Source organism: Periplaneta americana, chromosome 13, assembly GCF_040183065.1.
Source record: "Periplaneta americana isolate PAMFEO1 chromosome 13, P.americana_PAMFEO1_priV1, whole genome shotgun sequence".
Lineage (NCBI taxonomy): Eukaryota > Metazoa > Arthropoda > Insecta > Blattodea > Blattidae > Periplaneta > Periplaneta americana.
This window is the reverse complement of record NC_091129.1, coordinates 168,857,921-168,930,009: the sequence shown is the minus strand read 5'-3', so window position 1 is coordinate 168,930,009 and position 72,089 is coordinate 168,857,921. Positions and strand designations below refer to the sequence as shown.

The 72,089-nt window shown below is 36.7% G+C and overlaps 1 protein-coding gene across 1 annotated transcript; it reads right to left on the bottom strand.

Moving 5' to 3' along the window:
- Positions 1–39,209: 39,209 nt before the first annotated feature.
- noc (no ocelli) lies at positions 39,210–42,637 on the bottom strand. Its single transcript, XM_069844591.1, has 2 exons — positions 42,351–42,637; positions 39,210–41,030 (listed from the first exon to the last, which is right to left on the bottom strand). The coding sequence occupies exons 1-2, from the start codon at positions 42,435–42,437 to the stop codon at positions 39,714–39,716; spliced, it is 1,404 nt and encodes a 467-aa protein (XP_069700692.1). The 5' UTR covers positions 42,438–42,637; the 3' UTR covers positions 39,210–39,713.
- Between the last annotated feature and the right edge of the window lie 29,452 nt (positions 42,638–72,089).

Sequence of the window (72,089 nt, the reverse complement as noted above, 5' to 3'; positions counted from 1 at the left end):
TTAAAAGATAAGCCTCTCAAATTAAATGTGCATATTTTAACATGGTATGACACAAAAAATATTACATATATAATTTAAAAGCATCTTCAATGTGTTGAAATCAAGGGGAGAAAGGTTTATGGGATCCTATTTGACTGTTGTGGAAAAATGGTGTAAATGAAGAGGACTTAGGATTGGCGACGAAGGTTTTGAGAGTGTGACATGGATGTTTGTATGTACTAAATTGATAATCTGTTATGATAATCTGTTAAACCAGAATGTTTTAAATTTGTTGCTGAGTTTAGTATACTTTTTAGAAAATATTTTAAATGTATTCATATATTCTAACTAATTACTTTGTCTACTTTAACATATATTATGCAATTTAGGTACAAATATCTTTGTCTGAAGATGCCACAATAGGGCGAAAACGTTCATAAGAAAAATAAATGTGTTAACAAAATAGTTTTAAGTTAACATCGTAATAAGTCAAGACGGAAAATAAACAAAAAAAACTATACTATCTATTTATCATTAAAAAATGTTTAAGGAGTTATGAAGTAAAAAATAGTACTATAAATGTATCTTTTTCGGAAACCAGGTTTTCAAATCTGCGTCTTCTGTTCGATACACGCAGCAGGTAAGTTCTAGCCGGTCTCTCGCTTTTGTTTTGATCGCAGTCATAGACTAGAAACTTATTTCGTTTAAGTACGAGATTGCAAATAGCATAAAATTTAAGAGCTTCTTTTTCAAGCTCGGGATATTCTTGAATTCTTTTGATCCAAAACTGGCGTATGGAAAAGTGTAGTTTCAGCGTTCCATCAGTACATATTTGAACGAGTTTTCTTTGATATTTGTTGGAATTTCATTCAGTTGAACGAAAGTGTCTATAAAATTGGATTATCCATCTGTAACTGTTGTAGAGTTCCTTCCGAAGAATACTTAAAAAGCTGTTTTAATGTTGCGCAAATTTAATTGTATGTCTGAAAAAATGAACTCGGAATTTGTTGTACTTTTCATTCATTCATTCATAATGTTCTATTCAAGGGCAGGTCTTTCACTACAAACCCAGCATTCTCCAATCTTTCCTATTATCTGCGTATATGATCCACATATCTTAATGTTGTCTATTATCTGATATCTTCTTCTGACCCAAACTTTTCTTCCGTTCACCATTCCTTCCACTGCATCTTTCAGTAGGCAGTTTCTTCTTAGACAGTGACCCAGTCAATTCCGTTTCTCTTCACTTCGCCGTAATGTCCATATTTCTTCCCTATACAATGCCACACTTCACATAAAAACTTCACTAGTTTCTTCCTTACTAATTTTTCCAGATCTCCGCAGAAGATGCTCCTTTTTCTATTAAAAGATTCCTTGGCCATTGCTATCCTCCTTTTGACTTCCTGGTAGCAGCTCATGTTACTGCTTATAGTCCACACCAATTATTTGAAGTCGTCCACTTGTTCTTTTGCCTTATTTCGAATTCGCACGATTACGTTCTTCAGTTTTCTTCCGATGACCACGGCCTTCGTCTTATTTGCATTTGTCTTCATCCCATACCATTCACAGATGTCATTTAGTTCCAATAGCATATCTCTTAATATCGTCTCCTCTTCTAACAATGCCATATCATCAGCGAATCTAATGCTTTTTATTCGTCTTCCTCCTACTATCACCCTTCTCATGTTGCCGTATCATACATAGTTAAATTTTCCATGAGTTGTTGAATACGCTGTAAAGAACCAAATTTATTTTTGTGAAATGATGTCGAGCAGAAATCAAGTTTCTTCCTCGTTACGTTGATTTTGTCCCAGGTTGTTATTACGTTAACACCAAGCGTTGCAAACTACTGTTCAAATTGTTCTAAGTGTTCGAAAATATCAGCAAGGAAGGCCGGTCTAAGAATCCAAAGAGACTTGGACAACAGATTTGCATTTTCCGATTTTTCGTTTTGCGGCTGCTGGTATATTACAGATAGAGTTTTATTTTGTAATAGAATTATCAATTATTTGTACATTATTGTATTCTTTTGTTTCTGGCTTAGTGGAAGAGAAGGCCCGATGGCCTTAATTCCGTCAGAAATACAAGAATATCAAAGTAAAAGAAAACAAATATTCTTATGAGTGAAAAGTAAACATTTTAAGTTCAAGAATTAACACAGAAAATCAATATCCCGAATTTAAAAGAAACTTACAAATTAAACCAAACCCTTTAACTCTATTAAATATAGAATATAATCTAAATTTAACAGAAGAAATACTGAAATCAGAAGTAATCACTGAAATACTAAAACAATTGTCTTTAGAGACAATTAATGTTAGGTACCCTCCACAAAACTGGCTTCATTTATACACCGACGGATCCTTGATCTCCAGAGAACAAGGTGCCGGTGCAGGTGTTACGTGCTGTCTCTTCTCACTTCATAGATCTCTTGGATATGGAACAACAAGTTTTGATGGAGAAATCATTGCAATAAGTGAAAGTCTCACGAATCTTCTATGCCACATCAATCAATTTAAGAATGCAGTTATATTGTCAGACTCCAAAGCAGCTATTCTGTCAATAGTCCCTAAACACACACCTTCATCTCAAACAGCAGAAATAACTAAAATGCTCTCTCAATTAATATCACTCAATAAAAGAATTGTATTCCAATGGATACAATTCCATTGTGGAATCCTGGGAAACGAGAATGCGGATGCTTTAGCAAAGAAGGGCAGTACTGCTACTTACAGACCTGTTACTAAATCTACGTATTGCTCTGTGAAAAGATTTATTAAATCTACATACTTAGACTTCAACAAACAAAATTTGATAACACAATCTCAAGGGGAAAAAATGGAACTCTCTGCATCATAATCCATAGTTAATTCCCGATTTACCACGAAAATCTTCTGTAGCTGCATTTAGATTGGCAACACCTGCATAGAATTGGAATATATCAGTCCCCTAACTGTCCATTGCGCAACTCAAACCAAGAAATGGATTCGGAACACCTCAAAATCTGTGCTTCAGTGGCTGGTCATGATAATATCTTTGAAAAATACTGGACTGCAAGAGGGCAAATGACTTTGTCAAACGCCTGGCATTAGAAAACAACAACATTTTAAGTAACCCATGTGTTTGATTGGTAGTTGACGAAAATAAGCATAAAGAGACAAGTCATTGTTGACATCATAAAAGAACTTGTTACCTCCGTAACACTGTTTTGAGTCATGAGTCAGTGCCAGAAATATCAGTGTCGGCTGTCAACCATGTTCTTAGATACGTTGTTTGCGAAGTGATTTACTGTAATTCCAGCATCGCTTGCTCATGACTCTGTGTTTGAATATGCTCGTAAAGTAAAGACTTGTCCGCAATATCGAACCAGTGACCGTTTCCTTTGTAGCCACGGCTCTGTCCAATTTATGGACGTCACGTCCAGGCAGGATCGCTGCACCTGGTTATCCTCTGCACAGGAAATGTCTTCCATCTCGTATGCGATGAAGTGATGCCTCATTACAACATTTGTGCGAGGAAAGACGAGTCAGTCCCAGTGAATTGGTAATCCTCCCGGTTTTACTAATATGTTTGTATGTTTACAACCGAAGTCAACCTTTTTTTTACGATTTCCTTTCTATAAACATGTCGAGAAAAAAGCTATGTAAGCATAAACCCCTGACTTTGAAAGGTTTCATTTTATTTGGGCGTTGAAACAAGTTGAAAGCTCTCTTGTGCGATAAGGCAGGCGGCGGGCTATTGAAGGCTTCTGTTTTATTTCCCAAGATGCATTTCGGAGAGAGGAAGCTGTAAACCAGTGTTAGGTGTTTGTCACGCCACACATGGCATGTGCAGATCTGGGAGAAGAAACAGAGCCGCTGTAATGAGCCAGGCAGTTTGTTTGCAGGGACGCGAAGGGCCTCCAACACCATCAGTCTTGTCTCGGCACAGTAATGAGGGGATCAACTGTTGGATTCAGATTTCCAGCACGTTATTACTACTGCTGTGTGACGTATTAGTACGCACACGAATCTCTGAACTGCTACTTCCCACAGTATAAGTGACTTTGCTTTTGTCAATTCAACACATTTTGTCGCTTTGTTTTATGTCCGAAACAAAGTTCACAAACACGTGGTTAGTGTTAAGAATTGTCTCGATTAGATCTAATTAAATTATACTAGTGCTAGTGGCTTGTGCAGCAAATGCTGCAAACTAAGTTCATTAGAAGTTCAAATTAAAATTTTTCAAAATTATTTCCATTGAAGAATACCAGACATTTTGGAAGTTATTTGCTTCCATAATAATGAAACATATCCCTCCGAATGGTTTTCTTTGTCCTAAATATTTTTATTGAACCTATACATCTTTAGTTCTTGAGTTTCATTAAATATATGGAAAAGACCTATACCACTTGATTAATAACTATAAAAATATTTCATTTTTAATAACAGTATTATCCTACTTAGGTTTTGTATAGACTACTATATAGCTGTCACTCAGTAAATGTTATAGAAATGAAGATCTAACTTCAGATATTCTCTACGCCTACGTATATAACCCCAAAAGCTTTCACTTTCATATCATCAATAAAGAGAGCGTCAATCTGTATAATAAGTTACAAATACATCATGGCATTCACTATAATAATATTTCATTTTTAATGGTAATAATGTCATAAAACATTCTTAAGTTTTTGTAGTTTTTAATATCCAATACACAGACACCTGTACTCAGAAAATTACACACCAGAGAATCTGACCTGTAAATTTTTTTAGTAAGTCTTAAAATTTTTAATAACCAATATTACAGAAACATTCTGAAAAAGTTACACAAATGAAGATCGACATATTGGTATTATGATGTCAGAGAATCTGAGCAATCTGAACTCTAAATATGTCTTAGCCTTCGTGTGATATTGTTTATTGTAGTGTGTTTGTGTTTTGTTTTATTCTCTAAAAGCCATTGTTTCTGAAAACTAACGACAGATGGATTTTGGAAAATAGGCAAATGATGTAGGAAAACTGAAATTTCACTGAAAACTACTATTTTTCTGAAAAATTTTGGGTTCCATGCTTCAAAATGACGGGTCATTTATTAAAATCCGTTCAGCCGTTTACCCGTTATTTCCATTACCAGTTCAAATTATATATATATATATATATATATATATATATATATTAAAATTACTTGTTTGGATGTCTCTGGTCACCTCATTTGAGGCCGGATAATTTGTTAGTCTAATAAATCGTGATGTGGGTACCGTAAAATATTGCCAGTATGCATTAAAATGTCAAAATATGCACTTACGTGCGTAATAAAATTAACCTGGCACACTAGCCATAGGTTTCCGCAAAAATGAAAATATTGGTTTTATAATAAATATTAAATTGTAAGGAATTGAATTCATGTGCATACTTTAGATGTATAGCACGAACTGTGTGTTGTGTACATGACTTTTAAATAACAGAATTCAGTAGACTTTCTATCGTGATAAATTAATGTGGGTGATTTGTCAGTTCGTACTATTAAACACGGCGAAGTTTAAATCGGTTTAATGGGTGATAAATTAAAGTAACATGTGCCTCCTCAATAATTAACCCAGATTATGTAATCAAAATTATTTTTGTAAGGTGCCAGTGCAGCTAGTTCTATAGTTCCTACATATTATTATGTACTGCAGTTAGTTCTATAGTTCCTACCTACATGTTCTTATGTGCTGCAGCTAGTTCTATACTCCCTACCTACATACAGCTAGTTCTATAGTTCCTACATATTCTTATGTAATGCAGTTAGTTCTATACTTCCTACCTACATGTTCTTATGTGCTGCAGCTAGTTCTATACTCCCTACCTACATACAGCTAGTTCTATAGTTCCTACATATTCTTATGTAATGCAGTTAGTTCTATACTTCCTACCTACATACTCTTATGTAATGCAGCTAGTTCTATAATTCCTACATGTTCTTGTGTAATGCAATTACTCAAATTCAGATATCTGAAAGCGTTCTTATTGACTAAAGACTGGTCTAAAATAAACCGAGACGAGAACCAGAACGAAGACGGGAAGCGAAGAACGTGAACGTGAATATTTTTGATTCACAATAAACCGAAAACGCAAACGGTTATGCATATCGATATGTATGTCACTAATGATATATAAAGTCGATATTACGCATTCTGATGTTATTTGTGTAGGCCTATACTTGACGAATGGCATTCTCTCATGAGTAGGTCTACAAGCAAGCCAACATAAATACAGGTTAACCAACTTCGAAATTTAAGACACGGAATATTTAAGAATTCAATTCACGTGGTCGTCTGATCACATAGCCTACACGTAACGTATGTGTAATTTCCGCGTTAGTTGCAAGCAATGAATAGACAAGATATTATGTCACAGTCTCCTTGCTACAATATATACGACGACCAAAATTAGCTTTTTCATGACAACTGAATGAATCTAGTAGGCTGTGATCGGAAATGAGAACGGCAAAGTTAAAACTTGGCCAACTTTCCATTCCTGTTCCGGCAAGGTTCTCGTTAATTGTGAATGCTCACATTTGAATACATTCTCGTTTCAGTTCCCGGTATATTGTGAACCAGCCTAAAGTCTGTGAAAAATGTCAGTCAGTCCACCAAACGACCGATTGAAATAAAGTAGACCTACTTGTTGTCACCAGCCGCCGCTGCACGGTTCTGTTCTTGGCTCGGGCACCACAATGTTCTCTAATTAGAGAAATTTCAGTCTGAAGGACGTCGGGCTGCTAGCTCAGGTGATGATTTAGAGTAATGGTGAAATGAAAATAGTATACAATCGGAAGATTTACAGTTCTTGTAATCTTCGCTTCCATACACCAATGGTGGACTTGATGATGTTTCGTACATCATGAATCCAGCCGCATTTACTTAGTATTAAAAGGGTTTTTAATACATACATTGCGAGTCCCTAATATCACTATGAATTTTGATATTTATTTTGAAATGTGAGTTTCCAGAGCCAATTTCGGCCAGCGAGCAGGAATAGTTTGTTGTGAAAAGTCCGACACTTGATTCCGACGAATTTCATCGTGCTGTTCTAAAGTTCTATAAGGTTTGGAAATAACACAGGATATGGCTTGAATAATACGATTTATTGACTTGTTATTTATTGAAAATGACACACCTCAAGCAACCCTCTCGATATCTTATGATTTGTTGCAATCTTACCCGGAAATTGTTCATGACACGTTGGTTCGGACGAGTTTGACAGAACTGTAAAATGAAACGAGAGTAACAACAATAAAATTAAATGTTCTCTAGGCACTGCAAGAACGGCCAATACCCGGTGGAAAGGTAACCGACCGCATGATGTGCTGTATCTGCTAGAATCATCGTTGGCTTCTACTTTTTCAAGATGAATATGACAGAGTTATTACAATGAATGGTGAAAGACATCAGCAAATGTTGCAGACATTATTCAGAGACGCATTGAACAGGGACGACATTGGGTTTTAACAAGACCCATACTGCCAGAGACACTGCTGTTGTTGAGAAATCTTTTTCATGGACATTTATTTTTTTTTTGGCAATACCAGCTAGCCGGCTCGATCCCCAGACCTTATATTATAGGTGCAGATTTTTTTCTTGTGAGGATATCTGAAAAGAAGAGCATTTGAAACGATCCAGGATGTGAAGAACAGGACATAGGCATAAATCCAAGAAACCTATCTGATCCCACGTTCATTGCAGCGTGTGGTGAACAATTTCTGTGCAAGATTGCATAAATCCAAAAAATCAACCTAACCCACATCACGATATGACGCCAAACAGCTGATCTGTTATTATTTTTAAGCTGCCATGCGCGCTCTTGGGACATTTAACTAGAGAAACTTTTTTTTTTCATTTCTGCAGAACAAAATTTTCTACATTTTTCAACCTAAAAAATTGAATAACAGTAGCATTATTAAATATAGGCCTATTCACTCGAAATTCAAATGAATGCATGTAAAGTAACTTAGTAAAGAGTTACAAGTGAGCAAATTTTTAGGCCTGCGTTTCTTTTCATTTAAACAAGTTAGATATTATATTGATAAGCTGATAATTTTTAAAAATTCTCAGTCAGCTATTGAAATTATATTTGATAAATATTTTTTTTCAAATTTTCAACGGAGTGTTTTCAACATTTCCTCACTTACATTTGTTACAAGGTTCATTTGAGCTTCAGAAAATGAAAGAAATTCAAGGGATGATGAAGTTAACTCGTTTTATAGCAATATTTTTTTTTACGTTTATTGTCTCTGCTCTCTCCAAAAATTCAAATAAATATTTTAATCTTAATTTCGAAGACCTCTCATTTCTAGTCATTTAAATCATTTACAGGTACAAAAATAGAAGATAAACAGCAGTGTTCGTAGGTCCTGCTCCTTAAGCTTGGTAATAATTTCAAACAATACACATAAATAAATAAATATTTTGGATGAAACGACAAAATAACCCCTTCAGTGGACGGCCCTATAAAATTCTAAATTACAAACGAAATGGAAAATATTGTTCAGCGATGTGTAAGCAACCGAACAGACATTGAGATCCTGTAATGTCATTTATGCGAGATCGTGCGTATTTGCCTGGTTTCCGCACAGAACCAATACGCGGTAAGTGTGAAATTCCACATTCAGTATTACCAACATAACACACATAACAATATCCCACTTCTTACCGCTTAAGCGCGACATTCATTTTACTGCTTTAGGCTTTTAACATATTATTTTTAGAGACGTTTAACAAAGTAATAATTATAAATTGGAAACTTACCACTGCAATTTCACCTAAATTTCACTGTTAATTATTGTTTTTAAATATTTGCAAAAATTAAGTAAAGTCTACTACTCCACGAAACTTATTGCATTCCTGATACAAGTAACATTAAGGAAGCTGTGAAAAAATCAACAAGATTCCAGATGCCGATGTTATTACTGCAATATGTTATATAAATAATATTGTTAAAATATTAAAATGAAAAATAAATCATTACATAACCTTACCGTTTGTTTTAAGTTCGCATTTATAGACTGGGGGAAAAAAAGACGTATATCACGGCCTGCTGGAGTATAGTAAACACAGAAAACATTTTATAGCAACAATGTTGAAGAAAGATATTTTGGTTTTCCGAAGTTGCCGTCATTAAACAGAAACCAAGATGGAGATTTCATTGCAACTAATTAGAAATTCGTCTTTCAGGTATGTAATAAACGATTTTCGCACAAAATAATGTACGATACACGAGCGGTATGTTTGTTTTCATGTTCTCGGAAATTAAAAAAGCTCAATTACGTTTCGCTTTTTCAATCTTTTCCTCGAACATGAAAACGTCAACATACCGCTCTTGTAACGTATATTACTATTGTAATGACAGTACACTTCTCTGGACACACAGAAAATATGTATCACACATAATTTTAAACAAAGTGTTCTGTTTACCAATAAAGACTGATCACTAGCCAGGCGGGAGGACAAGCAAAAGAAATATTTTATTTTTAATAAGGATATAATATGCCTTAAATCTGTCAAATTTCGAATGACAGACTTCAAATGAACTGTTCTAATCTCGGAACGCGTGGAGAGGCCTTCTCAAGGGAGTGCGCATTCCATTAGACTTTTACATTCTCGCATTGCTGCGAAATTTTTCATCCACAGACAAAAAGAGTTCGAATACGTCAGCCGGCTTGCAGTAAATCTGTGCACTGGCAGACAAAACACGGTCTGGGTATACAGCGCAGCTATGAAAACATAGTAAATAACAATATCTTTATCCAGGGAAAAAACCGTATAAATTATTACAGTGTATTAAAAATAGCAAGTTCGCATTGTTGTAGGGAGAGCGGGCGTATATATCTTGTATGGTCTCGGGTTTTTTAAAAAGCCAAATAAAATGTCTCAATAATTTACGGACACACTATATCAGCCTGCAGCGCGGGTTGCTGCCATATCCATCGCCAGGCGCTCGCACTCTCAGCACGTACACTCCGACTGTCTTGTTAAATTACCTCCATATTTCCTAGCCATCCGCGGCCGGGGTTCCCCGGCTTTATGGGGCCCGGGTCTTCCTATTTATCACGCGATACATTTCCCCTGACGGCTCCATATGTTTAGATTACAGATGAACGCCCGAGTTGAAAACGGGGGAGGGAAATTTACTGGCAGCCCTGCCGGTGGAGGGGGGCATGCATACAGCTGATAGCGAGGGGGGAGGCCCCTGGAAATGGAATACTCACCCGGTCTGCCCCTCCCAAATAGGCAACGTGTTTAAACAGCTTCATAAAATGTCATGATCTACCCCACACGGACTCATAGCCCACTTTCCTGTAGAATGTAGATTTTAAACGACGTCGTAGCTTGTTAGATGGTTAACAGATAGCTGCTTGTTTCCTAGTTTATCGTATGGGTCGAACAGCAGCGCTTGTAGCTGCAGATCCAGCATACCCGGGTTTGATTCCCGATTGAATCGCTCTCCCACAAGAACTGTCGCTTGTCTATGATGTGCGGGGAGTTTCTTTGATTGGCATGTTCAATGTTGATAAGGACGGAAGTGATATCAGGAGCAGATGCTGTGTCTCTCTAGATGTCGGAGATTCCAAACAAAATCGTCTTTACATTGTGCGAAGTTGCGGCACCCGAAAATTTGGGATAATGATTATGTGAACATATCCTATCCACCGTTGTTAAGGTGAAAGGAAGTATCTGGTACTTTAATAATAATAATAATAATAATAATACTAATAATAATAATAATAATTTATTTAACCTGACAGAGTTAAGTCCATACGGCCTTTTCTAACACTCAACCAGGAGTAAAACTGCGTTACAAAAACACTACAAATTTACAAAGTACACTACAATTTTACACACAAAACTGAATAAGATAATAATAATAAAATGTAAACAACAAGTAAGTAGAAATCAGACATAACATATAACATACAGAAAGAAAGAAAAAAGCATAATAAAATGTGAACAGCAGCTCAAAATAAATGAGGCATACAAAGTATAAAAAAATAAGATAATAATAATAATAATAATAATAATAATGATAAAAATAAGAATAGTAATAATAATAATGATGAAAATAATAATAATTTATTTAACCTGGCAGAGTTAAGGCCATACGGCCTTTTCTAACACTCAACCAGGAGCAAAACTGCGTTACAAAAACACTACAAATTTACAAAGTACACTACAATTTTACACACAAAACTGAATAAGATAATAATAATAAAATGTAAACAACAAGTAAGTAGAAATCAGACATAATATATAACATACAGAAAGAAAGAAAAAAGCATAATAAAATGTGAACAGCAGGTCAAAATAAATGAGACATACAAAGTATAAAAAATAAGACAATTATTGGTAATAATAATAATAATAATAATAATAATGATAAAAATAAGAATAGTAATAATAATGATAATAATAATAGTAATAATACTAATAGTAGTAATAAAATAGTGTAGTACAAAGCATACAATGAATACAATATTTTTAAGTACACACAGTAAGGAAAATTATGATTATATATAGCTCAACTTATCACACTAGAGATATACTATACCATTATCGGAAAATATGAAAACAAAAATATAAAATAAGTTAAATATCACTAGAACATAAAAAAATGTGAATACGTGGAAACATACAATACAACACTGGTCATAACAGTAAGTTAGTTTGGCAACTCGCCATAAGGTAATTTTCTAACTTGGATTTGAAAGATTTCAATGTTCGGCAGCCCTTGACTTCAGGCGGCAGAGAGTTCCAGTGACGAGAAGTAGCAACAGTGAAAGATGACTAGCAATGGAAATATTTCACTTACCAATGATGCTACTAGCTGAATAACGAATTACGAGTTGTTAAACTGAGGTTTTGTGTAGAAGCTAGAGAGATGTTCGCAATGGATCGTAAAAATGACACTTCCAGTCACACCACTGGGGTAAGAACTGGAGATACTGTGCGTAGCTGTAATCTGCGGTGAAGGTTGAAGAATGCTGCGGGTTAGATATCCGCCATCTTCATTATAGGTTATCCTTAAACGATCTACAGTACAGTAATAAGTAGCCTACACCAACATCCAAATTTATGTAGGTACTTACTTTTTCAATTCGATAATTATTATTATATCTTTTTATAGCCTACTGAGTGCTTTTGCACCACCCTGATTACTGGAAGGCAGTTTTATCAATAAACAATCTGCAACTTGGTGACCCAAATAATGCGTAGTATGTATATATTTGTGCATTGAAAATTGTAAGAAATGTTTCTATTCCGTGTAATGTCTCCTGAGCTTCGTATCGCTCCTTTGAGCTACGCAACAGCTTTTGTAAGTTCAGAAAAACCACAAATTCTGTAACTTCCTAATGAGCGGCAGAAACAAGACTTCTTCTGCAAACGTTCATTCAGACAGCAGTGGGTACTCGGGTACCCTCAGTCTCCACATTTGATCCAGGTATCTTAATGTCGTCTATCATCTGTTATCTTCTTCTATTCCGATCTTTTTTCCCATTTACCTATCCTTCCACTTCATCCTTCAGTAGGTACTGTACTCCAACCACGAGAAAGTCTCTGCCGGATGAGACGAAGGAGGGTAATGCTGTGAATGAATGTTGATATCATAAGGTCACACACGTGGGTACTCTTATCTCTATCGGCTAGCTCTCACAGCACAAACCATAACATTGATACAGACATATTGATACTACCCTAGTTACAAAATTAGATCACAGTTAATCTCCTGGTCTTTTAATCTCTTCATACAGGAAATAATATATGCAGGAGAGCGCATGGTTTTTAAACTGGCGTTATAACAGTAATATCATCTATCTACTTTGTTCCAATAGATGAGGCAATAGTAAGCACATTCCTTTCACGGTTGATCTCCTGGTTGGAGAACTACTGTTGGTGACTCAGGAGAAGACGAGTGGAAAGAATGTGACCTTCTTGACTATCGCTGTTGATTATTATAAACATCGCTCAGGTAAGCATCCCAGTAGCCAGGTTATTACTCGTGCAGGAAACATGAGTAACAATGCGTATGGAAATTAAAGCTAAGTTGAACAGAAGGAGACCTAATGTTTCCGCTTACTGCAGTACAAATATTGCACGTGTTGTACGTTATCTGTTCACATCCCTTCCCCCTCAGCCCGCTCTCGTCTTCTCCTGAGTCACCGACAGTAGTTTCTTCTTAGCCAGTCGCCGAGTTAATTCCTTTTTCTCTTCCTGATCAGTTTCAGTACTATTCTTTCTTCATATTCTTTAAAGACATGTTCTACATGGTTCATTCGAAAATTAGTGACAGTGCCTCAAATTAAGAATCAGTGGTTATTTATCCACAATTGACGTGCCCAATATTACAGTTGTTAAAAGTAACCTCCTGCAGTATCACCTAGCCGTCTGGAAGCCTACGTATGTCGTCCACAGCGTCACTTTGTTCTAAGCTTCTAATTGGCTGCTCAGCTGTTATAATGGCCTGTCTGTTTATAAAGCGTACCCCTCTCAGTGGTTCTTTCGTTTAAGAAAAATATCGTAGCCTTAGAGACTCATCTGGAGAATACGGAGGATGTTCTAGAATTTCCCAGTTCCACCTGTGAAGTAGACTAAATTAACGACTTCGACAATCACGTGACAACGAGCACCATCGTGAAGCACAATGGGATGAGAGATTCCGGAGCATTGTTGGTCGTGACTGTAACATGCAGCATCCACGCGCATTGCATTTGGAACAGAACGAGTGATTCATACATAAACAACAATGAACATAACTTTGAGTGCGTCCTCTTTTCTACATTTTTTTTGGGCTTACGACATTGCAGATAAGTCTTATGACTACAGTCACTGCAGATAGAGTATTCATTTCATTTAACGTTCTGGCCAACGGCAGGTCTTTCACTGGAAACCCAGCTTTCTCAAATCTTTCCTATTTTTGCCTTCCTCTTCGTTTCCTCATAACATAGAGTATAAATTATATTATTACCTTATAACTTAGCCTACAAATAACACACATCAGGAGCCACCGACGTAGCTCAGTCGGCTAAGGCGCTTGCCTGCCGTCCCGGAGTTGCGCTTGGGCGCGAGTTCGATTCCGGCGTGGGCTGATTGCCTGGTTGGGTTTTTTCCGAGATTTTCCCCAACCGAAAGGCAAATACCGGGTAATCTGTGGCGAATCTTCGGCCTCATCACGCCAAATACCATGTCGTTATCACCAATTCCATCGACGCTAAATAACCTCGTAGTTGATACAGTGTCGTTAAGTAACCAAGCAGAGAAAAAACCACTCATCAGACACCGCTTCATTCCATACTACCAGTTTACATTAGTTACCTCTACGGAAGCTGAATACTACCAATGTTGCCAATAATTTTTAATGATCTACGTACCTATAATATGGTTTGTGCGAGATCGTGCGTATTTGCTTGGTTTCGGCACAAAACCAATCCGCGGTAAGTCTAAAATTCCACATTCAATATTCCCAACCTAACACACATAACAATTTCCCTCTTCTTACCGCTTAAGTGACATATTGATTTTACTGCTTTAGGCTTTTAACATATTATTTTTAGAGACGTTCGATATAGTAATAATTATAAATTGGAAACTTACCACTACAATTTCACCTAAATTCCACTGTTAATTATTGTTTTTAAATATTTGCAAAAACTAAGTAAACTCTACAACTCCACTAAAGGTACTGCATTCGTGATGCAAGTAACATTAAGGAAGCCGTTTGTTTTAAGTTCGCATTTATAGACTGGGGGAAAAAAAAAGACAGACGTACATCACGGCCTGCTGAAGTATAGTAAGCACAGAAAACATTTTAAAGTAACAATGTTGAAGATAGATATTTTTGTTTTGCAAATTTGCCGTCATTTAACAGAAACCAAGATGGAGATTTCATTGCAACTAATTAGAAATTGCTCTTTCAGGTATGTAATAAACGATCTTCGCACAAAATAATGCACGATACACAAGCGGTAGCCTATGTTTTCTTTCAATTCTCGAAAATTAAAAAAGCTCAACTACGTTTCGCTTTTTCAAACTTTTCCTCGAACATGAAAACTTCAATATGCCGCTCTTGTAACGCATATTACTATTTCTTTGTTGCTTAATGTTCCGCAAGACAAGAATTCGAAAAGACAATAGGCAGTCCATTTTGAGAATATTTGAAATGGAAACTTGTAATTTTTATTGAATATTTTTATAGTTACGTGAGTGTCTAATGGGAATCAGGCTATTGGGCACGGAGCTAAGAGCATCTCGGCACTTGATTGGTCTCGTCGCTGATCACAAGCAACAAGACTGTCAGCGTGGGACATGAAGCTTGGCGCAACATGGCATCGATTCGTTTTGGCGAACTTTAAAACGATTCTCAACGCCGGGGACTATGGAGCACGCCCCCCCCCCACCACCTCCAAAAAGTGAAAGACAAAGTGAGGGGGAAGGTTAGCAAACCGGCATGAAAAATGAATGAAATATACGCCATGTATTATTCAACAGAATTGCCCCATATTTCATTCGTGAAATAGAGAGAACCTCGCTCTGGTTTAAGAAGGAAGCCGGCCGAATATTTATGTGGACCAAGTTTGAAAAATTGAAATCCGGGAATAGGTTTTGTCCAAGTCTGTATAATGTAATATATCGGGCCCATTATTTTCATTCTTCTGTATAATGTAATAAAATATAATAAAAACACCTGAATTGCAACCAGCACTAAAAAGAGTTTTAAACTGTTAATATTTTACGACCGAAAAGGAAATAATTGTTGTATGACATGCCAGGTATACTCGACACAGATTTGTTGTCGTGGCAACATCGGAGTCTGGAGAAACTGGATCGTGAATCATTTAATTAATGCGTGATATGTATAAGAAAGAGAGTCATGCAATTACACAATTTCTGTTTTATCATTAGAAATGAGAATAATATGCGTGTTTATATCCAAGCATCATAACTTGATAGGCCTAATTAGCAGGGGCGGCTCGTCCATAAGAGCTGCGGAGCTGCAGCACTCCCTGCTTTAACAGGAAAATAAAAATAATATTTATTTTAATTTGTAGAAGAATTGTTACAGTTTTATTGGTAAATTGCTTTATATTTCAGCTGGCCGGGAATATGTACTATTATCTTGTGCATAATCTTTTTGCGCGTCGACTGTATTGGAATTGACACTGCATTCAAAGTCGTCCTGGGATCTGCAGGGTGGGACAGCTCATAGAGTGTGTGTCTTGCACGGTCAGGGGGTAGAGAGGTGAAGGGAAGCAGAGGGAAACTGCCGCTGTTTAAAACCCATATTTCGCTGCAGTGGCTTGCAGAGCCAGGCCACAAGGGAAGATCTTTCCCTGGTGTATTTCGTGGGTTGCTACAGTTCGTGAGTAATCTAAACGAACCTCTCAAAAATCATTTGGAACATGCCACTGTTTAAAGGCATTCTAAAACAATTCAGAATGAACTGGTAGATTGCATGTGGAGTGTCTGCCGATCTGAAATTCAGACTGAAATCGATGATATTAGTTTTTTTTTTTTTTTTTAGCGATTATGGCAAATGATGCCGCAGACATCTCCCAACTAAGTCAGGAAGTTTTGATTTTTCGATATGTAGTGCATTTATTTTTTGTCCTATACTTCTTAGTAATGGTATCAAGAAGTGAAATTTGTATGTACCAAAATCTACTGCAGCTCACCCAGTCCACAAGTTCACGAGCCGCCACTGCTAATTAGCTTCATGTTGAGTGTTTAATAGCGACTACTGACGCACGGTTGTTAGTTCATAGGCCTATAGGTACTCGTATATGCGTATTTTGTACGTCAGTGTGTTCTTCAATTTGAAGAGTAGATTCATTTCGTGCATGTACTCGTATTTGTCATGTTTCCAGTAAATGTTGCTTCTTGTGTTTCCTGGACTGTTGGAAGCATTTTAAGTAATGCAGAAAACGTTAACACCAATAAAACATTTAATAGAAATAAACAAAGCAAATTAATAAATTAGCGAATGAGCGAATGAATGAATAAAATAGCTACGCCAACAAATATAACATTTAAAGAAGTTTAAGAGTATCACCCACTATATTTAATATGTAATGTAAATGACATTGCAAACAACAAGCAGAAGCTGTACTAATATTCGATTTAAGTGTCCGTATATTAAATACTAGCCGTACCCGTGCGCTCCGCTGCACCCGTTAGAAATAAATATAAAGTAACTACATAATTAAAATAGGACATTTGATCCAGGGAACATTCGTGTTTGATAGAAGGATAAATCGTTTAATATGTTACTTAATTTAAATTGTATTTAAATAATCAAAATGGAATCATTTTGGTCCAGAGACACTCATTTGGTGCAATGACAATTCCTTTAACATGTTTCTTAATTGTTATTACATGCAACCATAGTTTAATGAAGATTGACATATATTTTAGTTTTAATGTGTAAACTTTATTTTACTTGTTATATGTTTCCATTGAATTATGGTAATAACTTAATTTTAACTCTTGTTTTCTACGTATTCAGTAAATGGCGCTTGGCCCACTATGGTTCTGAACCCTTCAAATAACTTAAATTATATTATATTATATTATATTATATTATATTATATTATATTATATTATATTATATAAAAAGTGTGTTGATAACGGATGTACCCCGATAAGTAAGTTTTCAATTTGTTATGGGGGCTCTTGAATCTCAGGAGGAACAAATTTTATTTTACACCAGGGCAACATAATCTGCTTAGCTCATTACCCAAATTTTTTGCATTGCATTTAATGCATATGTATTTTATGTATTTTAGTTCGATTCAATTGAGCATACTTAAAATTTGGATTATAAAATAATGGAATGCTAAGCTAGCATATTATTACTGCATACTAAATCAATACACTCTTGTGGTTCGTTAATTCTCTGAGATAAACATTATTTTAAGAAATACAGGAAACGAATACACAGAATGGCCTATCAAGTTGTTTGTGCATAAGAAGATATTTTAATCTTACCTGTCCTCAATTCACTCCGAAGTTACTGTAATAACATTATAGCATTATGTCCATACAGAGAAACTACACTTTCCAATGGTGAAATAATAATTAATTACACAAATCGGTTAATTTAGCTTCCGATATTACTTCATACAAACACAGAAACATTTTCTGTAGACTATGATTCATAGCTTTCGATTGTTGTTGACCTAGGCCCCTTATAGACGAAGTCATTTGTTTATTTCATTACACGGCCTTAGATGGTAGTTATTTTAATTTTAAAACTCGTTTATCTCATTAAATATCAGTCCTATCAAAATTTTTCAAAGAATAAAACTTATCGGAAAAGATTTTTAAAGAAATTGTTGTTATGTTACAGTTTTCATAAAAATCAATAATAAGCGAGATATTCCGATTTATTTAATTCAGGCCCCCTTATAACCCCCCTTTTAAATAATGTATTTTGAATGCCATATAGCCTATAATCTAAGTTACAACGAACTTAATTTATATTCCAATTTTCATCGAAATCCGTTCAGCCATTATCGCGTGAAAAGGTAACAAACATACATACAGACAGACAGACATACATACAAACAAAAATAAAAAAAAGCGATTTTCGGTTTTAGGGTGGTTAATTATGTATGTTAGGACCAATTATTTTTGGAAAATCGAAAATTACCAGAAAAATTTCGGCTACAGATTTATTATTAGTATAGATGTGCCGGTGATTTGGTGGCTTTTCAAAATATAGCCTATATATATATATATATATATATATATATATATATATATATATATATATATATATATATATTTTTTTTTTTTTTTTTTTTTTAAAAGCTGTGTTCATGGTACGAGCACAATACATTTTAAATGTCTTAATTTTAGTTTTACTTTAAAAGGGAAGCCATCACTTACAAAAAATAAATGCGATTCATAATAATATCATGTCGGCTACAATCCTGTGTCAGGTAAATTTCAGAACATTACGGGCGCCATTCAGGCCCGCGCCAAGTCCCGTAGGATTTGCAGTGCCGTGTGCGGGAAGCAATACTTGAGTGAGGAAATTATAAATGAGGTGTTTATTCGTACAAACCTCATATTCAAGGACTAGGCCCGACGCCTTTTCTCCGGTTGTCTGTCTCTGCTCTTGGAGTCTGAAGCCACGAACCTATGGTCCAATGCAAATGTTGTGAACTTTAAAGACACGTCAGCTGTCTGTCCACACTTCTGAATTATTGCACGGACTGACTTCCTCCCACGTTCACTACGAGTCAACTCAATGGGGAAAGACGAACTTGCAATATGACGATTGTTACTTAAAAATTAACCTAATTAAAAATATATATTATTTTAATGTACCGAAGTACATATGATATTTCCATGCAGACATTCTGCGTCGTCATACGATGAAAGAGTAATGGAACGGAGAAAAACTCTCTCCGGCGCTGGGATTTGAACCCGGGTTTTCAGCTCTACGTGCTGATGTTTTATCCACTAAGCCACACCGGATACAACCCCGGCGTCGGACAGAATCGTCTTAGATTAAGCTCCAACTCTTGGGTTCCCTCTAATGGCCGCCCTCTGCACTACGTCATAGATGTGTATGAACGTAGGACCGAAGTCCACACATGTGCTGAGGTGCACTCGTTATGAGTGACTAGTTTCAACTAATTAAAAAAGCTATTTACTTCAATTAGGCTCTAAGGACAGACGGAATATTGCCATTATAATTTACCTCCATTCGAAAACTTCCTGAGACAAAATAAGCCAAACTAAACCCTTGGGAACACTCTTTGTGAAAAAAAAATGCTACTTTATGCAAATTCCTAAGTATTCAGTAAGAGTTTCTTTCTCACGAAATAATTTGTGTACAACTTCAGACTGGAATTGTTCGCTATTTGTAATTAAACATTGTCTGCTTTCCACAGTCAGGTTTAAAGACTGCTTTTGTAATCGCATGCGGATTGGTCTAATTATTTTTCTCGTAAACAGTAAGCAACTAATGTCATTCCCTTCGTGTCGTTCTTAAATGCCGTTGTTTTTTTAATGGCGAACTGACACCACATACGTTATTGTACGAAGAGCTACATCATGGGAATGCAGCAGGTCGACGTTTCGTCTTCTTATTTGGGTAGAAATAAATTATTCCGTTTTTGCCTGCCTTGTGAACAGAATTGTTTCATATTGTTGACATCGATTATTTCGACCGCTTTTCGCACTCGGATGCACCGTAATTGTATCCTCCACACGGTTTCTACTGTGTTTCTACTCGAGATTAATTTTGATTGCAGGATAGGACTCCTTCAAGTGTCACATATTATGTTCTGATGTGACAGGAGCCCGATATATTGTGGGGAACATTATTTCTTATTGAGCTCCTTCAGTCACGAATACTTCGTATTGTGCTTGATCTGTTGATAATGGGATAAAATGTGATTTTCCAAAGACAAAAGCACGGCGTAAAAATGCTCAAGACCTTTGAATAGTTCTTCTTGGAGACCAGTAACAACAAAAGAAGTACCGTACTAAAATTTGATGCTGAACTTTCTACCTCCTGTAGTTTAGATTTATTTATTTATTTATTTATTTATTTATTTATTTATTTATTTATTTATTTATTTATTTATTTATTTATTTATTTATTTAACCTGGTAGAGGTAAGGCCATCAGGCCTTCTCTTCCCTCTACCAGGGGATTACAACTACATTATTAAGAATACAATTACAATTATAATTACAATTAATATTAAATTTACAAATACAATAAAAATCAAAGCACTAAAAGATTAACTGTTTAATAAAAGCTAGACAGTTTATTGTAAAAGCTAAGAAGAGAGAAGCATTTCTTTTATTGATTAAGTAAAAAATTAAACCTACTCTACTCAGTAAGAAAATGCTTAATAAGCTTGTTTTTGAACGCTACTAAATTCCGACAGTCTCTGATGTCACTGGGTAGGGTATTCCACAAGCGCGAGAGCGAGATTGTGTATGATGATGAATACGATGATGTCTTATGTGTTGGTATGGCTAGTATGCGGCTATTTTGCGTGCGTGTGAAGAGATTGTGATATGATGACAGGTAACTGAAACGGGAGGCAAGGTAGGTAGGTGTAGAAGTGTGAAGGACTTGGAAAAGGAGAACAAGAGAATAAAAATTTCTACGTTCGTTAAGCCGTAGCCAGTTTAGAGTTTGGAAGGATGGGGTAATGTGGTCAGCGCGACGGACATCGCAGACGAAGCGAACACAAGAATTATGAACACGTTGTAATTTTTGCGACTGGTTGACATTGAGGTCAGTCAGATATGTATGATCTATCCAATAGATTTATAAAGCAAGTTATAAATGGACCACATTCTGCAGAAAAAAAAAAAACCCCGGTTTATGCATTTGAATGCCATTTGTGGACTGACCAAGAAAACATTGGCACCAGTTACTGAAATATCTCGTCTGCAGAATGGAACCATGTGTGTTGGTTCCTTTCAGCAGAATGGAAGTTATGTGAATTGGTTTCTTTTAGTAGAATGAACAAGCACTGTGGGATCAGCTGTTTGCTAAACTTTATGGTATTGAGAGATTGTGTTTGTCGTGAATAAAGTTTCAGAATTACTTACTTAAAAGGAAGGGGCAAAGGCTTGTACAATTATGTACCTTAGAAAATGAAAATGAGAATATTATTGAGTTCAGTTGTGTATCGTTTGAAGGAGAATATGCTGAAATTGATATTAATAGAAGCAAAAGTGGTCGACCATCAGTAGGTCTATGTGATGAACTAATTCCTTTGTGGCTTAATGGTAGAACAACAGCAATTCCAAAGCTTCGCGATCTATAGATCTAAAACCTGATGACGCAAAGGATTTCTACACTGCTTTGACTGCAGATTCATATCTGGGGCTGATATTGATGGATTATAAGAACTACAGGCACATCATTTTATTTTTACTTCAATTTTTATTGTACCTGAGTTTTTGAATGTACTTCACTCCCACCTCTTCAACCGTCTTCCACACAGATCCAAGACCACATATACAGTCATAGTAGCCACAGTACGTTCCAAAAATATGTTCGCATTTTCCAGTGACGAAAGAGCTTTCAATATTGAATCATTTTCGCACAGGTACTGTCGTCCATTTGCCTACGTCGTATCCCGATTTCCCCAACCAGCTTTTATTCTCCAGCTAGTGGCTAGGCTGTCTTAGCTCTTTTCTGAGAACATTAATTTCTGTTAGGAATTGGACGTCTACGTAATATTATACAACTGTTTAAAATAACTTAAATAAAAGGGCATCGTTAAGTAATTAACTGTCACGTGATTTCCCTCCTTTCTACGACCCTACGACATAACCACTTGGACAGACAGTAGATAGTATGTCTGAGTAATTTTATCTTTTTGGGCAGAAGTGAAGATTGAATTTACAGTACGTAAGGTACTCTTTTATAGAGTAGGTACAGAATTATTTCAACATGAGTTACTAGTACGAAGAACTGGTAATTGGAATTAAGTACAATATGCTATAGTGCGATAATATACACATTAGAACTGAAGCCTGTATCGAAATGTGTTTAGATATCCATATTATGATTGTTTTTGAATTTAACTTCATTCTCTATATTGTACGCTAATTTGCTGTAGACAGTATAATATACTCTGCATAATGAATACGTCCACATGGACAGCTCAGTTCGTGAGTAAAAACACTTATTGTTAATACTGTACTGTATTTTGATTAAACAAAAACCTAATGAAAATGATTAAACTCAAAATCGCAATATTTCCTAGTTTACATAAATGGATGAACTACTTTTCTTCCCTCCTATACCTAGTAAAGTGATTTGTTTGTATATTACGTCAGTATCATCGAACTCCAGTCGTGGAAGGGGATAGCAAACGGGGTTGATCCAGAGGTATAGCCAAGTTAATATTAAAAATGTTAGTAAAAATAAAATGATGTCCCTGTAGATTTGGAAGATGAGTAAATTATATTAATTTTGTCATTAGGACAGAACTTTATTTTTCTTTATCATGTTATTTTCTTTCATTGCTTCGCGATAATAATGATTGTCATTATTGTTGTTGTTATTATTTTTTTTCTGTAAAGTTTTGTGTAATTTTTGTGGTTTAAGAGAAACATGTGTGGAAATTTGATATGTATAAATTGAATATTACACTTCAGTAGACCTAATGATTGTCCGGTGGGCGAACAAAAGGGCTTAAGTAATTATTTTTGTGATATAAGATTTCCTTCATTTAACCGTTTCCTAAAAGAGATCCTAAAACCAGGACGCCAACAATAAAGAAAATCATGAAATAGCCGAAACATGCCACTTTTCGGATTTACAGAAGTTGTTAAAATATTTGAAAATTCCTTCTGTAAATTTTGCATAGAGTGACTTAAGCCCTTTTGCCCGCCCACCAGAGAATTCGCATAATGCGTCTATTTTAATATGACAGCTAACTGTATGCATCTATTTGTGAAATTTTTTATTTTCCTTTAACTTCAACTCAATGTCACTCAACTTTAGAAGTGTGTGATTTGGTTCCTTTCTGCAGAATGTGATACAAATATAGTGACTATTATTCCTCTGACTTTTCTATTTTGCTTATGCATTGAAAATCATATCATTCCTGAATGCTTAAAATTATCAAAAGTAGTTACAATTTTTTAAACGTGGAGGTAGGGCTACGCTATCTAATTATAGACCTACAAGTTTGGTTGCAATATTTTCAAAATCTTATTCTCTAATGTATAAACAAGCATTAAGTTTTTTAATCGATGTAGGCTAATATTATTACATCCAAACAATTTGGTTTCCAGAAAGGAAAATCAACTACATTAGCAATAGAATACCGAGATGAAGTATTATGATGGCTTTCGAAGATACACGTTATGTACCTAACCAAGGCTTTGATTGAATATCGCGTGAGTTACGTTTGTTCAGAGTCGTATTAAGAGCTAGTCACTTGAATTTATTACAAATAGTGAATGTAATAAAAAACTACGATGTTACCTCGGTTAATAATAATATTGCAAGGATCTATTTTGGATCCTCTTTTATTTATTATTGTAATTGATGATGTAGCTGCCAACTTATCTTTTGAACTGATCATTCATACCGACGGTACCACAGTAGTGGTTCAGAATTGTGATATTAAATAGCTGGATTTACTTAAACATGCGTTTACAGTAACTAGCCAGTGGTTTTCTGCTAATGGACTTCTATGTAGGCTAATGAGGAATAGATTCGAGATTATGTATTTGGTTTGACTAATTTAGCTGACAATGATGTCCTTAATGTTATTAGAATTTCACTTAGTTTCAAAGTTGTCATGGAAAACCCATATGGACAGTATTTGTGCAGAGATATCAAGAGTTACATTTTTGTCTTAAGAAAATTGAAATCCTGGGTACCAAAATAATTTTTATAAACGTATACTTTGTTCTATTTCAATCTCGCATTAACTACGGAGTATAAAATATATGGAGTCATTCTACAGATGCAAAAAAAAAAAAAAATCGTATTGCTTCAAAAGAAAGCATTTATGGTAATGCTGAGCAGAAATTACAAAGAAATTGTAAAGTATTTTAAAAATAATAAGCGTGCATGATATTATATATTTATTCAACTTTAATTCATATGAAGAATAATTTTCGGGATTGTAATAAAAGATCAGATATTCACATAATTAATACTTGTACGAGAAATACATTAGATATTAACACAGATTCAATGAGCCTAAACACAAGTTTCATGGAGTTACATCTATATTAATAATAAATCTGTAACCAATGAGCGAATCGGATTATGTTGTGCTTTTGAAAAAGTTGTTCATCCTGAGATTCAAGAGCCCCCACAACCAATTAAAGACTTACTAATAGGAGTACATCCGTTATCAACACACTTTTTATATAATATGAGGCAGTACAACACCTTATTTCAAGTGGCAACGTTTGGTGCAAAAGAAATATATAAAGTCAATTCTACGCCATCATTTAAAATTCAAGCATAGGCTTATTATTTAATTGGAAATCTTCTTCCAGTTGAGAGTAAGAGCCTTCAGTTCTTACAAGTACATTTCATTTCAGACGCTGACCAATGTCTATTAGGTGTAATACAGTATCAATCTTAAAAGTAGAATTGACTGAACTACTCCAGGAAGTATTGCATGATAACAGTTATATTCATAGGTTTAAATACAACTTTCAAAATGATTCAGGAGCAAACGACTTACAGCATACAAAAAGCTATTATTCACTAAGTAATTACAAAACTGTGTTTAGATTTAAGTCAATATTTATTTCTAACAAGTGCAACGAAGCGCACGGTATGGCTAGTTTTACAATAAAAGCCGTCTTCAACAACATTAGATCTACACTAAATACTAAATGTATCTAGAGGCGTATTTATTATTCACGAATGGCTGGTTACAAGAACGTTCTAGAAATTTATGGGTTATGAAAGGACCTCTCTTTGTAAATGGACTGCTGTAATTTTTTGACGATATCTAATACTGACTTTTGACATAATAAAACTATTGTATTGAATTGTATTGTACACTCTTATCCATTCCGAAGGAAGTCATAGGCCTATTAAAGGTTCGCATGGCCAGATTTGAAGCGCATGCGCCGTAAGCCTGACAACGTCTGCTTCACTTTAATGATTAACGTTCTTCTCTCGATATTAACACGTCAATGTTTCAGTGGCTTTCAATAATTCTCTATATTTAAGAATTGAACACAAAAATGTTTGCAACGTGTGTTAAAAGTTTGATAGGCCGTCATGTATGCAGCCCGCCTGACAGATATACGCGATCGTGATTCAACTGTCAATAAGCGGGCAAACTGTGACTCTTATGCTATTGCAGTTTGAGTGACACACTTTAAAAGATAACGCCCTCCCATGTAATTTTTTGTGTGTTCCATTCGGCACAATCCATCTGGCAGGCATCGTGTTTCTGTCACAAATGGACAAGTTATGACATTGCTAATGACATCTTCCTCCCCCCTCTAAACCCGCCCGACACATCAGCTGACATAGAGGCTTCCCCTGTATGACAGGCAACCGGTTTGACACGCAGCAAGGGTTCTGCTGTCACAATAAAACTGGATGACTCCCCAGCCTGGCGGTGCAGCGATGCATCCTCCGTGGGAGGGGAAAAATCTCCTTCGTAATTGCTCTGCCCTAATTAACGATGGATAATTTGCAAACTGATTGATATGCAAGCTTGTGGAACCTCCTTCGGACCCCCCGCACGCCTTTATGACATAATTTCAAAATCAGGCACCACAAATTCCCTGTTAACATTTTCCCATCTCCTGTAAATTAGACTTCCCAGCCCACAGCAGATCCAATTTGTATCGTTTTGTTAATTTTCTGTCGTACAGAGAAACACCTGTGAGAACTAAATTCACTTTACATGATGTAATCGTGAATAGATTCGTCCATATTTCATTTCATGTTTTGATGAAAACATCCGTCAGAACTATACTATTCTTATATAAAGGGATTACCAACAGATTTGTCCTTTTTCTTCTGAAATTTGTAATAGAATTTCATGTGCATAGGTTATCACCCTCTACCAGAATTCCTAGCTTAGAGGACTGGAATGTTCTTTAAAGACAAAAAACAGTTATGCCGTAGATGATGTTCCTTACTTTGACTTTCTGGAAGTTAGTCTATGTGACGTACAGTTCTGACGAGGATGTGTAACGAAATGATCAAATTTCAATGAAACTATGACAAGAGAAAGAAAAAAGTAATATTTTAGTAAATGTAATGATTGTAAATGAATGAAAAGGAGTGAGATAATAGCCATCCTGCAGAAATCAAAATATTAAGAGCAGTAAAGAAATATACAAAATTGAATAAGGTAAAAAACGGAAATATTAGAGATTAATTGAAAGAATATTCGCCATAGAAAAAGAAAAGATGAACGCATAGATATAGATATTACTGGAAAATTTCAAAGAGCAAACAATAGAGAGAAGAACCGAGAAAGAGGTGGACTGGTGGTACGTCAGGATCACGAAGTGGTTCGTGGTTTTCCAGCAAGCTCAATTTCAACTTAGAGATTTATATACTGTATTTCTCAGTTGCAACTATTCGTATATGAGATGCAAGGCGAGACTAGTGCTTCGTGTGTATAACCTCTTTAGCACTTTTTGAGGGAAGAGGAGGATAAATTCGAATTTTCTTTTGTAATTGATGCACAACTTTATTTATTTATTACAACCGTACCCGTGCACCTGTTAGAAATAAATATAAAGTAATTACACAATTAAAATAGGACGTTTGATCCAGGGAACAACTTTTACAACAGTGCAAGATAATCTGCTTCGCTCATTACCCAATTTTTTTGCATTGCATTTATTGCATATATATATTTTATGTATTTCAACACGATTCAATTGAGCATAGTTAAAATTTGAATTACAAAATAATGGATTGCTAAGCTAACGTACTATTACTGCATACTAAATCAATACACTCTCGTTGTTCGTTAATTCTCTGAGATTAAAATGAGTGTACATAAATATTATTTTAAGAAATACAGGAAACGAATGTACAGAATAGCCTATCAAGTTTTCTGTGCATAAGAAGCTATTTTAATCTTTCCTGTCCTCGATTTACTCAGACGTTACTGTAATAACATTATAGCAATATGTCCCTCTAGAGAAACTACACTTTCCAATGGTGAAATAATAATTAATTATACAAATCGGTTAATTTAGCTTCCGATATTACTTCATAGAAACACAGAAACATTCTCTGTAGGCTATGTTTAATAGCTTTCGATTGTTGTTGTTCAAGGCCCCTTATAGACGAAGTCATTTGTTCTTAATTCATTGCACCGTCCTTAGGTGGCGTTATTTTAATTTTAAAACTCACTTATCTCATTAAATATCAGTCCTATCAAAATTTTGTAAAGAATAAAACTAATCGGAAATCATTTTTGAAGAAACTTTTGTTATGTAACATTTTTTCACAAAAATCAATAATAAGCGAGATATTTCAATTTATTTAATTCAGGTCCCCTTATTACCCCCCTTTTAAATAAAATATTTTGAATGCCATATAGCCTAAAATCTAAGTTACAACGAACTTAATTTATATTCCAATTTTCATATAAATCGGTTCAGCCATTATCGCGTGAAAAGGTAACAAACATACAGACAGACATACAAACAAAAATTTCAAAAAAGCGATTTTCGGTTTCAGGGTGGTTAATTATATATGTTAGGACCAATTATTTTTGGAAAATTGAAAATTACCAGAAAAATTTCGGCTACAGATTTATTATTAGTATAGATTATTATTATTATTATTATTATTTTTTTGTATTTAGAAATATGATTGTTGCAACAACTTATTCGAGATTTAGTTTTTTAAAAACAGAACAGGATACAGTAAATAATTCACTAGAATGGATAATATCTCAGCCATTTTCAAAGATAAATTCAAGATTTCTATGACACTTTACTCCTTAAAGCACGTTCTTTAAAATGTCTGTACTATAATGTGATATTGGTTTTAAAAATTATAAGATAATCAATTAAATTTTAAGAATGGATTTTATAGGTACTTTTAGGGTATAGAAATATGTAGGTATATTTTTCAAATGCAACAAAATAAGAAATTTCTATTACAGAGACATGTTTCTTAATAGTTGCAGGTCTATACAAATATCACGGATGTACCATTAACAGTTCCGAAGATATAGGCCTATAAATAAAAAAATCAAAGTTTAGTTTCATTTAAAATCCTGTGCTCCATGTCTTTAAAAATGCCCTCACAGCACACGATAAGCCATAAAAGTGCCTTAAATTTCATGTAATGATTTATTTTACATATGTTGTTGTTCAGTCAACTGTCCGAAGACAGGTCTGAACCTTACAAATGATACCAAAATGGCACCACTTATGAGGCAACTAGGCCAGGAAATAATGGAGTAGCAGTTCCTAACCTCCTTATAGAGTGTTAATGTGTCTGAATTTTATATCTGAAAGAGTTCAACATTTTTGAAATTGTAATTTGGTGTAGGCCTATTATTTTTTTAAGAAAGTGAAATATTTTTCCTCTATTTTCATAACAGAGAGTGATCAATTAATATTTTGAAACGTAACTCTTATGGATGCTTGTCTTTTACAAAATTTATCTCAGTAAGTTTTTGATTGGAGGCATAATTTTGTAGATATATATTTGCATATACTCTTCTCATTAAACACTTGCTTTAACTTGCTGGGAATGAGTTACAAAGTTTTACGAACAAAGCAAAATAAATGCAACAAATATTGAGCACAGTGTATTAAGTTTTCAAAGCTAATCAGGTTCAAAAAGTACAATATGCAACACCTTCGCAGTTCTGACTTTACTTTGTGGCAGCTATATTTAAACACTTTCAAAAACAACATTAAATACTGCAGAGAAGGGATTGTTTTTAGGTAAATAGCTGGATACAGTTTGTTAGGACATAAAAAGAATTAAGAAATGTTGCAAGAATCAGAAATTACATCTATTTTGGAAACAATAAGAAATTAATTACAAGTGAAACTGGAAGCAACTTATAGGCCTACATGTATTAGGAATGAAAGCAGAATCTTTCTACAGACTATCAATTGCACACCCGGAGGAAAGAAGCCATCTTGTCTAGAACTGTAAAGAATTAATAGTATGATAATGATACCTCGAACTTTCACTTGAAGCATATACTTACACAGACGGTTCAAATTTGATCCTAACTTTATTTTATTTGCAAACACTTCATAATTGTAGCTCTGATTATTTTTCAAAATATTTCCGCAGCTTATCATCGATACAGTTTTGCCAGCGACAAGGAGCTTCTTGCAAGAATTTCTTTCATCGTCAGGTCCTTTGTTGCAAATGTTTTGCCTCCTAAGCATTTCTTCAGCAACGGTCCAAACAGTTGACTGTGCTGGTATGCGATATTTCCCAGCCGAGTTCAGTAAGAGAATCGTGTGATTTTTGCGCAGTGAGGATGGGTCTCGTTAACATTGTTAAATATTGCTACATTCTGCTGAAGCGTGTCGTGTTCGTCAACTTCACAGATGATTTCATTTTAACGTATTGGTAGTGGCGAATCTCACAGTTTCCATTCCTTCCTTGCAGTCTTGGTTCCATTAGTGTACTGTCCTGTGCCTAAGTCTCATCGATACCAGGGGCGGCCCGTCCTTATGTGCTACAGTGCTACAGCACAATGATAATTTTTGCTCAAATAATGTATTTGCAGTACCACCCTAGTATCTGATCTGCCATTTGACAATTTCCCGTGGTTATGTTCATGACGCGTTATAGAGTGTTTACTCTTCGCTCTTAGCTCTTTGGTGCCTCAGGGGGTTCGTTGTGCTACTCAAAGCTCTACATGAGAATGTAGACAATTAATGCGCATGTGCGAAGCTGAAATCACTGCCCTGATTGGCTATTTTTACGCGGGGAAGTGCTGTAGTCAGCTTCAGCACAACACAGCTTGGAGATTGCAAAAGTAAAGCGTAACGAGAGAATGCTTGTTTGTGGAAGAACTCGGAACTATGTACAATGTGTTTGGTAATTCAAGTATCCGACTGCTGCTGCCATCTACCTGTTTTTTGAGGTTCCTCCTGAATCAGTTAGCAAGAGACGGAAAATGGAATCCCAGAAAACTGAAGCCAAGGAAGTATATGACCGTATAATTCAGGAAACTACTCATCGTTTCCAGTCTTTAAGCTACCTAGACGCAACAAAATTGTTAAACAGCAAATTTTCTGGCAATTTTTCGCATAGCTTAATTTTCCTGAACGCGAACTTGAAGTTGCTGTCAACAGCTATACTGTACTGAACAAAAGAGTGTTAAAGACACAACTTTGAGTTCTATACGGAACACCTGCCTTCCGGAATATAGATGGCTTTCAATTGTTACGTTACATAGCCTCCAACAACTCACAGGATCCATTCTGTGAAATAACGAAGTTGTTTAAATATTCTGGTTACAACACCAATGACCACTGCTGAGCCAGAAAGACGTTTTTCTTGCTTAAAACGTATAAAAACGTTTTTAAGGAACTCTATGTCCCAGGATCGCCTCACTGCTCTTGCAACACTGTCAATAGAAAAGAGTATGATGTCCAAGATGAAGAGTTTAACACCAGGGTAATTGACAAGTTCTGCAGTAGGAAGGAACGTCGTATGGATTTCATATTTCGTCACTAGGCGAGTCTCAAATTAAGATAAATACATATAAGTGTATACAGTAGGCCAATATAGAAATTGTAGCACACTCATTATTTTGACCACCAGCCGCTACTGATCGATAGAGATGGTATATTTTATCAACTCACAATTTGCACTTTAGAAATTGGATATAGTATTTTATAGCACTTCTTATGTTAGAATTTAGCATTTTGTAGCGTTTTTGGGTGGAACATTTTTTGTGAAAAGTTTGGCAATAGAAATTATTGTCATCAATCAACAGCTGCATTTTCTAAATTTTAGAGTTAAAATTCTTAAAATAATAAATAAGTGAAGGAACACAATATAGGCCTAAATTACAGTGAAATTATGACATTAAGAAACATGCCAAGAAATATGGTATCTATCTTTTTATCCCTACCCATCTTGTTACTCAATCAATCACCCGCTACCACAGACAGCTTGTTTGTAAGTGAACACAGGTGCTAAAGAGATCGCATAGGCAGCCAATATTCTACCACTAGCATGAGTCGGATTAGTTGAAACTTTAAAGCATACCTGCACAAAAAGCGCTCAACGAGCGCGCGCTCCTTCGGAGCGGGAGAGCTATGTTTACCGCTCGCCGAAACGGAGAGGAAGATACGTCAGAATGACATAGACTTCCTATAGGTAGAGGAGAGGGAAACGACCACTCAGCTATCTAGTGGAGTAGAGTGTGTAGGCCTATTCTCAGTAACTGTTTCACGTTGCTTACCTACAGCTACATTACAGTATGGAGGAATCTAAAAGACGGAACGTAACATTTAACATTTAACGATTTACAGCTCGAACTTATTGATCTTCAAAGTGACCTAAGGGCTAAAGATCGTTTGAATAATACTACTAGCCTGGTTGAGTTTACAAGACTAAACATTAACAATAATATCCACGACTACACAGGCTGGCTGTGAAAATGATTGCTATGTTTGGCTCAACTGTTTCGTGTAATCAACTTTAACACTAAACATCGAACTTCTGTAACTGATGTTTCATTACGATCAGTAGGCTACTGTTCCTTTCAGCTGCCAACAGCATAAAACCTCGTTTTGATGTACTGATAAATAAAAACATAACAAAATGATATTGTACATTTAAGTAGCTATAGAATTTCTATTATTTCTGTAAAATAAATATTTCTTTATTAATTAATAATAGTCCAAGATAGTTTTGCAAACACTGAACTGGAATTCATTTCATACACTCGTAATAGTACTTCCTTTTATGTATATTTTGTACGAGATCACCCCTTCTTCCAGTCCATCCCTATATAGAGAGCAGCTAATACCTGCATTCCGCTCATAAGCTTTGAGCCGGCTAGGAGAGCGCAAACCTTGTGCAGGCCTGCTTTAAAGTAACAGTAGGGGTAACAACAAAAGGTATCAAGTAGATCACATTCCTGTGCTGTTTCTACCATAAAAGCTAACTGGAGGTGTGATCAAAGTTATTTTTCTTCCATCAGCTGCTTTTTTGTCATTTATCCAGAAGAGATAGTTTTATTGCACACCTGAGGGTCGATTCCTCAGTTTTTAATTTTTGTTCCATGCTTTTCATATTTATTTTAAGAGTTGAGAAAATTAGTTTCTTTGATGCGCTTCCTTTTCAGCCTTACCCTTACTTCCTCGTCAACTATTTTTCTCTTAAATGTATAAACATGTATTATGTCTGATTGTATGACCATTTAATTTAATTTTTCTTTCATCTAATTCCTTGACTATTGTTCTATTTTTATTTGCAGTACAATATTTGACACGCTCTCTCTCCAGCTGGTTTTCACCAGATCCACATTTCCCTGACCTCTAAACGATTTTTTTTTCTCGTCAACTATTTTTCTCTTAAATGTATAAACATGTATTATGTCTGATTGTATGACCATTTAATTTAATTTTTCTTTCATCTAATTCCTTGACTAATGTTCTATTTTTATTTGCAGTACAATATTTGACACGCTCTCTCTCCAGCTGGTTTTCACCAGATCCACATTTCCCTGACCTCTAAACGATTATTTTTTTTTTCTAATTTGAAACATTTCCCATATTGGCCTAATAATATACTGCAGGTAAAGTGTTTGATAAATGTTTTCCTCATTTGGATGTTCATGTGGTGGTAACTGTTTTTTTAATTAATGGACGCCTGTTTAGCTAAATCAATTCTTCTTTAAATTTTGATTGTACTTTTATTATTATTATTATTATTATTATTATTATTATTATTATTATTATTATTATTTGTAATGGATATAACTGATTGACCTCTTCTATTTTAACTTCCAATTTGATGTTGGCAGGAAGGTTTAGCGTTTTATTCACTACTCATAATTTGGTCTTCATAACATTTATTTTAAAGTTGGAATGCATTAATAGATACATAACATTTGTAACATTCTTTTCATATCGTTTTGAAAATCTGATAAAATTGTAAAATCACCCACAAGTCTGTTAGACTACTATGTTTTCTTCTGTCGTTCAGTTTTTTTAAATGCCTTCTGTTAATTGATCTTCATTTTACTTTATTCTATTTAAACTTATATTCAGCAAAATCTTTTATTCATGCTTTAAAATAAATTCATTCATTCATAGTTCCTTCACCAGAAATCCAGTCTTTCCTATTTTCCTCTAAGTCTGCGCATACGATCCATATACTTTAAGTCGTCTATCATCTGATATCGTCTTGCGTTCCAAACTCTTCTCCCGTTCACCATTCCTTCCAATGCATCCTTCAATAGCCAGTTTCCTCTTACCCAGTGACCCAGTCAGTTCCCTTTATAAATAATGTTCTGTAAGCAGAGCAATCAGAAATGTTTTCTCTTTTAGTAGACTATCTATGGTTAAATAAGTAATTCTACTTCAGAAAATAATTTGGAATTTCCCCTCATTCATAACTCTTAGTTACAATATTGAAAATGTGGAGTTCTATATCGTCTACCAACTGTTTTAAAAGCTCCCCAGTTATGTTAATACAGGGACATCATTTTATTTTTACTAACATTTTTAATATCAACTTGCCTATACCTCTGGATCAACGCCGTTTGCTACCCCCTTCCATGACTGGAGTTCGATGATACTGACATAATATACAAACAAATAACTTCACTAGGATAGGAGGGAAGAAAAGTAGTTCATCCATTTACGTAAACTAGGAAATATCGCGCTTTTGAGTTTGATCATTTTCATTAGGTTTTTGTTTAGTACAGTATTAACATTGAGTGTTTTTACTCACGAACTGAGCTGTCCATGTGGATGTATTCATTATGTAGTGTATATTATACTGTCTACAGAACATTAGCGTACAGTATAGAGAATGAAGTTAAATTGAAAAATAATCATAATAAGGATAGTTAAACATATTTTTTAAAATGGTGGCCGTTCATTTCGATACAGGCTTCAGTTCTTTTGTGCATTTTATCGCACTATAGACCATTGTACGCAATCCCAATTACCAGTTTTGTCCTTCGTACTAGTAACTCATGTTGAAATAATTTTGTACCTACTCTATAAAAGGGTACCTTAGGTACTATAAATTCAATCTTCACTTCTGCCCGATCCGAAAAGATAAAATTACTCAGATATACTATCCACTGTCCGTCCAAGTGGTTATGTCGTAGGGTCGTAGAAAGGAAGGAAATCACGTGACAGTTAATTACTTAACGAGGCCCTTTTATTTAAGTTTTTTTAAACAATTGTATAATATTACGTAGACGTCCAATTCCTAACAGAAATTAATGTTCTGAGAAAAGAGGTAAGACAGCCCAGCCACTAGCTGGCGAATAAAAGCTGGTGGGGGAAACCAGGATACAACGTAGGCAAATGGACGACACTACCTGTGCGAAAATGATGCAATATTGAAAGCTCTTTCGTCACTGGAAAACGCGAACATATTTTTGGAACGTATGACCGTAAGGCTACTATGACTGTATATGCGGTCTTGGATCTGTGTGGAGGACGGTTGAACTTCATTAGTAGAAGGGTTGTGAGTGAAGTACATTCAAAAACTCAGGTACAATAAAAATTGAAGTAAAAATAAAATGATGTCCCTGTATATGTTCCTGTTTTTTTTTTTTTAATTAATAAGTTACAAGACGTTTTAATATTCTGATCAAGTATTAAAGGGTCCATATTATAGTCTTCTTCTCCTTCATTCAGGAAGTCTTGTACTCTGTACAGTCCTTCAGGATCACTGATGGGCCTATCGCAGTTGATTGATAAGTTTCCTTTTGTATAGTTTTGATTTTTGTCCTCATCTTGCATTTTAGGGACTTAAAGCACTTTTCTGATTCCCGCAGTTCAAATGCTTAGTCACTTATTTCACCCAGTTTTGTTTTTCTTTCCTGCGTTTACTTGTAATTTGATTTTTTTTAATCTCCTCTGATGTTAAAATCCTATTTCATTTTATAATCTTCTCTATTATTAATTCTTCTCTCCAAAATAAAATATTTCTTCGCAAAGGCCTAGCTTGGTTTCCTGTATTTTATTTCCGTGGACTTCGTCCTTCATAGTGTTCCATTCTACCCGTGATCCATTTTTATTTACTTCGTTTCTTTATTATAATCACGTCATCCTTTCTCTATGTGGATGATGTATTGAAACCCATGTCGTTAACTTTCCTATTGAATATTTAATTTGATCTGACATCTTGCCTGCTCCGGTTAGAAGTATGACTGGTCTTAATTTCTGCATCGGATTTTTAATAACACAATATAATACATTTCATACCTCTGTATTATATCTGGGAACTTTCCATGTGTAACGTCTTCTGTTTGACACTTTGAAAACTGTATTTGTCATTTGATGTTGTTCACAACAATCCAGCAGGCTTTGTCCTCTGTGGAAGGTTTCCCATAATCTATCTTTTCCCACTCCTTGCTTTTTCTTCATTAACATGTTGTCTTTCACTGCACACCCGCTTCTCCAGTCTTTCCTATTTTCTGCGATCTTCTTAGTCTCTGCGTATGATCCATATATCTTAATGTCGTCTATTATTTGATATCTTTTTCTGCCCCGAACTCTTCTCCCGTTCACCATTCCTTCCAGTGCATTCTTCAGTAGCTAGTTTCTCATCATGAGCCAACCAATTTCTTACTCCTTATAATATAATTAATTTTGCATAAATATCCGTCACATAGCTCATCATATAGTTTCATATTTTCATTTTTATATTGATCAAAATCAAATTTAATATTGATAAAATATGGAAAGGTAAGGGCGTTCGCTTCGGGTCTGGGCCGAGAGAGCGGCCGAATCGCAGTCGATTGTCACTCCACCGTAGGCCACGTAAAGCGTGGGTACGCAATGTGCAGTGTGAAAGGCCTCTTGAAGATCGAGATGTAACTTTTAATGTTAGTTCTAAGAAATATAATTTCAGTATGTGTGCATTAAATTGGATGGTTAAACCATTGAAATTCCAGCCAAGGATTTTTATAAGTATATCCCGGCTCATGTCGAGATGTGTGCGAACAATTTAGGAATTCCGTGACGTTACAGATCGAAATTGCTGCTGCCTACACTCGCCACGTATGTATGCGCTCTATCGGCCCATAACCGAGGCGAACGCTTTGCTTACTTCATGGTAAGAACTTACGTTGCTTTTGAAAATTTCTTATAACCACACAATTAAAAGTAATTTATAAACCTTATTGCCAGACGCAATTAACTTTTTCATTTCAATGAGACTCCCCGGCATATAAATTACATGGCAAGAAACGAATGTTCACAATGTATTTTGAGACTTGATACACGTTGCCCTGTTTTCGCAACCGCAAGTATTAGGCCTACGTTAATTTTCAAAATTGATTTGTAAAATATGTTTAAGCGCTAAAAGCTGTTTGTAAAAGTTTCCAGTTGGAGGCCTAGGTCTAATTCTGTGTATGAATTGGTTACTTTTTCAAAGTAAATATAAGTGTGTTACCAAAATGGCTAGGCTTACATAAATTCGTAGGTATGTTCAATAATTAATTTTTATTTTATTTCAAGAATATTTTGGTGGTCGGTATAATTGTGTAAATAATAATAAATTAATTCCTCTGACATGAACATTTTTGGGAGATGTTGCCGATATTACTTGATGTTTGAATGTGCATTCCATCTTAAGTCAGATTTTCAAATAAAGATGCATTCTAACTTGTTGAGTGAAAATGAGTGTAAGAGTTTTTCATGTTCATCACGCCGGGTTAAATTGACACGGAGACACTGAATGTGGACGAAATCCGTCCAGTAGTTCAGGGGATATCGCCGTACACAGACAGACGTCATGGCAGGAATTACTTTGTGGTATCAGGAATGTTAAAAAGGTGCATTTTCGTGATAATCTGGAAATATATACTGCAGCTTCAGAATACCTTCTTCTTACAATGAGAAAGTAGAAGAGAGAGCAAATACACCACGGGTCAGAGTGCAGGTTTCGAGCAGTAGCCTATCTTCACAACTGTCAGCGAAATGTCTACGCATACTATGCAGGCATTTCGGAATCTGCTACTGCAGCCCCAAGATTTAGTCTCGGTTTAAATATAATTCTCAGATCCCGATCTTCTTCCCTAATCGGAATCGTCACCCTCCGCTTGAATGAACTGTAATTTCGAATAAGCGAGTGTAACATGTCTTCCGACTGCTGACTGAAAAATAAAACGCACTGCACATTAGATTTTGTTGTTACAAAAATAAATCTAACTCCTTTTCATATTTATTATCCCACAAATTGTAACTCTGTCAGCAATGCTGCCCTTAATGTACGTCACTTGCTTCCTAAACTCACTGGCGTTGATTCTAAAGCACATTTTGTTCTGTACAGGACTTCACGTTTTGCATTATTTATGCAGTTCAACAGATCTTTATCTCAGTTTGTTTCTGTCGCTATGATACAGTTCGTAGAATTTACCAAAATAAACAGCACGGCTTGTCCATTGTGAAAAGTCAACACTAAAGAAGGCTTCTCCGACGTACATCGTCAACAATGGCACGAAGTAAATTGCTATTCATTGTTCATGGCTGACGAGATGGATAGATCCTTGGAATCAGTACAAACAGTAGCCTGACTCATGACGACGGATACACTAATAACACAGCAAAGAAATCTCAGTACCGGATGCATTAGATAAGTGTTTCTCCACCTCCTATTTTACTCACATTATTTTAGTGCGGCCTCCCTGGCAGAGTAGAATGTAGAACACAGTAGTGTGAAATTTGGTATCAATTTACAGATATAGCAATTTAATTGTGTTTCTATTCAACACATAATTATATTAGCTCTTAAAATCGATTATTATTATTATTATTTTGTTCGTGGTCCCCCATTAACCGCTCTTCTGGCCCCAAGGGGGGCCGCGGCCCCCCCCCTCTAGAAATCGCTGCTACAGTAAACAAGAACAGGAATTACTGTGTAACTTGGGCCACTTTTTGTCTTCTGGCCTAGAATTACTTGAATGTCTGAAATAAATTTATATAGGTAAGTTTTTCTTTATTTTTTTATTCGAGACATTATTTTCTGTGTTCTAATTTTATTTTCATAATAGGTGTTTGGAAAATATCCTTCCTGTTCCGTTTTATTTGTGACTCGATCTTAATTCAGATACTAGATAGCTCGAATTATTTAATTATATAACGGCCCATTCTTTTAGCAAATTAGTTATTTGATATGCGCCGTGCTCTAATGATTAGACTCGCAGATAATGAATCCGAACATATTTTTAGTGCGAATCCTGCCTGACTCAAGTAGCGTGGTTTGAGCACATCATAATTCATTTTGGAGAAGAAGTCCGCATAATTAGCGTTTGTGGAGGAAGCGCGCCGCGACGAAATGGTTCCAATGAGCGTTCAGTGGCGGCTGTGAATTATGGATATTTCATTGCGCTGCAATAACTCTGCCGTCCGCCTCATTTATCGCGCTGCAAATTAAATGGGTCTAGTATTTATTACAGCCCTAACTTTATTGGTAGTTGGGTTGTTGATAGGGTAGGGAGAGGGTGGGTGTTCATTTGTGGAGGAATTATCTCTCTGACGGGTTCATTCCGCACGAACATATATAAACACACAAAATATACGAAATTAATTCTACAAACAACATTTTATTAAAGCAATATGGAAACTCAACGTTATGTACACATATTTACATGGATATATGTCAGAAAAAATCATGGACAGTATTTTTTTTTCCAGAAATAAAAAAAAAATGTGGATAATGGCTATAATGCAAATTCCACTTTGGATAAGAGAAGAGAGAGATAGTGAACGTCACAGTGTCTGCAGAGTTCGTTGTTAGCGGTATCCACTGATAAAACATGCGACTGCCAACTTTCCAGACAAAAGAAACAAAAAGAAACCGTAACGTACTACTGTACCTGCGAGCCGCTGCTCCTTTTTCTTTTTGGTCGATGCCACGTTGTACTGGAGGGCCTTCCGATATATAATATTTAAATAATTTATATATAATAATTATGAATAATGATAAATCCTTGAGAAACATCATCACACTACTACACGATAGAGTAAACCAAGAAAATATCACAGCATCATGTATGGACAGGGTCTTCGCCACTCCGCGTTCAGGGGTGCACAGCCGCGGCGCCTATCCGCTGGCCGTAGATGGAGTACGGCGAGTAGTAGGGCCCCAGGGCCGTCGGGTTGAAGGCGCTGAAGGGCGACGCCGGCAGGGCGCCGGGGAGCGCCCCCGGCTTGGAGTAGGGGTGGTAGCGTGCGGCCGACAGGGGGCTGAGCGGGGGGTTGGGGTAGCGGTGCAGGAACGAGTGGTGGCCCAGCAGCGCCATGGGGTTGGCGGCGCCCTCGGCCGCCGTGGCCAGACTCGTGTGAGTGCGCAGGTGCTGCAGAAGTTCCTCGGAAGTGCCGAAGCGCTTCCCGCAGTACGCGTCGCCGGCGATCCAGTTGCACACGTAGGGGCGGTACGACAGCGGCGGCGCGGGGCCGGGGGGCAGCAGCCCCGCCGACAGGGCGGCCAGCCCGAACTTCTGGTGGTCGCACTGGGTGCAGCCGGAGGGACAGGGCGCGGAGCCCAGCAGCAGCTGCTGGTGCGCCGCGCTGTACTGGCAGCCGGTGCAGTACGGGTCCTTGCACACGGGCACCAGCGCCTCGCCGCCCGACGCCGTCTTGACGCGCGCGTAATGAACGTAGGGGGTGCCGGAGGGGTAGCCGGCGGCCAGCATGGCGGCGTGGTGGTGCGAGAAGGGCCCGCCGGCGAAGGGCGGTCTGAAGGCGGGGTTCGTGGGCTCCAGACCCGGAGGACAGCCCGAGCACAGCGAGCCTAGGGAGCCCCCCAGAGCCCCGGCGCCGATACCGGACTGCAGGGCGCCGGCTCCCGCCTTGTAGGTGCCCAGAGGCAGGTCCTTGGGGTGGCCGTGCAGGATCTCCAGCCCCGAGCGGATGATGGGGCTCGCGCCCTCGTTGTTGCCCCCCACGGGCGACACGGACTTGCCGCGTTCGGCGGCGGCCGACGCGGGGATGGGAGGCGGCGGTGCGGACGTCTTCCCCGCGGCCTCGGGGGTGGCGGATTTCCTGCTGGGGGCGCGGGAGCCGCCGCAAGACTTCTTGTCGTCGGCGTCCACACTGCCCGCCTTCGACGGCGGCCGACTCTCCTCGGCCGGCTGCTTCTTGCTCAGCACGTTGGCTTCGTACGGCTTGAATGCCAGGCCGCGCGCCGGCTCCGCCGAGCTGGCCCGGGCGAGCTTGTCCGGCTTCGGGCCGGGGCCGGGCGGACTGGCGGCGGCCGAGCCCTCGCTCGCCGCGGCCGTCGTGGGCTTCTTGGGCTTCTCGAGGGGCGGGATCAGCGGTTTGGAGCTGGGGGAGTCCGCCCCGATCTGGCTGCACGTCTGCGCCAGCAGTGCCAGGGGACTCTTCTTCGCGTCCAGCTGCAACAACAACATTGCACAAAACCTTCAGCACTTCGTGTGAACTAGAATAACCAATTGGCTACAAATGCGTAGCACCTTTCAAAATATATTAGCAGGCAAGTCACAAAATACGAAATAATCCGCATTATAAAAGCCACTGTCGCAATCGAATGGAAAATACACAACGCGCGGAGTAGAAGAGAAAGTGGGCAGAATGATACGTGACGCAGCATTCGGATTTTCAACGATAAACAGGCGAAGAAAACTTGCACTCGCCCCAGGCATATTATCGGGATCCTAGCCTACAAATATATCGTACATTTAAGTTGCATTAGGCCTATTTTTTTTCCTACATACACAGAAGTTGCTATAGTGCATAATGAGCTTCTGAAATATGGCATACGGGTAACAGCAAGTTAATGGTCAGCGGGAACCTTTCAGTGGATACATTAAACTATACAATGTTGGGAAATAAAAGAAAACTATCTCGTTACAAAGCGATATGGTCTCTGGGGCGAGGGAGAGCGATCCTATCGCCCCAAGCAAAATCCGACTGAGCGTAAAATAACGGAGAGGGAAAAATAATGTAGCTGAAGATGAAAGAGATACTAGATAAAATCTTCACTTTGTAGTTTATAAATAATATTAAATAGTTGAACATCTCCAAAATTACACATCTGAAGTACGTCACTTCAGTATGCAAGTGGACGGAATATACTTTCTATTTGTAAGTAACGGACCGCATATTGAGAACGGACAAATGGAGATATTAAACTATAACAATAATAATAATAATAATAATAATAATAATAATAATAATAATAATAATAATAATAACTCCTGCTTTCAAACACGAATTTCATAAAACGCTTCCCGGAAAGTAAACAAAGTTGGCACAATTTTGATTTCACACCTTCGAAGATGTAAAATGTTTCAAACGCACTTCATTGGTCTCACAGAAATGGGCTCTGCAACATAAAATCGTATGTGAATTACGGTGTAAACGTCAATAAATAGAAATATCAACGGACGATTAATGAAATAACTGTAAACAGATAATAAACCTCGTTCCTAGAATCAGTCACTCCGCAACACCGCAGCGCTGGCGTTACCAAGGAGACGGGCTGCGACCCGAGCGGCAGAGCTGCGTACAGTCGGAGGAACTGCGCACGGGAGTTGAGGTGATTTTGGAAGTGAAACTCGTACTTTTGGTTCAAGCGAAATACTCTTTTACGAAAAATATTACCGTGGCTCATTGACACATAGCCTGTTACCTCACATTAAAAAATAATAACATTAATAATCCCACTGAACTTCCCGTGCGCTAGCTGCACTCACCGTGGTCGGGAGCGGAGAGAGGTAGTCCGGCTGCAGGTACTGGTTGCTCCCGGTAGTCAGCATCCCCCCGCCTTCAAGCACCACCATTTGGATCACAAGACACGGAAGCGCACACTTGTCCACACTTCACAAACCAAACCTATCACACAGGTTTTCACACACACAGACGAACATGAACTGCACTGACGCACCAACACAACTTCACCATCGAACGGCTCTCCTCGGAATGAGCGCTGCTCGGCGCCTGGCCGCGCAGGCGCACAGCGCATGCCCCCACCACCGCCTCGCGATGACGCAGCCCTAATACCGCTGTCAGCTCTACCACCCATGGCTGCTGACAGCCCCCGCCGAGACTTTGAAGAAGCCGGCCGCCTCCCCCCTCTGACTTAATCAGCAACCCTCCCCCCGCGGCGGACGGGAAGACAAGATGCATGGAGCCATTCCGAGTGGTGTTTGATAGATGACAACTACCGATGCTGCCAGGGGTGTCCCTCGCACCGTCCTAATTCAAATACATGTGTGAATGTCACACCAGTTTCCCCTGCCATCGTACCTAATGTACCATTTGTCCCGGATTTTCCGGAACAGTCCCGATTTGGAGCTGAGTGTCCCAGGTGCCGATGAAAACTCTTTGGGACACCCAAATAATTTCATAAAATTAATTTCACGGTACATGAAATGAAAATAATATTTGTTTTATCCCTCTGTGCCGGTACTATGTTGTTACCTACACATTATACTGACTAGGTATAGAGTCTAAGCATCGATAGACAGAGCCAAGTGTTACACTGCACCGTGCCGAGCTGGGCAGAGGTAGATCATATATTGACTTCATTTACTATGTAAACTAGCTGTAAAAGTATATTTTAGTAACTTTCATTTTGTTGTATACCGATAAGCTGCTATTATGAATTAAACAATTTTCTTGGGCCACCTGTGCTTATCTTCTTAAATAGTTTTTTATAACATTGTTTTCGATACTACTTATGTATCATCATCAGATGTTATAGCATTGTGTTGATTATACGTAATAAAATACCATGAGGCAAGGTTTTCATTACATATAATCAACACAATGCTATAACATCTGATGATGATACATAAGTAGTATCGAAAACGTTAATGTTATAAAAAAAACTATTTAAGAAGATAAGCACAGGTGGCCCAACAAAATTGTTTAATTCATATATTTTAGTAAGTTTTTTTTGTTGAGTTTCGAATTACGAAATCGGCAATTACAAATAATTTAGAAACATATAATATGAATGCTGTAAACTGGAAGAGAAATGGCAGCTTGCTTTTAAAGTGCTGAAAGATCAAGATACCCGTTGTTCAACTCTTGCCATTGTCATTGAATTCATATTTTATTTACCTGGCTCAAACAAACGCTGGAATTGAGAGATTGTTTGAAGAAGAGAAACATGTCAGATACAAGTCTTGGTAATACCACAGTCTACTATATACAGTCGCGAAGCTGAATATGTAGTTAAAATGCAAACAAGGGTAGTTGCCCACCACTACGATCGCTACTATCGCCTCATCATCGCAGATCTCTCTCTTAGTAGACGACAAAATATGTTACACTTTCGTTGTCGTGTTCTTTTGGAAAAATTAACACCTTCCTTCCATTATTGAAATATTAAATGCATAAAGTTAATTTATTATTTTAATGAAGTATATTAAATTCCACCATAAACTCGAAGATACCTGCAAGAAATAAGTTAATATAATTTTTGTTTGTGCAAAACGAACTGAAATTTACTATAATAGCTTCACTCATTCAAGATTATAGCGATAATTAACTATGAAACCAATAAATGTTAATTTTCATTTCCCTTTACAACAATAATAATGGAAATAATTAATGGAGTAACTTACGTGTACCGGTACTTGTAGTGTAGGCTTACGTAGTTAACAAAGTGGGATGAGGTTAAGCAATAATAATCATCCATTTTGAATCTTGCGTACACCACTTTTAACACTTGAATATAATTAATTGATGAACTAGTGGACTTACTCGTGTTAAATATGTAACAGGCAGAGAAGTTCGAGATGACGCCGCGATCTAGTAAGCTCTGATGATGGTGCGTGAAGCACTGAAACAGCTGTAAGCCGGACAAATATTACATATTTAACACGAGTAAGTCCACTAGTTCATCAATTAATAATAATCACGCCAGAATTGGAAATAAAACGTGATCAATAAATTTTATTGTAACAGACTTTTTCTACGTCTCTAGTAAAGTAACAAATAAAAATAACAACAAAATTAACAGATATAATTAAAAACATATCGTTTGAAAAAAAAAGTAGGCCTAAGCAATAATAATCCCACCAGAATTGAAAATAAAACGTGATCAACCAATTTCATTAAATAAAACTTAATTTTTCTACGTCTCTAGTAAAATATTATTATTCCAATTATTGTATTTTAGCCATTAACATTTTCATTAGAGCCAATAACGAACATTTCACAAGCATCAATGTGAAATACGCAACGAGCTAGCACTCGATGGAAATACGACACAGTCCAAAGTCGACCGTGGACAGTCTATTGTTTCTAGTTGCTAACCGCTTGGAGCGCTTTATCACGAGATTTGCAAAAAATCTCGCGACTGTATATAGTAGACTGTGGTAATACTCTAACATTGAAATATAATTTGAAAATGTTGTACATAGATATGTATGTGTTGCTATCAGATGTTTTCTTGAAAGTAAAAAGTACTTTTAAGAGGAAAGGTAATTGTAGTGTTTTTTTCTGCATTTAGATTCACTAAAATGGAATAAAAGTGTTACTAAGCATGAAGAGAGTTCAAATTTTACAAGTTACCGTAATAGACACGTAGGATACATTCACGCAGTTTTCCTTTTCTAGTTTACGGTTTCTTAAGATTCTGTCGTTGATAAGGAATTGCATGTAAATGTATGTATGCCTCTGCATATCTTCTCCCATCCACATGCAATTGAAATCAGGCTAATGTAAAATGACTTAGGCTACTGGTTTTGACTGTGTGTTGTTCGGCGGTCTCGCGGCTATTTTGTTGGCCGTCGGTTCAGACCTCCTCGACGAATTATAAAAGCTCTTACCGTTGTTTTCTCCGGGAGGGTGGTGAAGCTGTAAATCCCGTGTCATACAGTCATGACATAAGGACCGTGCCTGCTGACTTGGTAGAGATCTGTAGGCCTCTACTGTCCTTTTTCTAAGATGGGAACATGGCATTAGCGCTGTGATCGAGAGAAGAACTGAATATCACAGCGTGGTAAGCCTGTTGTTATAGTGACAACGGTTGAGTTGCCAAATTTACAATTCCCACGTGACAAGTACTCAATAGCTCTCTTGACGCCATTTGTTGTGTACATAATGTCAGTCATTAATACGAGTCCACACCTGTGAAGTAACGGTTAGCGCGTCTGGCCGCGAAACCAGGTGGCCTGGATTCGATTCCCGGTCGGGATAAGTTACCTGATTGAGGTTTTTACCGGGGTTTTCCCTCAACCCAATATGAGCAAATGCTGGGTAACTTTCGATGCTGGACCCTGGAATCATTTCACCGGCATTAACACCTTCATCTCATTCAGATGCTAAATAACCTAAGCTGTTGATAAAGCGTCGTAAAATAACCTAGTAAAAAATAAAAAAAAAACACGTTTAGTGTTTCATTCTCACATTACAGTAGTATTCTTGTATTCTTTAAAACTTCGCGTCAATTATCATTAACATCAACCATCTAACGTGAGCTGGTATACTCTATTTTTTTCATGAAGTGCAGTTTCACAGAAAGGACGTTGTCGACAGACCTTCTACTGCCCACTACTAATTGGTTGTCATAAATAAATGTCTTCCTTACTGTGACGGAAATCTTGTCTTCTCCTGTCAGTAACCAATCACAACCCTCGTTCAAAAGAATTGACAGGTTCCGTCTAATCCAAGTGGAGGCAGAGTTGTCGCATCTTTTCCGAATTCCAAGAATCCCGTCAGTCTCATTTCAGGGTCACCAGGATTGTGGCAACTGTGCAATGTTGGGACGAGGGGACAGGATGGAATTGTCACAGGTGTTTGTGTAGGAAGTCATAAATCTGTAAGTGGGTGTTCAAAGGAGCCACCGAACTGCACTCCTTGAAATAAAATAAGGTATAGCTCGCATCAGGGTCGTCCAAATTGGCAACGTAACGCTGTACGGCCGCTTAACTGTCATGTCCCATCTTGCGAAAAAACAGTACAGTAATATTTGTATCCCACGTTGAATTCTGCGCTGAAAATGTCTGGCAGTTGACAGCATCACTACTGCTACTACTAGCCTATCCGAGTGGAGTCAGGACGTGCACCCCTGATGGTCAAGTACCACAACGGCTGTATTTACGAGCGGCAGGCAGTCGTCATGTTTACCGTAATCTGATACAGCGGGCCGGGCCACACCGGCTTTCCGTCTCCATGGTGACTACAAAACTTGCGGTGGGAAATTTTTTGTACTCATGTTGTCACAAAGATCGTTACGAGGAAAAGTGATATTCGAGTAATTTGATGGCAGTCAAACAAAGGCATTACAAATTCTTTGGCACAAAGCCTTCGTATTTTTAAGAAGAAGGAATCCCGCGCTGTGGCGTCCCTACTTGACAGGGCTCGATTCTCATCAGGGACCAGGGACTGAGTGTGTTCCTTCTGTTGGCTTTGCTTTGTGTTATGAACATTGTAGGTTTTTACGTTGAGTGCTAGAATTTCCAACCATGTAATAATGTTATCCACGATCTGTCCTTCTGCACTTTTTCAATTCAGATTCCTTTCAGTTATAAGCCCTTTTCTCTGCGATACTTTTGTAAAAATATAGGCTATATATTTCTTTTTCCTTCCTTTCCCCTTTTTGTTCTCTTTATCAGCCGATGAATTTATTATCATAGCATTTTTATTGTGAATTTTATTTAATATTCATATTTCTTTTCTTTTTTATTATTATTTTATTACATTCCAGTTTGTTATATTCTACCTTACGTTTTTCCATATTAACCATTTGTACTAAATGAGTTGCTTTTACTATATTCCAATGTATTTTACTTTCTTGTTTCTATTATTGTATTATTTTCATGTTCTTTAGTGTCAATTTTATTATGCTATTATTATTATTTTTTTGTAATATGTTATTATTCTGTTCTGTAACTTTTTGTTAAATTTTAACTGCTTGTATACTTTGTTACCTGGTAGAGTGTAAGAGAAGGCCCTATGGCCTTAACTCTGCCAGTATAAATAAAGAATTATTATTATTATTATTATTATTATTATTATTATTATTATTATTATTATATCTGGGAGTACAGAGCCTTCGCTTCGGGTCTGGGTCGAATCGCTGTCGGCTGACGTCACTTAATGCGCGGATATGTCGGGCACTTCAGATCCAGTGCATTGTGAGAAAGCTCTTCAAATCTCTTCTGCTTTTTTAATTCACTGCATATTCTGTAGAAATATTACCTTAATATTAAACCATTATTGTTTAGTCAACTATCCGAAGACAGGTCTGAACCTCGCAAGTGATACCAACAAGGTTCACTTATGAGGCAACTAGGCCAGGAGATAATGGGGTAGGGTGGCAGTTCCTTTCCCCCTACATTGCATAGATCGCCGATTAACTACATATTACACTAATGAGACTTCAGATGCATACAAACAATTTATTGTTCTTCCTCTGACACATATCGTCACGTGAGATGTACTGCCTGATGATAGATGTAGGCTACGCATCAGCCAGAACTTCAGAGACAATCCATTAACCGTATGTATGGTAATATTACCACCAAAAGATAAACCTGCCTCTTATTAAATTAGTATGACTGTAGTACACAAATTAAAACACTGTTGTAACTATCTAAAGGAAGTTAAAATATCTGGGAGCAACAGTAACAAATATAAATGATACTCGGAAGGAAATTAAACACAGAATAAATATGGGAAATGCCTGTTATTATTCGGTTGAGAAGCTTTTATCATCCAGTCTGCTGTCGAAAAATATGAAAGTTAGAATTTATAAAACAGTTATATTACCGGTTGTTCTGTATGGCTGTGAAACTTGGACTCTCACTTTGAGAGAGGAATAGAGATTAAGGGTGTTTGAGAATAAGGTGCTTAGGAAAATATTTGGGGCTAAGAGGGATGAAGTTACAGGAGAATGGAGAAAGTTACGCAACACAGAACTGCACACATTGTATTCTTCACCTGACATAATTAGGAACATTAAATCCAGACGTTTGAGATGGGCAGGGCATGTAGCACGTATGGGCGAATCCAGAAATGCATATAGAGTGTTAATTGGGCGGCCGGAGGGAAAAAGACCTTTAGGGAGGCCGAGACGTAGATGGGAAGATAATATTAAAATGGATTTGAGGGAGGTGGGATATGATGATAGAGAATGGATTAATCTTACTCAGGATAGGGACCAATGGCGGGCTTATGTGAAAGCCAGTAAGTAAGTAAGTAAGTATTGTAACTACATAGAGAATTTGCATGGAAATTCATTTTTTATTGATACGTGATACTCATATAGACTATCTTTGCGTTTCGGGTGAAGAATAATGCAGTAAGATCAATTTTATTTCGCATATTGTGCATATTTCAACAATTTTGGTTAAAAATGCATATATAATTTTAATAATTCATATGATTTCACAGCTAGCCATTTTTTTCACGTTTTTCACACTTTTTTTTACTGTGAAACTGTAAACAGTTCCTTCAAAAGAGAAGAATGATTGTCACAACCTCGTTGAAGGAATTCGTGGCTCATGGGGATGGCCAAACATTCCAGTAGATTTGGTCGTTGGTTTGAGCCAACTTCCAAGATGAAACGAAACGGCTTATTTCCAGTTCGTAAGCGGACGATTACGGGTAGTCGGCTCTTAAGTTCTAGCGAATACCATTAGAGGGCAAGACGCTGGTTTGCAGGAGAGCCTGGAATTCCGAGTAGCGTACTACTCGTTCCTGGAGCTGGAGATCAGGGATTTACCTCTCCTTGACTCCTTGACAATACTCAAAGATGCAGAAAGATACTCAAAGGAGCATGGAGAAATTGTATTAAAAAATTCATCACAATGTGCCAGAGATATAGTGGCCTAAGTCATTTGCTGAAAGTGGCACCTGTGTTGAAAGGGAAGATAAACTTTGGACTAAATACTGGAGATCTTACAAGGGTTCTCTTTTTGAGTTTGCCTTAGTTACGTCCTGTGATTCTGGAAGTTCATTTTCAGCATACAGATTTGTATTAATTGGAAAAAAGAAAAAAGGCGTTTCTTCACAAAGGAAAACCTGGCAAATAATCTTACAGTTCATTGCCATTAAACTGCGGCAAGGAAGTTGCATTAACAAAAGTCAAGTTATTTTTTCTCGTATATTTTGTCGTCAGAATTTTTTCAAAATAAAAATACACACTTCCACGCTCACTTATCTAGCATCTCGTTTTGTTCACCTTTCACTACCTCGAACCTGGAATCTTCCCTCTGTTCCTTGCACAGCATAACCTTCTACTCATCATCTTCCAGTATATCACTTCCACGGGTCCGGAATTCTTTCCCTGACCATGTCAGAGACTGTCGGACAATATCACAGTTCAAGTGCAAACAAAGAACCACATTCCTCTGCATGGATTGCTTGCTAAGCTCTTGTCGAGTTGCTCAAATAATTTAATTAGACGTAAGAAAATAGCTAGCTTATCAGTGACATTATCAGTTTTACCCTTAACGTATAATGTAATTTTTATTATTATTATTATTATTATTATTATTATTGTTATTATTGTTATTATTATTATTATTATTATTATTATTTTCTCTTTCTCTTTATTTGTATTTGTGTTATATAAGTTCCCTTGCGATCCTAGCGATCCTCTATTGGAATTTAATGTAATTTTCATTATTTACTGTTACTGTATTTGTTGTATTTGTATGTGCTATCTTGTAGGATGCAAGAGAAGACCTTATGGTGTTAATCCTGTCAGATTAAATAAATAAATAAATAAATAAATAAATATATAGTCTATAAATATATTGAAATAAATAAATAAATAAATATATAGTCTATAAATATATTGAAATAAATAAACAATCTAAATAAATAAAGAAAAAAAAATAAATAAAGAAAACTCAATCAATCCTCGATGTAATGAAACAGGAATGTGCATCTTTTAAAGACATCCATTGCGCATGCGTAAATGTCTTTCAGACGTTAAGCGTAGACCTATGAAGAAGCTTGTAAATACGGAATTCAAATCAGATACATTAAACTGACATTAAATTTGAATGTATTTGGAGGAGACTTGTCCCACTTTACCTTCAGGGCTAACTTGGCTGCGAATTTCGAATTCCTGAAGGGAGTTATCAACATTTTGGCAGGATTACTGGTTTATTCTGCAAGTCGACTACAAGTTATGAACAATATGGCGTAGCACTTGTCGACGTGACCTAGCTTATTAAGAAAGCTGACATATTTCATGTAGATTTCCCACCTTTACAATCTCGCTTACTTTTTAACACGCTGTATAGCCTATTGTATCATGGCCTTAATGATCATGTCTACATCTGTGGAGTAACGGTCAGCGCGTCTGGCTGCGAAACCAGGTGGCCCGGGTTCGAATCCCGGTCGGGGCAAGTTACCTGGTTGAGGTTTTTTCCGGGTTTTCCCTCAACCCAATACGAGCAAATGCTGGGTAATTTTCGGTGCTCGACCCCGGACTCATTTCACCGGCATTATCACCTTCATATCATTCAGACGCTAAATAACCTACAGCGTCGTAAAATAACCCAATAAAATAAAATAAATTAATGGTCATAATGGTGAGAGTGGTGACGATACCAGTTCTCAAAATGTGAGTCATATGGCCCAATATTAGGCATTCGCAGATAGCACTTTTTTGTTATGTTGTCAGCGTGTACGTCACCTCAATTTCTATCAGAGTTCCAAATAAACTTTGAAGTTAAATACTTCACTCAAAATCAATTGAAGTGTAATGACCTTGTATAGGCCTCAATGACATTTTGAATGACTCTGCATAGCCTAATCTAAATGCTTTAAGTCAGTAACGTGTTCGTAAATACCACGGGTTGAAGAAATGTTTAGAGTTTTGAGGATGGCAAGCCTGTTGTGTGCTTGCAGGAAGAAACGAACATGACCATTCCGGGAACGAGGCTGTCTAGCAGCGCATAACACGAGAGCTGGCAGCCTTATGGTAATAAACTGCTTTCTGTTATCTCCATTAGTCAAGGGCTCTTAAACACGAGGAAATTTCGTGCTTACATAACATTTCAGGCGCGTTCCTACGACAGGAGAACCTGCATTACAACGGTGCAGGACTTGGCTTTGGGATAGCCGACAGCCCTAAGAGTTCTGGTAGAATCATGGTTTTGTATTTGTTTGTCACAAAATACTGGTATCGCACACCAAGATAATACACTATATAGGCTATGAGGCTAAAGCATTAAAATTAGGTCATCATCATCATCATCATCATCTACAGGGTTGAACATCATAGGTCCGTTCGGCTCACTCAGGAATCAGCCATCTTCCCATCGGTCTCCTCGGTCGACCAAATCTTTCCTATCTGCAAGTCACAGCTCATTCTGTTATCTTTGATCCATGTTCAAGATAATATAGTCCTTCCTATGTAGGTCTAATTTAAGGGGAGAGGATGGTATTTTTAAAACCTTTTTCCTATTTGGTGTAAAATATTAATTTTTTGTATGTAGAGAGTTCATAGCTGTAGCAGCTCAACCATATATAAATATTTTGAAAAAAAATTTGGGGGCCCAGATTTGAAAAAAAAAATGTACCCAATGCAGGATTTTACTAAAACCGATATATCTGAACCATTTTTAAAGATAGATTCAAACAGTTTTTTGCAATGTACTTGCAAAAGCATGCTCTACAAACTGCCTGTAACAGAATTTTGATATTAGTCCCTACGTTTGTAAAATAAACAATTAAAATTTAATAACACTTTTTTTATTTTCTTTTTCGCAAACAAACGAACATATTTTAAAATTGAAATCAATTAACAAAATTCTGTCACAGAGGAAAGTTTCCTAATAGTCTAAAGAATGTGTGTTCTAAATTTCATGCATGTATCTTTAACAGTTCAGAAATTATATCCATTTCTGTCTGGCTATGTAGCGAAAAAATGAAGTTACCGGAAACAACGATAAAGGGGACGTGTGATTGAAGAATCCATAGCGCAGGAAGTTTAAAATGACGTCTCAACATCCGCTAAGGACACAAATACCGACAAAATGTTATGCAATGCATTCCACACATCACAGAGTATCTAAAGAAAAAACATTTTTTTGAAAATTTACTCATTTTTCACCAAAAAATATCTTCCTCTACCCTTAAGTGAAAAATTTGCAATTTCTCTTTGGATTATGATGCTCCTTATTTCATCTCCTGATACAAAAACTTCATTTCGTTTCTCTTCTTCTTCTTCTTCTTCTTCTTCTTCTGTCCTGTTGAGTGCCCAAGCTTCGCATCCATATAGTAACAGTATCGGCGAAGTCATTATTTTATAAAATTTCATTTTGGTACTTTCCCTGGTTTGACCTCTGAGAGTGTGTTTACTAGTTCTACACAAATACTGAAATTTATACAATTTATTTTGCAAAGCTTCATCAAAGCTAGCACAATGTCAGGATTTCTAAGATACTTCATTTGGAAGAATAAATTTATGACCATAGAAAGTAAAATTCGAATATACAAGACATGTGTAAGACCAGTTCTAACGTATGCAACAGAAACCAGAGCAGAAAAAAAAAAAAACTGAAAAGATGATGACAACAACAGAGATGAGAACGCCCAGGAGTATTACGGGATACACAATACATGACAGACAAACAAATGAAGAAATTAGAAGAAAATGTGGAATACAAGAAGTGGCAAAATGGATTAAAGGAAGAAGAAAAGGATGGAGAGATCACGTCTCAAGAATGTCAGACGAACGACTTCCAAAAATCGCGATGGTAGGAAAACTAGACACCCCAAGACCTTTGGGACGACCTCCTAAACGTTGGAGAGAAAGCTGGTCACCATAAGAATAAGGCAACGTTGAAAAAGACCGGATTTATCCTACAATACGAAGAAGAAGAAGAATTTTGCAAATAATCATCACAATAAATGAGAAATATCACCACTTAAATAATTAAAATGATTGGTTCTATAATGTGTTGATCTATCAAAATTTTAGATTTTGTTGGAAGTTTGCCTTTGAAGATCATGACATTAGATTTATTGGTGGATATCTCTGAATTATAATAGGCTACTGTGTTATAAAATAATAATAATAATAATAATAATAATAATAATAATAATAATTATTATTATTATTATTATTATTATTATTATTATTAACATTGATATCATTTATTGTCATTACTATTTCACAAATAATATTAAGGACATTTTATTTTCACAGACAGTAATACAGGCTATAGCAGTGTAGATTTCGACTTGAAACACTCCCTGTATTTGCACACAATTCTACATGAATATTAGGTACAAACTGAATTTTACGTCATACATTTGGTCATACGTCTGTTATCAGACGGCACAGCTCGCTTGGTGTGTTAGAGGAAGAATAATAATATTCAAATCAAGATTTCAGATATAACTCCCTGTAAAGTTGATTTGAATAATTTCGAGGGAAAAATTGTTCCGGAGCCGGGTATCGAACCCGGGACCTTTGGTTTAACGTACCAACGCTCTACCACTGAGCTACTCGGGAACTCTAACCGACACCGATCCAATTCTTCCCTCTATATCCACAGACCTCAAAGTGGGCTGACAACCGTCAAGCAACCAACTTCGAGTGCACACTAACTCCGTGTGACTTAAATTGTGGTTTTCTGTTAACGAACAGTGACGTTTATTATGCAGATCAAGATTTCAGGTATAACTCCCTGTAAAGTTGATTTGAATAATTTCGAGGGAAAATTGTTCCGGAGCCGGGTATCGAACCCGGGACCTTTGGTTTAACGTACCAACGCTAAACGTTAAACCAAAGGTCCCGGGTTCGATACCCGGCTCCGGAACAATTTTTCCCTCGAAATTATTCAACAATAATATTGTTGCATACATCTTAATTATGACTAAGGAACTGTGTTTCTAGTCAGCGATGTATGCAATGGAGGGGGAAAGAAACTGGCCTCCCTATCCCGTTGCAAAAAGAGTATAAAAGTTGCAGCACGATCTTGTGCTCCAACAATACGAATTTTGCAATTGTTATTTCCGCAAGCGTATTACACTCTATTTTTTTTTTCTACGAAAGTGATAGAATTAAACAGATCAGGGAAAATTTTGTACTTGTCCAAATGACAGTCTTCATTTATCTTGAAAAAAGTATAGGCCTATTGCAAGGTTTCAGAAGTTGATCTTGTGACACCAATAGTGTATTATTGATGTGAACAACAGTTCTCGCTTTTATAAGTGGGAAATTTAATTCAGTAGGCCTATTACAGTTCGAATAATTTTCTTAAAAATAATGTTATTCTGGTTGTGAAAGTGAAACCAATGAATTGACGATTAATATTAGCGGCCAGTAACAATTTGTAAATCAGTATAGAAACATGTCATTGCATTATTATTATTAATGAAGTATTAATTATAAAAAGTGTTGTGAAGATGTATTTATTAGGAAGCGTGTAGGAAATCTTAACTTACTTCCAACGTAGGTTTTCTTGTGGGAAGTGCTGTCTTTCCACACGTTCGTAGAAGAAATGTTAACGTTCAAAGTAAAGCGTATCAGAAAGTAAAAACTGTTTGTATGATTACCATAACACAACGGCTTTATGGACATGTACTTAAGTATCTTGTAGCACAAGTTGAGGTTCCTTGTTCACTGTTTTCAGAGCTAATCTGACATGACGTGTAATATATTTAAATTCAGAATTGTACTAATTTAGTTTCAACCACACTCAGTGTCACGCTGTCTTCTAGGCCTACGAAGCTTCTTAAATATTCATTCAGTCATATCTTCTACCCAAGGGCAGGTCTTTCACTGCAAACCCAGAATTCTCCAATCTTTCCTATTTTCTGTCTTCCTCTTAGGCCAAATGTATAAAGCTCTCTGACTAAAGATCAACTTTGATCGAAGATCGGAAAGTGAACCGAGTTCAGACACTTCTTCTATTGTATAACACTTTTTTGCGGTCAAATTACCTTGGTACAAATGCAATCTAAGTTCACGTGAAAAGGATTTAGCAACATCGCATAAACAGGTGAAGTATGTGATGCACGGGCCATATTGTACAGGTTTGTTCAGTGTAGCCAATCTAGCGACTTTAACTCTTTTTCGACGACAATTTCTTTTAACTTTTATATTGCTTAAATAGACATTTAGCGACCTTTTTAGCACCCCATAGTGACAAAATTTAATCTTTCTTTGTTGATAATGAGAAATGTAGCGACTTTGCAACTACTTTTTGGCGACTTTCCGTACACTTTGTTGCACACACTGGTTTATTTTGTGCAATGTAAATAATGGCGGACAATAAGAAGAAGGTTGACTGTTCTCCAAGTTGTTATCATGTTATGGTGTTTGATACTGCTAAACATAATAAAGCTTTATGAGACGACAATTTTCGTTTAGTAATACAGTTAATTGAAAATTTATGAATGTACCTATCGTATCCATTAATAATTAATGGTTGTTATAAACATAATATAATTATAGGTTATGTTATTTGATACTGCTGAACACAATAGAGCCTTATAAAATATAAGAATGTTTGTGTATTAAGGCAAGAAATTGAAAACATATACATATATACCATATGTATTAATATTAATAATAATGGTTATTCTTTTTCCACAATCTGCCACTCGTATATTTCAAACAGAAAAGAAATAACTGAACTTGGATCATCTAACTTAATCGGAGAAATTTCTTCAGTCAAAGTTGACTTTAGTTTAAGACAAATTAATCTGAGATTAGACTTTATACAACACAAAATTCCAAGTTCAGCTAGAACGGGGATCAATTTAACTTCTGATCTAAGATTAAATGGTTTATACAATCGGGCCTTAGTCTTCTCCTACGAACCATTTATCTTAATGTTGTCTTATACATATCGCGAAATTTAGTGACTTTGTAATAAATATTTACAGCAACTAAATTTAAAATTAAATCTTGTAAACTACAGTTTTCACTACTTCCAAAACTGCCACCCATCGACCCTTTACACTTGCTACGCGATCAGAAAGACCGTTCATTGCTGCCTCACGAGCACTGGCGAGACGAAGGACCAGTCATTAGTCCTTCAAGTTGACGGCGATGAAGATAACGATTTTTTTATTCATTGTACTTGAAATAGGCAGTTAGCAGTGAAACAAGTTTGTCGTAAGTCCATTATTTTGAAACAAATTGAAAACGCTATGTCTGTTGATTTGACATTCAGCGGACAGTTTGGCAACTCTGCGAGCGGTGAATGAAAAGTCGAGACTTCGTGGAGGGTTCTAAGCTCTCCCTCTTTTCACAAACCAACCCCTTGTGAAAGAAGGGTATAGGACTAATTTAGCTTGGTGCCGAGGCCTCTACGCGTTGTTTGCTGGAAGTATATAGCACCATAAAGTATACAACGCCGCCGACAAAGGCCGTGGTCTGCGAGTCTCTGTTTGCCCACATCTCGGGCCCTGACAATTGGGGTATTATAAATTTCACATTCTTATTACATCTGTGTAGAACAAGTGTTATGACAGGGCACTGCGGCGGCGCGTCTTTATTTGAGGCGGAGAGAAAGTTGGCTGCGTGATATACGAGGCGGCGTATCAAGGAGAGCGGGGACTAAATCACTTGTGACAGCAAACCAACTAACCCAGCAACAAAGTAGTCAGTCAGTAACTAAACAAAGAAATAGCTTCGTAAATACAGTAACTTATATCAATAATTCGTCACAGAACTAGATAGCCAGCCAAGGCTTTTGCTGTGATCTCCTCGTTCAATAATAATAATAATAATAATAATAATAATAATAATAATAATAATAATAATAATAATAATACTTACTTACTTACTGGCTTTTAAGGAACCCAGAGGTTCATTGCCGCCCTCACATAAGCCCGCCATCGGTCCCTATCTTGAGCAACATTAATCCATTCTCTATCATCATATCCCACCTCCCTCAAATCCATTTTAATATTATCTTCCCATCTACGTCTCGGCCTCCCTAAAGGTCTTTTTCCCTCCGGCCTCCCAACTAACACTCTATATGCATTTCTGGATTCCACCATACGTGCTACATGCCCTGCCCATCTCAAACGTCTGGATTTAATGTTCCTAATTATGCCAGGTCAAGAATACAATGCATGCAGTTCTGTGTTGTGTAACTTTCTCCATTCTCCTGTAACTTCATCTCTCTTACCCCCAAATATTTTCCTAAGCACCTTATTCTCCAAACACCCTTAATCTCTGTTCCTCTCTCAAAGTGAGAATCCAAGTTTCACAACCATAAAGAACAACCGGTAATATAACTGTTTTATAAATTCTAACTTTCAGATTTTTTGACAGCAGACTGGATGATGAAAGCTTCTCAACCGAATAATAACAGGCATTTCCCATATTTATTCTGTGTTTAATTTCCTCCCGAGTATTATTTATATTTGTTACTGTTGCTCCAAGATATTTGAACTTCTCTACCTCTTCAAAAGATAAATTTCCAATTTTTATATTTCCATTTCGTACAATATTCTGGTCACGAGACATAATCATACACTTTGTCTTTTCGGGATTTACTTCCAAACCTATCTCTTTGCTTGCTTCCAGTAAAATTTCCGTGTTTTCCCTAATCGTTCGTGGATTTTCTCCTAACATATTCACGTCATCCGCATAGACAAGCAATTCCAAACCCTCTCTGTTATCCTGGACTTTCCTAATGTCATACTCTAGAACAAAGTTAAAAAGTAAAGGTGATAGTGCATCTCCTTGCTTTAGCCCACAATGAATTGCAAACGCATCTGACAGAAACTGACCTATACGAACTCTGCTGTACGTTTCACTGAGACACATTTTAATTAATCGAACTAGTTTCTTGGGAATACCCCATTCAATAAGAATATCAAATAATATTAATAATAATAATAATAATAATAATAATAATAATAATGTCTTTTCTCCTTGCAATAGATTGGCAGGGCTGTCTGTACTTATTGTATCTCAGTGTTCGTTTTATTTACGTCTGCAATACAATATGTCGATTAATATAACTTTTTTACCATGTATATTTATATTTTCTTTTGCTAATCACCCAACTCCTATATTACAGTTTCATACTTGGGTTTTGCTATAATTTTAATGTAATCCATAAAATGGATGCAGAGGAACTTCTTATGAGATCCTTGGTAGAAAATTAAATTAGAAGAGAGTAATAGGAAAACCAAGATGGAGACGGAAGATTCTTGTAAGAAGTCATATTTCAGAATTTGAAAGAATTGTGAAATTGGAAAGCAGAGCTGAAGAAAGGGTTTCCGCCTTTCGTTGTTCAAAAGTAGGGACAAAATGTGAGGATTCTTTACCCACGATTTCCAAGTGTTTAAAAAGCCTTTAATAGCTGCCTACGATTTTACATGAAACCTAGAACACAACTTCCCCGTCTTGCGTATGAAAGAGCAAGTTTTGTGGCCTATCAAAATCCACACCATCACGTGTCGATCAACTCTCATTTCTTGGTACTGATTTCAAATAGTTTTCCAGGCTTTCATCACTTTATTTCAATGAATTCCAAAGATGTACAGATAGCTGCCCAGGCGTCAGGTCAGGTCACATTAAAACTAATAGGCCTACATCTGCCCTGGAACACTTGATTGAGGAAACATTCGCTTTGTGAAATGTGGCGGAATGCTGTTTTAAAAATGCGTAATTTCCTACAGTGTTGTTCAGTTCAAGAAAAAAAGGGATGCAAAATCAGATTCACATACCTGTCTGCGGCATTAATAATTTTGTTTTTTCTTACGGTATTGTTTGTCCTCTCAGGCACACCAACTTCCTTGGCAGGTGAGTGAATCTTGTAATTAATTGATTAACTAGTGGACTTACTCGTGTTAATTATGTAAGATTTGTGCGGCTTACAGCTGTTCCAGCACTACACGCACCATCCTCAGAGTCTACTAGATCTCGGCGTCATCTCGAACTTCTCTGCCTGTTGTGTGGGTGTGTTTGATTGCTGAAAGGTGTTGAAGAGTGAAGTCAAATAGTGTGTGTGTACTGAAATTGATCTGTGTGTTGAGAATTTGATCGGGGTGTGTTTTAGTGTGTTTGTATATTTCGTATTGTTCTAGTGTGTTGAGTTTTTGGTTCTTGGGTTGTATGTGTAGGATTTCCATTCCGTATTTATGTTATTGTATGTATGGTTAGCCTCTGGTTATTGCTTTAATGTGTTCTTTGTAGCGTGTTTGGAATGATCTGCCTGTCTGTCCTATGTAGAACTTATCGCAACTATTACATGTGAGTTTGTATACACCTGTGTGGTCGTATTTATTTGTTCGTGTTTTTAGTGTGTTGAGATGTCTTTATAGTGTGTTTTCTGTTCTGTATGCTATGTTGTATTTCTGCTTTCTAAATGAAGATGCGATCTTATGTGTGCTTTTGTTTTCATATGTTAGTGTGATGTATTTCTTGTGTTCCTGTGTTTGTGTTGTGTTTTGCGTGTTTTTGTGTTAAGTTTTTGTTTTGTCTTATGATGTTGTCTATTATGTTTGGATTGTATCCGTTTTCTTGTGCTATGTATTTGATTGTGTTCACTTCTTCATTGTAGTGTTGTTGGCTCATGGGTATGTTGAGTAATATGCTGTCCTGAATGCAGCATGTTTGTGTTGTATGGGGTGGTTAGATGTTTTGTGTATGTGTGTGGTGGTGGTGGTTGGTTTTCTGTATATTTTGTAGGTGTGTTTGTTGAGCACTGAAACAGCTGTAAGCCGGACAAATCTTACATAATTAACACGAGTAAGTCCACTAGTTAATCAATTAATTATATTCAAGTGTTAAAAGTAATGTACGCAAGATTCAAAATGAATCCTGTAATTAATGTTTGGATTTTCGGTGGACCAGTAGTGGATTTACTTAGATGGAACCAAGAGAAAAAAAAAAGATATGGGTGTATTTCTCCATCATGCACTTTTTCACAATTAATATACAAAATTTGCGCCTTTTTCCAGGATCACCCGGTTGTAGTTCACACTAATTTTATATGGTTCGAATTTCAACAATGTATGTAGGATTTCGCGCTAAAAATGAAGATCTAAAGGAAGCGCTCTTGCTGAAAACAACCAGAAACTATCGGCCAGAGAATTACTTGATCTGTTGGGAGTGGAAGAATTGGAACTTGGTTAATTTTTATTACTTTAAATATTTTGAATGTAAATTGAAGCGGTGTCACACTTACCGTAGAAGAGGGTAAAGTCGATCAAAATTTTGCAATTTTTTAATGATATTGAGGTTATGCAATGGAGTGAAGTTCCTCAGAAAATAGCATTTTGTCGTCATATCCTTCACTTATGAAGACACGTTACAAGAATTGAATTACGATCTGTAAAAAACTGTTTTTTTTATTTGACTTGTGATCGAAGTTACCTGCTTAAATAGGGTAAAGTCGATCACCATTGAATTTTTAGTTTAAGATCGATTTTAAAATATTGCGGAGTAAAGTCGATCACTGTTTATGTTTTTAAAAAAGAAATTAAGTATATTACATATATTTTATTTGTTATAAGGGGTGTAAAAACAATAATAATCTTCAGTATATGCCTATAGCATTATATAGTGTATCTTTTGTTACTGTGATCATACTATTCGATACAATTAGGCCTATAGGTCTCCACTGTACAATCGTGACTATGATTGCCAACTTATAAAACATAAAAACACATTTTAATACTTCACATATCAACAAACAAAGATTTAAGAATTCAAAATTTACATTGAAATACCACCCTTCAATTATAATCTAAAATGCAGTTCAACATTGCATAGGTTTATATCAGATGTTATTTGAAATCTTCCCCTCCTCATGTCACTTTAGAAATTACGTTGTTCCCATAGTCAGGTACAGAGGGGTGTACAAAATATGTTCCTTTGGCAATGCTTCTCCTACGCAAGAAATTCACCGTAATTTCGTCTTCCTCTTTCCCCACTATCCCAAGCTATGTAAGCTATACTATGACACTTTTCTGTTTATAAGTGTTAGTTGGAGGTATTTCGGTGAACAATTTATTCTTCCTGCTGGTCCTATCTGTTTCGAGTAGGTCGATAGCATGATCGACTTAACCCTACAAAGGTACAAGTTTTCTTAAAATAATAAGTTTCAATACTAACATTTACGAACTGCAAAACTATTATTTCAGGATACAATCACAACGAAAAGTACTTACGTATACTTCCTGTCTCCTTTCACTGCAGACTATAATTTAGAGTTTGTAAGACTTTGTTTTCATTTAAGAGAAAAAGTTGAAAATAACAATTTTATAACAACACAAGTAGTATAAGTACGAGGGAGTATCGCACAACAGTTGTTTGCATAATATTTAATAGGTAAGAAAAAAAGAACTAATGCACAAGAAAGTTAAAAGTTTTACCCATTTTTCCACATATGAAGCAAGTCTCTGGACACATTTCTTCCGTCGTGACACCAATTCAACTATACCTTGTTCATAGAACTTCGTTTCGTACGCGCCATCTTCACTCATTAGTTGCCGCTCGTTCCGCCAGGGCGACACCTAATCGAACCATTGCTGTGTGTAGCGCAAGATTCAAACTGTCTGCTAACTTTGAACGTCCGGACCAAAATAATATTCCGTAAAAAAATTGGTGTGCATTCCTTTGCGATTCTCCTTTGTAAGCAACCGAATAAGTACAGGCAGAAATGATTTGTCAATGCACGTATAAAATGAAAGTAAAAAACTAGCAGGTAAACAACCGAAAGGCAATCTGCACAGAGGGAAACAAGTGAACGCGATGTTGTGTGTCGTACACCCCTGCTCACCCTGTCAGATGCGGGGCAGAAGCATTTTGTCAGCGGGAGGGTGATGGTTATGGCAGATGTCACCCCGAATCCGAGCGTGGCGGGAGCTATGCGGCCTGACAGGACTGCCTGCATGCATCAGCGGGACGGGCAGAGAAGGTCAGGCAGAGGTCGGCGTGAATCATGCAGCGGCGTCTTGAGTGACCGATAACAAGACGCGATTTATTGCAGCCGAGATGAAAGGAGCCGCGATATGTATAAATTGATACATTCACAACACCAGGTGCAGCAGATAGCTGCTCTGTGAGTTATTTAAAATGCGTGTTTGCGGCTCAATGGAGCTCCTCTTTCCTGGGTCACAGGCGTGGACTGTAGTCCTCCCTAATCTGTAAACATTCTGAGTTCAAACGAAATAAATTACACAAGCTATATACATTAACCAACAAACAGTCTACTTACAAACAGAAACACGAACAAAATTAATGCCTACCAATGTTAATAGATAAGAGTGACTAACAAACCAATAACAAAATAAACAATTAGCAGAGTTATACAGTGATATCATTTTACTTTTACTTCAGTTTTTATTGTATCTGAGTTTTAGAATGTACTTCACTCCCACCCCTTCTACTAATGAAGTTCAACCGTCCTCCACACAGATCCAAGACCGCATATACAGTCATAGTAGCCTTACGGTCATACGTTCCAAAAATATGTTCGCGTTTTCCAGTGACGAAAGAACTTTCAATATTGAATCATTTTCGCACAGGTACTGTCGTCCATTTGCCTACGTCGCATCCGGTTTCCCCCACCAGCTTTTATTCTCCAGCTAGTGGCTGGGCTGTCTTAGCTCTTTTCTGAGAACATTAATTTCTGTTAGGAATTGGACGTCTACGTAATATTATACAACTGTTAAAAATAACTTAAATAAAAGAGCACCGTTAAGTAATTAACTGTCACGTGATTTCCCCCTTTTCTACGACCCTGCGACAAAATCACTTGGTCAGACAGTAGATAGCATGTCAGAGTAATTTTATCTGTGCGGGTCGGGCAGAAGTGAAGATTGAATTTACAGTACGTAAGTACTCTTTTATAGAGTAGGTACAGAATTATTTCAATATGAGTTACTAGTACGAAGGACGAAACTGGTAGGCCTAATTGGAATTAGGTACAAGGCGATAGATAATATGCACAAAAGAAATTGAAGCCTGTATCGAAATGAACGGCCACCATTTTCAAAAATGTGTTTAAATATCCATATTATGATTATTTTTCAATTTAACTTCATTCTCTATATTGTACGCTAATGTGCTGTAGACAGTATAATATACACTGCATAATGAATACGTTCGTGAATAAAAGCACTTATTGTTAATAGGCCTACTGTACTGTATTTTGATTAAAGAAAAACCTAATGAAAATGATCAAACTCAAAATCGCGATATTTCCTAGTTTGCGTAAATGGATGAACTACTTTTCTTCCCTCCTATACCTAGTAAAGTGATTTGTTTGTATTTTACGCCAGTATCATCGAACTCCAGTCGTGGAAGGGGGTATCAAACGGCGTTTCCGGTTCTCAACCGTTAATCCAAAGGTATAGTCACGTTAATATTATAAATGTTAGTAAAAATAAAATGATGTCCCTGTATAAGCTATTGCATGAATTGTTGCCTGTGGCCAGGAAGGCATGAACATTTCCTAGTAAATGTATCTTCTCGCTCACAAGAGTGGATTAAAAGAGTACACATATTATTATACCGTACATGAAGTCACAGGGTTCATTACTGTGCTTCTTATTGCATCTCATCACATGAGTAACATCACTTTACACGGTTTTAAATAACGTCACATTGCTTCAGTACACAAAATAGCACGAACATCACAATCGTCGTCATTACGATTTCTGTGACTTAAAAGTTGTAGAAAGATGGATGCATACATATCACCTAATGTTAAAAGATATGATCATTAACATTTAAAATAAGTATTATGTCTTTCTTTTTAATTTAACTTCATTAAATAGCATCTCCATCTTTACCCTGAAAATATGCATCCCTCAAACTCAACAGGATGGTGCGATTTATGACATCTTATCAATTTTCCTTCTAACTCTTCTTTTATTCATGTGATTCATGCAAAAAAAAAAATCTTGACCTGTCTATAAACATGGGAAAACCGCCAGCCATTGCAAACCATTTAACGTCTACGAAATAAATTATTATTATTATTATTCATAGTGTTCTTCCCAAGGGCAGGTCTTTCACTGCAAACCCAGCATTCTCCAGTCTTTTATTTTCTGTCTTCCTCTTTGTATTCTTATATGATCCATATATCTTAATGTCGTCTATCATATATCTTGTTCTGCCCAGAACTCTTCTCCTGTTCACCATTCCTTCCAGTGCGTCCTTTAAAATGCAGTTTATTCTCAACCGTCATCCAGCCAATTCCTTTTCCTCTTTCTGCTCAGTTTCAGCATCATACTTTCTTCACCCACTCTTTTCAACACAGCTTCATTTCTTATTCTATCTGTCCACTTTACACGCTCCATTGTACTCCATGTCCACATTTCAAATGCTTCTATTCGTCTTAATGTCCATGTTTCTGCCCCATATATTGCCACACTCCACACAAAGCATTTCGTTAGTCTCTTCCTTAGTTATTTTTCCAGAGGTCCGCAGAAGATGCTCCTTTTTCTATTAAAAGCTTCCTTTGCCATTGCTATCCTCCTTTTAACTTCTTGGCAGCAGCTCATGCTACTGCTTATAGTACACTCCAAGTATTTAAAGCTGTCCACTTACTCTACTGCCTCATTTAGAATTCGCAAGTTTACCTTCTTTACTTTTCTTCCTACGGCCATAGTCTTCGTTTTGTTGACATTTATCTTCATTCCATACTGCTCACAGCTCACAGCATATCCCTAGTATCATCTCCTCTTCAGCTTATTATTATTATTATTATTATTATTATTATTATTATTATTATTACTTGCCTGCATTAGTTATGTAATTTTAGTGAAATGTTATTGAAGTAAGGAAACAAAAGAGTTCATATTGTAAAATAAAATACGAAAACTGCAATAATCATCACGTAGGCTACTACAATAAAATAAATATGATTCTGTCTCGTGACCAGAATATTGTACGAAATGGAAATAGAAAAATTGGAGAAGAGGTGGAAAAATTCAAATATCTTGCAGCAACAGTAACAAATATAAATGGCACTCGGGAGGAAATTAAACGCAGAATAAATATGGGTAATGCGTGTTATTATTCTGTTGAGAAGCTTTTATCATCCAGTCTGCTGTCAAAAAGTCTGAGGGTTATAATTTATAAAACAGTTATATTACCGGTTATTCTGTATGCTTGTGAAACTTGGACTCTCACTTTGAGAGAGGAACAGAGTTAAGGGTGTTTGAGAATAATGTTCTTAGGGCGATATTTGGGGGCTAAGCGGGATGAAGTTACAGGAGAATGGAGAAAGTTACACAACGCAGAACTCCACGCATTGTATTCTTCACCTGACATAATTAGGAACATAAAATCCAGACGTTTGAGATGGGCAGGGCATGTAGCACGTATGGGCGAATCCAGGTTCATATAGAGTGTTAGTTGGGAGCCCGGAGGGGGAAAAGACCTTTGGGGAGGCCGAGACGTAGATGGGAGGATAATATTAGGCCTAAAATGGATTTGAGGGAGGTGGGATATGATGATAGAGACTGGATTAATCTTGCACAGGATGGGGACCAATGGCAGGCTTATGTGAGGGCGGCAGTGAACCTGCTGGTTCCTTAAAAGCCATTTGTAAATTGCAGCGTACCATAGATTGAATTACTACTGGTTTACAGCTTGGTTTTAATTTGACCATATTGTGTTACGCATTATTCCAAACATAAGGGATTTGAAAGGTATGTTCTTATTCCAATATTTGAATTAAAATCATTATAAGATCCAACTTCATCATAAACTCGAAAAGAGCTTAAATGAACAATGATTGCAGTCATTCGCTTCAAAGATTAAGCCTTGATGGCCTCGATTGAAAGGTCATACCCCATCAGTCTTCGTCGGATGTGTACCGGCCTCCCTTGTCGTTGTTTGCGGTATAAACTGCACCACAGTCTTGATAATTACGGGTCTCGAGTTGGAACAACAATAAAAGCCGTTGCCGTGGCAACCAGTGATATACGACCGCGCTCCGGCGATAACTCTATCCGCCTGACTCAGCAGACCTTCGCACAGCACCCCGCAGCGAGCGGTGTCAGGTTCGATTCCCGCCCTGTGATTGTGGTTGCAGAGACTGATATTTTCTGTAGAATTTTCAACGAAACGTTTTGAAGAAAAAAAAATAATTCGGTAATTTTTATAACCTTACATTATTGATTGTTAGCGCGGCAGACGAGCAACCATGTTCAGGTCACACGGTCTCTGCAACAATGTAATTGTACAATACACACGTAAAACGTATTAGGTAATAAGTCTAATTTCATACCTAGAGGGAACCTACGTACATCAGGCGGATACATATAACAATTACATCACACCAATCTGCCTTTAGTGTAGTGTGTGGTGCGATGAGTAGTGACGTTATTCAAGCACTGCTAGGACAGAGCATTAGGTGACTTTTTTGATCGGTATCATAGCCTATAGTTTTCACGGGTAGTCACATTTTTGTAGTCGTTTTACCTTCACAGTAATTACCCTGAGAAAGTGTAGGGAGCTTTCTTATTGAGCGAAAGTTCTTTTCTTTCTTTCTTTCTTCCTTTCTTTCTTTCTTTCTTTCTTTCTTTCTTTCTTTCTTTCTTTCTTTCTTTCTTCTTTCTTCTTTCTTTCTTTCTTTTTTTCTTTCTATCGTTCAAACTCGTAATCACTGTCAGAAACAGTTTTGCACGAGATGTATTCTTGCTGGATATACAGTCAGCATCTTCGAAGGCGCGTACCGCACAGACATCTTCTCGAAAAATCTAAAACTGTGGTATATAAATTTTGTTTGGAAGCCCTCAATTGACTAAGGCGTTAAGACAAATGTCGGGATGAGCCCTAAAAGAAATGGGACACGGACCTGCATTCACTTCCCCAGACATTGGTGACGGCTCAAGATTAATGATTGTTCACATCGAACTCGGGCCCTGGCAGGGTTCAATCGTCCCCTTGTACAGATCACTGGAGTCATCAAGGAGCCAATTGGCTGGTCTCCTGATCTGAGAAAAATCATCAAAGAGCCAATTGGCTATTGTAAGATTAATCCCTACGCGTTCGAATCTTCAAACAGCCAAACTGGCTATCACAGTTTCGTGCCTAGACTTCTCCTCCATCGCGTCTCTCCTCCGGATCAGGTCGCTGTACTTTTGCCCCTCCTCCTCCCCCGTATGTTGTAGCTAATCAGTTACGTCCATTTTCGGCTTACCCACTGGAAATTTCTAGCGCTCCTTCAGTGGGGCGGCGAAACCCGAAGTGAGACAAGTGGCCAAGAGGCTTGGAGCTCACATATTCAGTTTTTCACAGCCCCAACTCCCCCCTTGCAAAAAGGACGTGTTTTCACGTACCTTTAAAGTTTCTCCTCCCACTTCCCCCCACTCATTCATTCATTCAGTCCCTCAATTGAGAACACTTCTCTTGGCGTGCCATAAATCTACGTCTGCAGACCCCCAGTTTACTTTTCTTTCGAGGGAGTTCATGGTGAGGATGTCTATGTCGCTCGACTGGGTTTGAATCCGGTGACATACTGTGACCACAAGACTACAAGGAAGACCTGTCCTTACCCGGAGGAGTAAGAATCCCAGGATCGTACAATCGGACTGCTTTCCAAAAGAAAAAAAAGTGGCGCTCTGTTTGTGCACCCCTACGAGGTCATATCTGTAAGAATCACTGATGCACGCCGACCAGATGGAGATAAATGTGCGGACTTGTTTCTGTGAAACATGTTTAAAACATGGCCGCCCTGTAACCTGCTGTCAGGGCTAACGACTTCCAAACCAGTGTTTGAAATGCAGTCTAGAATCAACCGTTTGTTGATATACTGCGAGGCAGGGCAGAAAGGCGGGGATAGAGCAGGAGAGTAGATGAAGGTAGAAACTATAAAAAAAAGATACAAATTGATGGTATGGAAAGGAAAGGAAAGAAGGGATAAAGGAAGAAAGTAAACGCATAAGTAAGCAGGAAGAAAGGAGGAAAGAAAAAAAGGAAGATAAGAAACAAAAGAAAGAGAGAGAGAACGAAAGGAAGACTGAAAGAAAGAAAAAAGAGAGAAGGAACGAAAGAGATACAGAGAGAAAGAACGAAGCAACAAAAGAGAGACAGACAGAAAAAACGACAAAAAGAAGAAACGAAAGAAAGACAGGAGAAACGATAGAAAGACAGGAGAAACGATAGAAAGAAAGAAGAAACGAAAGAAAGAAAGACAGGAACAAGGAACAAAAGAAAGAACTAAAGAAAGAAAGAACGAAAAAGAGACAGACAGAAAGAACGAGGGAACAAAAGAAAGACAGACAGAAAAAACGACAAAGAGAAGAAACGAAAGAAAGACAGGAGAAACGATAGAAAGAAAGAAGAAACGATAGAAAGAAAGACAGGAACAAGGAACAAAAGAAAGAACTAAAGAAAGAAAGAACGAAAGAGAGACAGACAGAAAGAACGAGGGAACAAAAGAAAGACAGACAGAAAGGACAAAAAGAAGAAACGAAAGAAAGAAATGAGAAACGATAGAACGAAAGAAAGAAAGACAGGAACAAGGAACAAAAGAAAGAACTAAAGAGAGAAAGAACGAAAGAGAGACAGACAGAAAGAACGAGGGAACAAAAGAAAGACAGACAGAAAAAACGACAAAAAGAAGAAAAGAAAGAAAGGAGAAACGATAGAAAGAAAGAAGAAACGAAAGAAAGAAAGGAGAAACGATAGAAAGAAAGAAGAAACGATAGAAAGAAAGAAGAAACGAAGGAAAGGAAGACATGAACAAGAAACAAAGAAAGAACTAAAGAGAGAAAGGACGAAAGAGAGACAGACAGAAAGAACGAAGGAACAAAAGAAATACAGACAGAAAAAACGACAAAAAGAAGAAAAGAAAGAAAGAAGAAACGATAGAAAGAAAGAAGAAACGAAAGAAAGAACTAAAGAGGGACAAATAGTGTTCAGACAACTGTAATAATTATCTCCATTATTTTTAATCTTCACTTGTGAACACTGTTGTAATTTGACCTTTTAAGTATTTTATAAAGAGAGACAGACAGAAAGAACTAGGGAACAAAAGAAATAATAATTTAATTATTTATTTATTTAATCTGGCAGAGCTAAGGCCAGTAGGCCTTCTCTTCCGCCCAGCCAGACTCTAATTCTAATTAAATACATTTGCTTACATAGTTATTACATTAATATCTAAATCATAAAACAACATGGAAGTAAATAGCAACATGAAAGTAAATAGTAAATACAGACAGAAAGGACGACAAAAAGAAGAAAAGAAAGAAAGACAGAAGGAACGAAAGAGAGACAGACAGAAAGAACGAGGGAACAAAAGAAAGAAGGAACAGAATAAAGACAGGTTGAAGGAAGAATCGAAAGAGAGGCGGAATGACAAAAAGAAGAAAAGAAAGAACGACAAAAAGAAAGAAATAAAGAAAAAAGATAAAAGACGAAACAGACTGTAGGAAAGGAAAGGAAAGAAAGAAAGAAAACACGGATAGATGGACATTAATTAAAACCTCAGGTAATTCCTGGCCTGAATCCAATCAGACTGAATTGTTATTTCTCCCTTTTCAACTACATAATTATTTATGGGCAGCGCGCAAGTCGTTTAAAGATCCCCTCAATGAACAGGAATGGAACTTCTTCGCTTGCGATCCAGCGAGGTGTGGCAATTGCTACGCCACCGAGCAGACCATGAGAATTCTCAGCTGTTTCTCGTGCGCGCGCATCTAACCGATTTCTTTTCACAATTGGAGCCGTTAAGCTGTGTCTTGTGAATCCTGGTGGCAGCCGGCCTGCAACCTTCGCGCGGTGTGAAGTAAGCAGTGGTATTGTGTTCGCGCTGTTTAAATAAACTCGACAGTGACTCAGTTAATGCATTTGAAATATTAATTCTGTGTCCAGATTGCTGTTAAAAATCTTCACTTTGCATTCGGGGGAAGACAAATTAGAAATTACAATTTTTGGGACGATCCGCTTCAGTTCTAAACATAGAGCAGATTATAAAAAATAGTAAGGAGTAAAAAGGCATTCATTAGAAAAATAGATTATATTATTAGTATTATTATTAGATTAAGTAGATTATTATTATTATTATTTTATTATTATTATTATTAGATTAATTAGATTATTATTATTATTATTATTATTTTATTATTATTATTATTATTTTATTATTATTATTATTATTATTAGATTAATTTTTATTATTATTAGATTAATTTTTATTATTATAATATTAATTATATTATTATTATTATTACATTAATTAGATTATTATTTTATTATTATTTTATTATTATTATTATTATTTTATTATTATTTTATTATTAATATTATTATTATTATTATTATTATTATTATTATTATTATTATTATTAGATTAATTAGATTATCATTACTGTCTATTATTATTTTTTATTATTATTATCATCATTATTATTTCATTATTACTATTATCATTATTATTATTATTATTATTGTTATTATTAGATTAATTAGATTATCATTACTGTCTATTATTATTTTTTATTATTATTATCATCATTATTATTTCATTATTACTATTATCATTATTATTATTATTATAATTATAATTAGATTATTATTAGGGTCCATTATTATTATCATTATTATTATTTCATTATTATTATTATTATTTTATTATTATTAGATTAATTAGATTATTATTAGGGTCTATTATTATTATTATTATTATTATTAATGAATTTGTTAGACTATTATTTAGCATTACTATCATCATTACTATTGTGAATATTTGCTATGATGTTGGCAAGGTTTTGTTGTTCATGACACGGAAGAACGCTGATTGAAGTGAACATGATTTTATTTTAGTTGAAAATGCGGCATTCATTTTACTGTCCAAGTTTTATTGCGTTCAACAATTGAATGAAAACAGTAATACCAGCTTAATTTTCTTTGAAAACAAGGAGAATTCTTGTTGGCGAAACTATTTTGAGGTATAGAAATTGCAGCCAGAGATATAGTTCCAGGAATGTGGATAGTAAAATGTTTACGACGTCGTCAAACAGAAGGATATACACCGGATAATAGCATTTCCTGACATCGTGCAATGAGTCTATATCTCTCTTCTTAAAACTGCCCTGAAATTACAATGAACTTCACAATTTGAATTTTATGTTCTCTAGTTACCTTACAATCAAGCTGGGGAAGAGTTAGGCTATATAATTTATGTGATTATTTGTTTCTTCTGTTCCTATGAAGACGTTCGGCTTTCGGACAAATTGAGTGCAGAATTCTGTATGGACGTTGTGATAGAAAAGAGGAGACATCCCATACTTCTAGACTTTGCGAGCCTTAAGTTAGCTTTTTATCCAACGACTTAATTTCACCCGCATAGAGACGTTGACATGTTGTGCGTGTTTCAGAGTAATGTTTTTCTTTGAAGATGAAAATCGAATGTGTTATTATATGCATAGCTGTTCATGAGTACAGACTATTACTTACTTACTTACTTACTGGCTTTTAAGGAACCCGGAGGTTCATTGCCGCTCTCACATAAGCCCGCCATTGGTCCCTATCCTGAGCAAGATTAATCTAGTCTCTACCATCATATCCC

Coding starts and splice junctions, on each gene's coding strand:
- noc (XM_069844591.1), bottom strand. CDS start 42,437: ATGGTGGTGCTTGAAGGCGGGGGGATGCTGACTACCGGGAGCAACCAG. Junction 41,031..42,350: donor TCTCTCCGCTCCCGACCACG/GTGAGTGCAGCT, acceptor TTGTTGTTGCAG/CTGGACGCGAAGAAGAGTCC.